At 39.8% G+C, this 62,443-nt stretch overlaps 2 protein-coding genes and 1 pseudogene across 2 annotated transcripts in view; all 3 read left to right on the top strand.

The window, feature by feature from the left end:
- Nucleotides 1–6,985: 6,985 nt before the first annotated feature.
- On the top strand, nt 6,986–26,957 carry LOC139470385 (uncharacterized protein YfbL-like; annotated as a pseudogene).
- Nucleotides 26,958–32,854: 5,897 nt separating this feature from the next.
- On the top strand, nt 32,855–53,344 carry LOC139470387 (uncharacterized). Its single transcript, XM_071252805.1, has 8 exons — nt 32,855–32,901; nt 45,846–46,036; nt 47,424–47,532; nt 48,664–48,783; nt 50,439–50,599; nt 51,706–51,985; nt 52,940–53,086; nt 53,265–53,344. Exons 1-8 carry the CDS (start codon nt 32,862–32,864, stop codon nt 53,342–53,344), a joined length of 1,128 nt encoding a protein of 375 aa, XP_071108906.1. The 5' UTR covers nt 32,855–32,861.
- A 7,715-nt stretch (nt 53,345–61,059) lies between these two features.
- Nucleotides 61,060–62,443, top strand: part of LOC139470134 (uncharacterized) — a 21,358-nt gene continuing 19,974 nt past the window's right edge. The window contains exon 1 of the mRNA XM_071252433.1: nt 61,060–61,125. Coding sequence (XP_071108534.1) covers nt 61,086–61,125 — 40 coding nt within the window. The 5' untranslated portion in view covers nt 61,060–61,085. The remainder of the gene's footprint in view (nt 61,126–62,443) is intronic.

Below are 62,443 nucleotides of genomic sequence, written 5' to 3'. Positions count from 1 at the left end.
AGATCGACTGACAGTATTTTTAAAAAGTTAATAACTGCTGAAATTAATAATAATAACAATAATATCGCTAAAAGCAGCGTAAAACATTACTCACACACTAGTGATGTGGAGGGCTTTATGTCGCATCAGTGACAATAATTTTTATTTTTTTAAAAAATTTTTAATTGTTCCTGGTAAAAAGTACATCATGTTTTGGTAAGAGTCAAAATACATGACCAGGTTTTTTTAAGAAAGTACATATCATTCACACACATCCATACACACATTCACACTCACTAGAAGCTTTAGTATTTATGGAGACAGAATGCAAGATATATATTTAGTAAAGTTTTGGAACAGCAAATGTTTATATTTTCAAAAGGAGCCCATTTCATATATAATTCAGTCTGTTTGGCTTTATTAAGGTGTCTATATTTTTCTATTTGGTAATAATATTTAACCACATTTTGGAAATGTGTAATGGTTGGTTGGTTATTTTTCATTTTGCATCTATAAATGTGAAATTTGGCCAATAAGAGTATCAGATCAAAAATATCATCGGTATGGAAAATGTTTTGAAAAGCCAAAAAGAATTAGGTCTGAAGTAAGATTTATCTTACCAGCATGTGGACACTTGGATTCAATCCATTGTGAAAATCTTTTCCAGACGTTTTTGCTTACCCTACAGTCCCAAAACAGATGTATGATAGATTCTGGCTAGACAGTTGTCAACAATATGCATCTTGAGTAAATAAGTATTAACAGGTAGAATTCCGTGGAGCAATCTAAGCTGAAACCATCTAAGTTTAGGGTCTGGAGTAGTTTTGTGTGCCCTGATAAATAAGCTAGGCCAGTTCATATCCATTAAAAGTTCCTCTTCCCATTTGTCAATAACTTTTAAGCTTTCATCGGTTTGACTTATTACATAGTAATATTTCTTTGAGCCTTTTTTACATGAAAAGAGATTGGCAATAGATATATTTGTATGGTTTGTTGTTTCATGATGCAGGTCTTTATTAATGCCTAATTGTATCATGTATGTATTTACTGATCTTGTAATACCATAAAATTCAAGAAAATTTATATTGAAGTATTTATTACAGAATTGTTGCAATGTCATAACATTTCCATCATTGTTTAGCAAGCAATGTATGCTGTGTATGTTATTGAGATGAAAGGTTTTGTTATCTAATGATTTGCCATTTATAATAATATTTTTATTGTATAGCAGAGGTTCCCTTAGGAACTCTTCATAATTATTGGGTTTTATTTTATTGCTATATTTAGGAAAGGCAGTAAAACAATCTTTCCAAATTTTTTTTTTTTTTTTAGCAAGCTTTAGTGGAAAATCGCTTCCCATAAATAGTAAATCAGGAAATTCAGGAGTAGAATTAGTCATTAAAATTTTCCATTTCTTTTCCAAATCAACATTTAGTAGCTTTTTTATCCAGATTATTTTCAAAGCGTCAACATATGCAAAAATATCTATCATACCAAGTCCTCCAAGGGAAATAGGTTTACACAGAACTGTTCTCTTTATTTTGTCTGGTTTATTATCCCATAAAAACTTGAAAAGAATAGTATTTATAATTATCTTTCTAAGGAATTCATCTGGGGGACTAGGGAGGGTAAGGAAAAGGAAATTAAGTTTTGAAATGAGCATTGATTTGATAATTGCAATTTTGCCTAATGGGGTTATAATTCTTTTCATCCATCTCTTGATGGTTTGTTCAATTTCAAAGATTTTGCTTTCATAGTTTAGTTTAATCATTTTATCTCGATTAGTAGAAAAAATTATGCCTAGAATTCTAAAGGTTTCAGGGTTCCATTCAAGGTTTAAGTCTTGTCTAAATTTGATATTACTATTTTTCTTGGAGCCTATCCAGATTATTTGAGTTTTAACAAAATTTATTCTTAATCCAGAGATATTTGCAAAGATATCAAGAGTGTCTATGGTAGCCTCGAAGGATCTCTTAGAACCGTCCAAAAGACATTCTATATCATCTGCATATTGCGCAATTAAATAATCTTTACCGTTTATAGTTAGGCCCTGAATGTCTTTATCTTTTTCACAAGAATTGCTAGAATTTCTGCACAAAGCAGAAAAATATAAGGAGATAATGGACCCCCCTGCCTACAGCCACGGCCGACTGGTATCCAAGGTGACATATTTCCATTTATGATTAGGCTAGACCTGTTATCTTTATAGAGTATAGATATCCATTTAGAAATACTTTCACCAAATCCAAAAAAATCAGGGTTTTAAAGATAAAAGACCAGGAGACAGAGTCAAATGCTTTCTCAAAATCAACTAGAAGTAGCATACCAGGCATTTGTTTAGATTCTGTGTATACGAGTAGATCATATATCAGGCGGATGTTGTCTCCGATATATCTTCCAGACATGAAACCAGTTTGGTTTTCACTGATTATCTGAGGCAATACTTTTAAAAATCTATCTGCAATCACAGAAGATAAAAGTTTATATATGGAGTTCAGTGACAATAATGATGTCTGGTGCAATTCCCTATTTGACTTGTACCATATGTTCCGTGTTATTTCATTTGAACAATTGACTTGCCTGTGCACATATTTGTGACGGGTGTCAACGGTGGGGCAGGATACGCTCACCTTTTAGCGAACACATGGCACTATCCGGCAAAAAGGAAAATATGACAGGATTTTGTCGCTCTTAATCATAAGTTACTCGGAAAAGGTATGTATGGTGAGATAGGTACACCACTAAGAAGTATATATGGAAACGTAAAAACAGTAGTAGCCTTCAGATGCAATACACTTTCAGGTGTAAGACATGGATGTTCACTATACAGCTATCACCACATGGGAATGGTTTCTCGGTTCAGAAAGACTTGAAGTAATATATAACAAATAAAATATCTTTATTTAACAATTCATGTCGAAACCTAATTACATGTGCAAGTAGAGTACTTTAAGTGCAAGCAGATAATTCAATGCATTTATCTAAGCAGTTTCTTAGTAAATTAAGAAATATACCCGTTGATAACAATTAACATATTTTTATCTTTTCATATGTGTATGGTGTTCCACAAATTGTCCTGCAACAAAATGGCATTGTTCTATTGGTCTCATGGCCACATTTACGAAATAAATCTGTCTGTTTGTCTAAGTAATTCTTTTTTCTGTTTAGAATGAATTCCTCTATTGCAACGTCGCGTACATTTGTTGTAAGCGAAGCGGGTGGACCAGTAGCTATTCAGTAACTTTCCTTAGCCATAAACGGTTGTTACGGGTTCAAATCCCAATGTGACACGGACCTCGGTGTGTCTGAACAATATCCATGCAAGTGGGTTTCATCAAAGCGATAAGCTTTGTTTTGTGCTTCTTTCACACATAAAGTCGACTGGAAGTGACATAACTGAAACAATCCAAAAAGTGAGAGGGGCTTACTAATACCCTGACTTTGACCTAATATCAAAATGAAAAAGCAATATTTTCTCAGAAAATCCTCTTATCGAAATCCAACTTTGGACTGCAACTGTCCTATTGGTGTAGAAACTGTATCCCCAATTGGAAAATAATCCATGAAGCAGTTTCCATGTTGTAGGTTGCACAAACATGAGATACATTATATTCATTTCAGAAAATACACATTTCACAATCACACTTTGCTCTCCCTGCACCTCGTCTGTGAGTATGAAAACTGTTCCCTAAATTGGAAAAGAATCCATGAAGTAGTTTTCTAGTTATAGGTCGCACATATGATTTGGCAAATAAATTCTAAGTTAAAAAATGAAACAAGCTGCACTTTTTAAAGAAAATTCAAATATTGATCATTAAATAAAACTTCCCTGCACCTCTCCCCTTAGTATAAAAAGTATTCACCAAATTTGAAATGAATCTGTTTAGTAGTTTTAAGTTATTGGTCGCACACAAAATATGTCCTCGGAAGGACGAACGGACGGAATTCCTAGGTATCAGTATATACCCCCGTCCCTTCACATGTACATGTAGGTCGGGGGTATAATGGTGTTCATGCGGCGTTAAACCCAATTAACCCAGTCACTCACTCACTTAAATTCTGTGGCAGTAAGGTAGTTTGTGAAGTGGCTAGGTAATATACATTTCCACGTCACGTTCATTGTGTCACAATACTGCACGGTTTTCTGTTTAAATGTAAAATAAATATTGCAGCAATAGTAGCAACACGGGTGGCGCAGCAGTTTCTTAGTCAGAGTTTTTTTCTTTTTATTCAGTAGAGCCGGTACAATTGTGATCATGCAGGTGGGTATGTTCACATCATATATGTACAGCATCAAACCTACCGCCTCCGTGGTCTAGTGGTTTAGCTTCCGCCCGGAGAGCGGAAGGTCCGGGTTTCGATCCCCGGCCGCGTCATACCAAAAGAAGTTAAAAGATGATACCTGTTGTTTCCCTGTCTGGAGTTCGGCATTAAGGGGCTAAAACAAGGACTTGTCGGGTCGGAGCAAGTATAATGTGTCTGAGTGGGGTATTCATGTTTAACTGCGGCATGGTATCTCAGCGAGCTAGCACTATAAATCGGCATGAGTCCAGACTAGTACAAGCAGCCACGCAAACACACACACGTACATGCTCGTCGCTATATAAGTGCAATAATCTTTGACGCGACGTTAAACCCCTTTTCACTCTCCCATCATCAGTCGAATGTGATAACTATCCGTGCTTGTAAGTTCACTGTCATGGAAAATTTGTTTTTGTTGTTGTTGTAAGATGATTACGGTATGGGTGGTTCTGGAGCAGCGGAACCACTAGCGTTAGAGATGCACCAAACCATAGCAGTTCGAAGACCACCTACGTCACAGCTGATGGTTTGCCAAGAATATGGTCTTCCAAAACCTGTGTGTGTGTGTGTGTGTGTGTGTGTGTGTGTGTGTGTGTGTGTGTGTGTGTGTGTGTGTGTGTGTGGCTGGCTGCTTGTACTAGCCCGGACTTATGCCGGTTTCCCATTAATCTCGAGCGCCAGACATGGCAACAAGAAGTACCATTTTGTAACGCCTATTGGCACGGCCAGGGGATCAGACCCTCGACCTCCCGCTCTTAGGGCAGATCCCTTATCCACCCCATCCTGATGGCGCAACACAATTATTACGTACTCACAAACACGATACTCTCACACACAGACACACAGACACACACAGACAGATACACACCCACACATTCGCGCACACACACACACACACACACACACACACACACACACACACACACACACACACACACACACACACACAGGCAGACACAACCACACACACAAACACACACACACACACACACACGTGTAGTTATATATATTCGTCACGCTACTTCATTTTCGCGTTTTCTTAAATTGTTTCTAGTTTTATAGGGGCGTTCGGGTAGCTTATTGGTTAAAGCGTTCGTTCGTCACGCCGAAGCCCCGGGTTCGAGTCCCAACATGGCTACAATGTCTGGTGTCGCCTGCCTTTATATTGCTGGAATATTACTAAAAGCGGCGTAAACCCATACTCACTCACTCTAGTTTTATAAGTTAATATGTAACAATTTATTTGTTGAAGTGGTAATGTATTGGCTATCAAATATCAAATATGTGTCCCCCAAGCCACACACACACATACACACAGACACACACACACAGACACTCACACACAGACACACACACACACACCAATGTATAGTTGAATAGAACCGTATTCGATCACATCTGTGCATGTTTTACTGGATTTGTTACACAAGACTACAAACAAACACACAAGCATCACCTGTGATATGCCTCAGTCAATGTGAGTCACGTGGTCAACAGTCGCCTACATTGATTACAGCGTTACACCCATTTCGACGAAAGGGCTTTTCCCCAGTTAACTGTCCTCTTCTTGGAAGTTGGTCACTGATCTGCTACTTTGTGATACGATACGTGCTGAGCTTGCTCAGTTAATGTAAAGTGTTCTGCCATCAAATCCATTGGAACATTTGTGTATATTGTTGCCATGCAATATGTTAGACAGAATGCTTGCACATACATACATCCATATATGCCGATGTATAGACACCATGTGTATTATTCCATAATTTATTCTTATTATGTGTCTGAAGCAATGGCGAAGTAGTCCTCGTTGCATCAAGTGCCTTCACAGCTTGTTTGTGATTTCAATATTTTCTTTAAAACAGCTATCGTGTTATGTTGTTGAAACACATTAGTTAGTTAAAGTGTTGTGATACAATTGCAATCAATACTGAAAGTACAAGTGACAAGTTTCCGCATGTATAAGACCGCATCCGTGGTCATGCGTCTTCCTGAAAAAAAGGATGATCGGGGTTTTGATCCCCTGCCATCATGCCAAAATAGGATTAAAGGTGGTACTTGTTCTAAAGGGTTTAAACCCATCTTCACCACACCTCATCTTCCGATGTTTGAATATATAGCATCCTTCCTCCCTCAACGACACCCACCACCGTCAAATAGCTGGAATATTGCTGAGTGCGGCGTAAAAAAATCCCAACAAAAAACAAAAACCCCAAAACAACAAAAACCCTGACACACATTCACACCTACACCCTCCCACCAACACCCCCCACTCCCCACCCCAAACACACACAAACACACACTTTGTAAGCCATGGGATGAATGTTACCCGTCAAGCAGGAATCAGTTGATGGACCAGAAAATCAATTTTTAATCAATCTAAGTTATTACTGAGGTGGGTAATGGGTTGGGATGGGGGTGTGGGGGTGGTGGGGTGGGGGTGGTGGTGGTGGTGGGGTGGGATGGGCGTGGGGGGTTGATGCGTTCAGCACATGTTGCTCATGATGTTTTAGTGATCATTTTCTCTTGAAACAGTTTTTTCTCAGAAACTTACTGTGTGAATAGGATTAAACTGTTCAAGCTGTTCATGCTTGCGTGATCATCTCCCCTCTATACAGGTTCTTCTTGGAATCTACTGTATGGATGGAATGACGTCACGGCACATATAAAACCTCTTAGGATTGTTGGTGACGTGTCAAAACCGCAGGCAGACCGTTGGCGGTGAACTACAAAATGAACGCTCTCTCAGTTTACAGTGTGATGTTCATCATTGGTAAGAAATCAATATATATATTTGTATCGAATATTTTTAGATTTTTGAAAAATTGTACGTAGTTTTTTATTTGTGGTCGACATGCACGCTGAAAAAGGCAGACGCTTATATCGTATAAAGTATGTATCTGTCCCATCTCGTAAGACATTTGCTTCTGTCTGGAGACAATGTCAGTTTGCGAGATGTTTTTACCTTCCTGTCGAAACTTTTACATTTATTCAGTTATGTTTGTGAAAACAAGACATTAGATATGAATTCCGTTATCGTTTTAGGTGTCGAGTATTTGAAACAGAAATGTGCAGATTTCTTACTATTACAAAACCTAAGTATGCCTATGTTTAACTATTCACTATAAACAGAGTATAGGTATATTAAGAACTTTTTCCAAAGTGTTCACATTGATAATGATTAAATTCAAATTCCGCCCTAAATTGTATACCCCTTTATGCTTTCTGCTATGTAAATCTGCGGGCTCGTGAAGACTTTTGTCAAAACAGGTAGGTATTGCACGCGCACATCTTTGTTACAAATGAATACTGTGTCATTCATGATTCAAGTTGCTACATGAGTACACCTCTCACCGCTGTGGCTCTTCTTATTGCTTACGACAATCAATTGTCGTCTAATTTAAATGTAATACATTTAATGTAAATAATTGAATATAAGCAGGTAGATTATAGGTGTACAAAGGATTTGGACAATATGCTGGAAAGCTCTTCTGGTTATAGGTTACCTGCGCACGCAAATAATAACGCAATTGAAAGAGAAAATGCATTGCAGGTAATCCTGTTTGTTCAAGCACATAAGCATACTGTCATAGGCCATACTTACCAGTTGTGTCACTATAAACTCAATTGGACCGACGAAGTTTGCCTACGTAGTGCCAGTGACACAAGCACCGATGTTGTTGTGCTACGTTGGTAAAAGTTATGTCATACCGACTGATTTATGACTACCATTGTCTGCAGTACATTTGACTTCAAGGGCAATTTACCCTGTAGCCATGTCTCCATAACTTAATTGTCATTACGTTTTAGGCGCTAATCCCCGTTGTTAATCCTCACCAACATTTCATTGTATTTTGACTGTCAGTCAGCCTGGACTACCATATCACTTCCCTTTAACTACTGCTTTTTATAGTATGGCATTTATTGCCCTAATTGATCATCCCATGAACTGTGTTTGTTAATCACGCCCATATGTCCAAAGCAACGTCGTTGTCTCTTTGTCTGTCCATTGTTGTTCATTACTATATATGTGCTACCATTACACAGTTACTGGGGTGTTAGTCAGGCTTGGTATTCCGAGTGCTGGCATAGGGACGACCTCGGGCAGGATATGCTGCTCGTAGGAAACGCCCTGGGGTGAGCTGGAGCTCCGCTCACCTCTTGTACGCCTGAGCTGGAAAGTCTGCTCATTGCTGTGTTTGTGTTGTCAGAGCAGGTATTCCGCTCATTGTGCAATTGTTGTTTATTGTTTACATGTTGTGCATAAAGCGTTCCGGGACAGTGATGTCGATTTTGTCCTTTATTCCCCCCAAGAGCTAAATTCCCGTCAACACATGCGCGTTGACAACTGGTGTTAGAATCCGGCTGGAGTAACTTTTGAGCTTACTCCCGATCCCGTAACCTCTCTGTATGCCTACCACCCTGAAGAACAATCATCAACTCGAGCCATGAAGAAACAAGATTGAAGAAAACAACAGGAATCTCTCCGAATCTCTCAAGATTTCGTTCATACACAGGACCAAGGAAGTATAAACGCCTATCCCGCAGTGATCCTGACCACAGCCATCATGATGCAGATCTTACAGAAATCGCCTCACGGGCACCTACAAGATGGACACTGTGTGCAAGATATCTCATTAGGACTTACTAATTTGTGTTTACTTACATGGACTCAATCCAGGATATATGATGTGTGACTGTTGATAAGTGCAACCAGGTATGTTTAATCAAAGCCAGTATATTAATGCCAAAATGTGTCTTTCCAAAATTAATTTTTATATGTGTAATATACTCCAATTCCATGTTTAGTCACGCTAGATCTTTGAAGTTATTGTGTAGGGAATCTTTGAAATGTCTCCAGGCCACGCCAGACATATAGATACAGCTAGGGCCCAGACAAACCTAAGCTGTAGGGTTATCGAGTCACACCTGAAAGTTAGACTCGTAATTTCAAAAATCTAAACGACCAAATTTGTCATTCGTTACAAGTTTTTAATGTGCACAGTTTGGTACAAAATTGAAAGTATTGTCTTGGACTTTGAATTCAGATTAGGGATTTTCTTGGGTTATCCACCCACAAACATGTACATTGTATGTCAGTATTAAGTAATTAACAGCACAGCGGTATTCAGCATTTCAGAATTTTGATGTCGGAATTAAGGATTATTATTTTCCTTGGGCATAGCACCCATAACATATGGGCAAGCTCCGTTAAAGACACGGGAAGAGCACCCATTGTACTTAAAAGTGCAAACGTACCCACAAGTAACGTTTGAGTCGCGCGGTAAAGTTAGACTCCTGGTTTCAAATTTCTTTATGTGAAATATTTGCTGAGATGTTTAATTTGTACTTTTTATGACATTACTTATTATCATTATTCAGTACTGAGTCGCACCGCCAAACCAGACTCCTGAATTCAAAGAACCTCAATAATATATTTATTGAATCTGTCCAAAGCGGTAATTAACTCGTAGTGAATTTGCACATTACAAAGATCACTTTCAAACTGGCACTTAATCAAATTGGCCAGATGACCACTTTCATACCGTCATTGCACAGATATATTTGTTGCACAAGAATTTCAACGATATCATGAATTCATCTAACTGATTTTGTTCACATTTTGCACTATTGTTTTCCTTGGTGAAAAAGTTCACACATATCAATTTGGACTTGTCAAAGCCTGGGGTCCAAGCTTCACGGAACGGAGGGAAGTTGTCATAGCGACTGATTTATGACTACCATTGTCTGCAGTACATTTGACTTCAAGGGCAATTTACCCTGTAGCCATGTCTCCATAACTTAATTGTCATTACGTTTTAGGCGCTAATCCCCGTTGTTAATCCTCACCAACATTTCATTGTATTTTGACTGTCAGTCAGCCTGGACTACCATATCACTTCCCTTTAACTACTGCTTTTTATAGTATGGCATTTATTGCCCTAATTGATCATCCCATGAACTGTGTTTGTTAATCACGCCCATATGTCCAAAGCAACGTCGTTGTCTCTTTGTCTGTCCATTGTTGTTCATTACTATATATGTGCTACCATTACACAGTTACTGGGGTGTTAGTCAGGCTTGGTATTCCGAGTGCTGGCATAGGGACGACCTCGGGCAGGATATGCTGCTCGTAGGAAACGCCCTGGGGTGAGCTGGAGCTCCGCTCGCCTCTTGTACGCCTGAGCTGGAAAGTCTGCTCATTGCTGTGTTTGTGTTGTCAGAGCAGGTATTCTGCTCATTGTGCAATTGTTGTTTATTGTTTACATGTTGTGCATAAAGCGTTCCGGGACAGTGATGTCGATTTTGTCCTTTATTCCCCCAAGAGCTAATTTCCCGTCAACACATGCGCGTTGACAGTTATTTTAAGCTCTAACGTGACAAATATAATAATTGATATTATACTTATCAACTGCTATATTGCTAAGTTTTATTTGAGTTCTTAATAAACTAATCAAAATATTAATATCCAAATTTACATTATATGCATGCAAGATTTCTCCGATATTTCCTGGGGTTCTTCATTCTGGACAGTTCTTCTTAGTGTTCCACTTTATGTATATGGCGGCCAAAGAAAACAGCTTGTGCCATCCATCCAGTTCGATGGTACCAGTTTTACGTCATTGCCATCCGTGAACAAATCTGACCAACTGACCATCTGGTAACTGACCAAAGAGAAAATTGACCAGACACAGTCCAACACATGCAGACACCATATACATAAGCACATGTTTTTTTTAAAATGATGTAAGTGTAGGATTGAAATGAAATTTGTGTTTCCCTGTATGGCAAAAGGACACACTCACATAATAAAGATGTGACAGCTTCCACATGATCAGATAAATCACACTTAAACTAGATAAACTGGAAGACTTCAATGGATAGTTAAAGAAATCCTCGAAACATGTGAACTCGTCAAGGAAAAACATATATATATACCGTTCTCTCCTTGATTAATAAAGGAAAACTTATTTCTTGGTAATGTTGTTTGTCGTTCAACGCCACTTTCAGCAATATCCCAGCTATTTGACGGGGGCCTGTAAATAATCGAGTCTGGACCAGACAATCCAGTGATTTATATCATGAGCATCGATCCATGCACTTGAGATACGATGACATGCATCAAGCAAATCAGCGAGCCTGACCACCCGATCCCGTTAGTCGCCTCTTATGACAAGCATAGTTGCCTTTTACGGGAAGCATGGGTTGCTGAAGATCTATTCTATCCGGATCTTCACTGGTCTCTTGGTAATTAGTACAGTGAATTGCAGTCTGTATTAGAGGGCCGTGTTTATAAGACTTTGTGATGATGTTGAAGCAACTGGTGTATTCAAACAATTCATATCCTGTGGTCATTTTCTCTGACAATCTTCGAATGACCTTACCCGTGCTCGTGGGTTTCATCAAAGTTGCAAACATGTAAAAAAACCTGCATCACTTTGGGACTTTGTCTTAGCTCCCAAAGGGAATGGCAATCCACTGTTCCAGGAAGACTTTAGTTGTACAGCTAGTGCGAGAAAGGGAATTTGGTTGTACAGTATGTGCGAGAGAGTGAATTTAGTTGTATCGTTAGTGCGAGAGAGGAATTTAGTTGTACAGTTTGTGCGAGAGAGGGAATGCGGTTGTACAGTTTGTGCGAGAGAGTACATTTAGTACATTTAATGAGGAATTAGCTTGTGCTAATGAGGAACTTTAGTTGTACAGATAGTGCGAGAAAGGGAATTTGGTTGTACAGTATGTGCGAGAGAGTGAATTTAGTTGTATCGTTAGTGCGAGAGAGGAATTTAGTTGTACAGTTTGTGCGAGAGAGGGAATGCGGTTGTACAGTTTGTGCGAGAGAGTACATTTAGTACATTTAATGAGGAATTAGCTTGTGCTAATGAGGAACTTTAGTTGTACAGATAGTGCGAGAGAGGGAATTTGGTTGTACAGTATGTGCGAGAGAGTGAATTTAGTTGTATCGTTAGTGCGAGAGAGGAATTTAGTTGTACAGTTTGTGCGAGAGAGGGAATGCGGTTGTACAGTTTGTGCGAGAGAGTACATTTAGTACATTTAATGAGGAATTAGCTTGTGCTAATGAGGAACTTTAGTTGTACAGATAGTGCGAGAAAGGGAATTTGGTTGTACAGTATGTGCGAGAGTGTGAATTTAGTTGTATCGTTAGTGCGAGAGAGGAATTTAGTTGTACAGTTTGTGCGAGAGAGGGAATGCGGTTGTACAGTTTGTGCGAGAGAGTACATTTAGTACATTTAATGAGGAATTAGCTTGTGCTAATGAGGAACTTTAGTTGTACAGTTAGTGCGAGAAAGGGAATTTGGTTGTACAGTTTGTGCGAGAGGGAATTCAGTTGTACAGTTAGTGCGAGAGAGGGAATTTAGTTGTAAAACTAGGGCGAGAGAGGGAATTTAGTTGTACCCTTAGTGACAGAAAGGGAATTCAGTTGTACAGTAAGTGCGAGAGAAGGAATTTAGTTGTACAGTTAGTGCGAGAGAAGGAATTTAATTGTACAGTTGGTGGGAGAGAGGGAATTTAGTTGTACAGTCAGTGCGAGAGAGGGAATTAAGTTTACAGCTTGTGCGATAGAGGGAATTTAGTTTACAGTTTGTGTGAGAGTGGGAATTAAGTTGTACAGTTTGTGCTAATGAGGAACTTTAGTTGTACAGTTAATGCGAGAGAGGGAATTTAGTTGTACAGTTAGTGCGAGAGACGAAATTTAGTTGTATGGTTAGTGCAAGAAAGGGAATTTAGTTGTACAGTTACTGGAAAAGAGAGAATTTATTTGTACAATTAGTTCAAGAGAGGTAATTCAGTTGTACACTTGGTGCGAGAAAGGGAATTTAGTTGTACAGTTAGTGTGAGAGAGGGAATTTAGTTGTACAGTTTGTGCGGGAGGGGAATTTAGTTGTACAGTTTGTGCGAGAGAGGGAATGCGGTTGTACAGTTTGTGCGAGAGAGTGAATTTAGTTGTACAGTTTGTGCTAATGAGGAATTTTAGTTGTAGGGTTAGTGCGAGAGAGGGAATTTAGTTGTACACTTAGTGACAGAAAGGGAATTAAGTTGTACAGTTTGTGCTAATGAGGAATTTTAATTGTACAGTTAGTGTGAGAAAGGGAATTCAGTTGTACAGTTTGTGCTAATGAGGAATTTTAATTGTACAGTTAGTGCGAGAAAGGGAATTTGGTTGTACAGTTTGTGCGAGAGAGGGAATTCAGTTGTACAGTTAGTGAAAGAGAGGGAATTTAGTTGTAAAACTAGAGCGAGAGAGGGTTTTTAGTTGTACAGTTAGTGCGAGAGAAGGAATTTAGTTGTACAGTTAGTGTGAGAGAGTGAATTTAGTTGTACAGTTAGTGCGAGAGTGGGAATTAGGTTTGCAGTTTGTGCGATACAGGGATTTTAGTTTACAGTTTGTGTGAGAGAGGGAATTAAGTTGTACAGTTTGTGCTAATGAGGAACTTTAGTTGTACAGTAAGTGCGAGAGAAGGAATTTAGTTTAACAGTTTGTGGGAGAGTGGGAATTTTAGTTATACAGTCAGTGCGAGAGAGGGCATTAAGTTTACACTATGTGCGAGAGAGGGAATTAAGTTGTACAGTTTGTGCTAATGAGGAACTTTAGTTTACAGTTAGTGCGAGAGACGAAATTTAGTTGTATACTTAGTGCAAGAAAGGGAATTTAGTTGTACAGTTACTTGAAAAGAGGGAACTTATTTGTACAGTTAGTTCAAGAGAGGTAATTTAGTTGTACACTTAGTGCAAGAAAGGGAATTCAGTTGTACAGTTTGTGCGAGAGAGGGAATTTAGTTTACAGTTTGTGTGAGAGATGGAATTAAGTTGTACAGCTTGTGCTAATGAGGAACTTTAGTTGTACAGTTAGTGTGAGAGAGACGAAATTTAGCTGTATAGTTAGTGCAAGAAAGGGAATTTAGTTGTACAGTTACTGGAAAAGAGGTAATCTATAGGGCAAGAGTGGGAATGTAGTTGTACAGTTTGTGCGAACGAGGGAATTCAGTTGTACAGTTTGTGCAAGAAAGGGAATTTAGTTGTACTGTTACTGGAAAAGAGGGATTTTTTTTGTACAGTTAGTTGAAGAGAGGTAATACAGTAAGAGGTAATAAGAGAGGTTGTACAGTTTGTGCTAATGAGGAACTTTAGTTGTACAGATAGTGCGAGAAAGGAAATTTGGTTGTACAGTTTGTGCGAGAGAGGGAATTCAGTTGTACAGTTAGTGCGAGAGAGGGAATTTAGTTTACAGCTACGGCGAGAGAGGGAATTTAGATGTACAGTTAGTGCGTGAGAGGGAATTTAGTTGTACAGTTAGTGCGAGAGAGGGAATTTAGTTGTACAGTTAGTGCGAGAGAAGGAATTTAGTTGTACAGTGAGTGGGAGAGAGGGAATTTAGTTGTACAGTCAGTTCGAGAGAGGGAATTAGGTTTACAGCTTGTGCGATAGAGGGAATTTAGTTTACAGTTTGTGTGAGAGAGGGAATTAAGTTGTACAGTTTGTGCTAATGAGGAACTTTAGTTGTACAGTTAATGCGAGAGAAGGAATTTAGTTTAACAGTTTGTGGGAGAGAGGGAATTTAGTTGTACAATGTGTGCGAGAGAGGGCATTAACACTGCAAACACGAAAACGTCGTTTTTTTCCGAATATGGTCATTGGACGGAAAAACGACTAAAAATTCATCAAAATTGATTAATTGGTGAGCGTCTAGAAAGTGTCCGGAAAAGTGTCGAGTTTTTCAAGCCTAAAATGGACGAAAAAACGAGGCTTTTGCTCCGCCTTGTACGACTGTTAAAGGCCCAATCAGATGGCGCTGGTCCCCCGACGCACGTGATGCCCAAGGCTTTAGGTTTCGTATTTCTTGCATGCCTTGCTCTAGTATCTGTCGCGCGCAGTGCTGCGAGATTTGCTGATAAGTCAGTTTTAGGATATGTAACCTATTATTGGAATTCAGACACGCGCCAAGAAGTCAAACCGAACCATGTTATCAAGTTTAATGAGATATCATTTCCCTCCGCTATGCACAGTTACCTGTGTCGGATAATGGGTTGTTTTATTTGGTTATAACAGTAACTATTTTTTTAATGTGAAGTTTACACGATATACGGCTTTCCATTGGACGAGAGGTCGGTCACATAACGTTTTTCACTTGACTGTATTCTTGAAATGACGTAAACACTGACTACTTCCACATTCCTGGGGAAAACCCTGTGAATTCCCTTGCACGAATTCATACAGAAGCGTTGATTCTCATCATTTAGACCCTTTAAGTTTGAACTTAGCGTCTTAGCATACACTTGGATAAGTCAGAAAGTTGGATTGCATGCCCATCCTAGAGAAAAAAACCCGGAGCAAAGCACATCCAAACTATCGTAGTGACAGTCTATAGCAATCTATAAATTTACCTTAGTATCTATTTGACACATCTTAACAATCACCTGATGATCGGCTAATTGATCAGTGATGACAAAGGCTTGCATTTTGACGTCTTGTACTTGATGTAAATGTATTACGACTCTCTGTCACTGTGATTGACTTACTGAGGTAGTTCTTAACAGACCTTCTCATCTAATGAGGATATTTTTTGGAAAACATTTCTTGTAAACATCCGGATGTTCCTGAAAAGCAATTTGAGCACACGTACGCTCATGTGACCTCTCTTTTAGGTGAACTATTTTATTCCGGGATGGCATATTAAAGCTAGTGGTAAGTCAAGTGTTATCATATATGTTTAACAAATACGGTTTTGGGCGTTAATAAAATACACTGACGCAAGTATATTCTGATCAAATCAACTGGATCAATGAAGATGCTTTCTTATTACATAACATCACTACACATAATTTGGACAGTTGAAGTAACACAATACGGTGAGCGCATTAAACACCACTTTGAACAGTATTTCAGTTATATCACGGCGTATCAGACTGATGTGGGATAAAAATCCAAAGTGGTTCAGGACATCCAACGGGTGTTCGCGTAAAGATGAGCGTATTCTGCCACACAGGTGGCACCCATCACAAACACATGCAAGGACACGTCAATTGTTCACCTAAACAAAGCACGGAAACCCACAACGACGCCCGTCCTCGCTCTTACCGAGCATGTAAGTTATTTTGTCCGTCAAAAACATGGGCGAGTATCAATAGTATTTTCCTACAGGTAATACATGTCAAACATTTGACAAAGTGTATTGACTCAGCATTATTGTTAATCACAGCGTGTAGACTCGGCATGCAGTTGAACTCATCACCCATCCCATTATTGATAATCCCTCTTGAAGAGCTATGAAATCAGAGCCTGGAATAGCGCATTTATACACTTTATTTGTCAATTTGCATGTAAGACATCTATTGAATAACTCAGTCTTATTTGAACAGATCACTATGGAATCTTGGATGGGACATTGTCGCGTTGTCATATTGTCGCATTGATGCCCTGACAAACAAAAAAAACGTGTCAAAATTAACCAAAGCGCGACAATTCGACAACGTGACTTTTTGGCCATTTTGTCGCGTTGTCGCATTGTCGCTCTTTGAATAATCTTTTTTTTTCATTTTACCAAAGGGCGACGATGCCATAACGCGACATTTTCAAAGTCAAAATATGTCTCGTTGTTGCATTGTCACCCCATCACAAATGTGTATGAAAGGCGTAAAGTTCAGTTGATGTTACAGTTAGGAAGCCGTAACTAAGTTATATCTGTCGTAGAAGTTCAACCTGATACATGTCCGTCTTGAATTGAAAACACAAGTCCGCGAGTCCATAACGTTTTATTTCGAGCTCTTCTCTATAGGTGCTGAGGGTTCAACTTCAAGTTCCAAACACGTAGTACCTCATCCACAATCCACATGCCTCTTACTCTTGAACTGAAGCATGCATGCCTGACCTGTGACCTCGTTATGCCCCCCATGAGGTGTTTGCCGAAGGGTGAGGGGTAGGAAACGTGTGCTCCTGACCAGCGCAAAGCTCGCGACACACTGTTTACTGCATGTTGTATACAGTATATATCAGGTGATTCACTGTATGCTGCATGTGATACTTATTTGCGGAAAAGTTACAACTTTTAAGATTCACGATTCCAGTTGCATTTATTTTTTATACAATAGACCGCCGTCATATATCACTGGAATACTGCTGAGAACGGCGTTAAACAGCACTCACAATTTGTTTTCATCATGGAGCGCGGCAGTCATTTAAAATAGAACCATATACATATGTAGTACCAACTCACTCTGTTTCGAATATTCAGCAGAAAATATATATTAACCAGCTGTGAAGAGAGATACATGTATCAGATTTTTATAAGTAGTCAAATAAGGATATTAAAGGACCCCTCACTGATTAGGTTCTTGTTTACTTAAGAGCACAGCTGGCCATGTTAGATGATATAACCAAAATCCAGGAGCTCGGCGGGGGACAAACTGGTTTTGTTATTGTGTGGTATGAGCTGTGACGGAGACCCAAGAGAATAAAGTAAAAAGGAGACCAACACAAGTCTACAATGATTGGGAAAGTCTTGATTTACATAGCTCTTGCCTGAAATTAAGATTTGCTCTGTGCTCCTTATATTTTTGATTTTTTTAATTTTGTAGACATGGACAGACCAACCAGGAAAGAAATTGATGGAATATTAATATCACATTTTACCACTGATCCAGTTAAATTCATCACACAATAAAATATCAGTATTTGATATTACGAAGTGCATGATCATGTACATGTTTACTGTATTAATGTACATACTAGTCAACTTGATAATAATTTTTATTATAGTGTAGCACGGCATCAACGATTACTATATGAAATCCTCACTTGTCATCGATGTATTGACACCGAACAATGGACGACATTTCCACGTTCTTACAGTACCGGTGTCAGTACAATTTTCGCACTTAAAATTCTGTATCTACAACATATAATGTAAGGGAGTCCAGAACAATGCTTACTTTCAGGGATAGTGAGGGAAGTGAGGCAATCTAGACTTGCCAAATCGTTCTAGACTTGAGCTGGATTCCTTTTAAATTTATTCTCTATGGTCTGGGAGACATACAAGGGCGTCAGCATCGCGTGGAGAACTGACGTGTAGGGAGAATCCCGCTGGGTCAGTGTAATCGGATATGTTGTGGAGTTTCGGGTTTGGGCTGTTTGCTGAATAGAATAAGGGCTCACGAACAAGGGCACAATGTTGAGATTAAAGCATTACCAACTCACACTAGTCTGTTTATATCAGGTATGTTATTGTGATTTGAAATCTCTCTTCGAACAATTGCGAGTTATTGTTTACTCTGTATTCTTTCGTTATGGTAGAATATATATTTTCTATGTTGCTTTTTGAATTATCCACAAATAATGAGAACTAGAATGTAAACATCTATCTGGAGATATACAATAATACTACTGAAGCGCATTATCTGAAAAAGGGACTAATCGACTAATATTTCTTTCTTAATATCTCATAACGATAACAACTTAGGTTGAAACGAAGATTCCGCGCATGGAATACTCAATAACATCGCAAATCTCAAAAATAAATTTATCCGTTGTCCTAAGACTGTGTGAAAGATCTTAGATCCCAAAACGTGTTAATTTGTTGTGCGTGACCTGTAATGTGTGCCATATTTCCTCCATAGGGTCTGTCCTTGGCACACCTGATGTAGACACTGTCTGGATGAAGACCACCATTCAGGGCTACTTCTCCCAGTCACGGAACCACGGCACAGACCCGACCTACAAAGAGGCGGCAAAGAATTTCATCTTGAAGGAGTTCGGTAACTACGGCTTGGAGACCCACACACATACTTTTGCCACAGGTGTCTCGACGGTAACGTCATCAACGTTTAACATTACCCAGCATCAGTATGCTGATGTCCCCAGTGGGAATCCCGTTTTTTAATTGGTCCTCGGCAACCTGTGCTGAGTATAAGAGGTGACTTCTCGGATCGGGTATTCAGGTTCGGTCACTGGGTTGAAGGCGTGTCAACGTACCCCGACAGTGTGGATGGTTGCTCACAATATCAATCACGAGTTTGTTTCGATTATTTACAGGCAACCTCTCATATAGCTGGAATACTGCTGAGTGCGGAATTACACAAGAAGCACACACACGCACGCATACAAATTTTAATTTTAATTTTTCAAAACTCATAGATTGCATGTACGTATGCAACTAAATGTACACTTTTCAAAAAAGTCCATTGTGTTATGCTAAATAACGTTCTGTTCCTCAATAACTTTCCATGTTGCATTCCTGCGTATGTTCCATAAAGCATTCACTATTTCTCCCCTCACTACTATTCAATAATGCACTCCTCAATAACTTTCTTTATCATACACCTAGCAATGACACGAGGCATTTTGCATTTGCAATAGAACCAACGTGGAGACGCTCCTATCACAGGGGTTGTATTACATCCTCTGCCGGGCTGATATGGCTTGTCAATGCATTTTGAATGAGCGAGCGATATGAGCCAGGGTGGTACGAGTTACGTCCCTTAGTGGTCGTCTGCTCGTCTGCTCAGCAAGCTTTCCCGAGCCAATGACTTCCAAACAAGATGAAACTGTTTGGAATTCACTTGCAAATAGATACATTTTACAATTTTATGTTATGATATATGATAAAAAGGTTATTAGGTGGCAGTTTTCAAATCGGCCCTTGGGCTGATATTCGTTATCGGGTTGACATGGGATATGATATGAAAACTGCCAAAGATTAACCTCTAACTATTGCAGCCCTTATTGACGTCCTTTGTTACCGAAGTGGTACTGCGTGTACGTCAGCAGGTATCATAACACTTCCTTGGAATGTGTCTGGGTGCTACGCAAGGGAGATAGTTCTATTGATATACAACTTCTTTATTACAAAGAATGTGACGTTTCGGTGTAATGTTTCGGTGAAATGTGAAGTAGGAAGGTTATATACATGTGGATAATTGATGCATATATGATACAGTCAATGTGTAAAATCAGTCAAGTGGTAATGTGCCTAATTTTCACTGAGTCAATTTACGAAACGCCAACATATTTCAGTCACGTTACAATTTAAATATTTTCCCGTCAGTGTAACTTAAAAGTATTGAGAATTTCATCGATAAAAACATCGATATACTTATTATGCTAGGACGAGTTGCTTTTATTCAAATTTCTTTAACTGATAGTTTCTCTATTTCAGGTCAAAGGCAACAACGTTATTGGCATTTCGAAAGGAAAGCTTTTCAAAACAGCCAATGACAGGATAGTTGGAGTCGCTGCTCATTACGACACTGCGACGGGTACTCCAGGTGAGTTTGTGTTGCCAAACCCTCACTTGTGATATATTCAAAGGAAATACTTTTACATCATAACTTTATTCATGAATGAGTTAAAGTTTTTATACGCCAAATATGTATAAATAGTGTCTGTCAGCAAAGCCATTTTCCATTTGTTGTTTAACGCCGCAATATTCTAGCTTAACGCCCAACACAGCAACATTCCAGCTATGTGACGGCGGCCTGTAAATAATCGAGTCTAGGCAAGACAATCCAGTGATTGACATCATGAGCATCGATCCACACAATTGGGATACGATTCCATGCATCAACCAAGTCAGCGAGCCTGACCTCCCGATCATGTTAGTCGCCTTGTACGAGAAGCAAGGTTTGCTGAAGACCTATTCTAAACCGGGTCTTTACGAAGCTACTACTACTACTACTACTACTACTACTACTACTACTGCCGTTTATGATGTGCCTAAATTCTAACTAGTACTGCTGTTTAGCGGCGCTACATATTATTAGAGTGAGTGAGTGAGTATGATTTTACGCCGCGTTCAGCAATATTCCAGCAATATCACGGCGGGGACACCAGAAATGGGCTTCACACATTGTACCCATGTCGGGAATCGAACCCGGGTCTTCGGCGTGACGGGAGAACGCTGTAACCATTAGGCTACCCCACCGCCCACATATCATTTGAAATCTGGTCATCAATGTATGAATGTACACTCGAATTTCAGTCTCAGCTCCCTGGGGAGTAACTGCCCAAGTTGCCTTCGAGGCGCTACCTGAAATGTTAACAGTCATGTGCCCATCTCATCGATTATCGACCTTGTATATTGGACAGTTATTATGTTCTCAACCAACGATATATGTACCTAATTCTACATTAAACTTTATCATAATTTCGCCTTTTAAACATGAGAAATATGTGTCAAATATGAAAGTTTACTTTATTTACCGGCCGCCTCCGTGGTCTAGCGGAGCGGAAGATCCGGGGGTCGATCCCCGGCCGCGTCATACCAAAATACGTTAAAAGATGGTACTTGCTGTTACCCTGTCTGGCGCTCGGCATTGATAAGGCTAAAACAAGGACTGGTCAGCTCGGAGTCAGTATACTGTATCTGAGTGGGGTATTCATGTTAAACTGCGGCATGGTAACTCGGTGTGCTAGCACTAAAAATCGGCATCAGTGCGGACTAGTACAAGCACACACACACACACACACACACACACACACACACACACTCACACACTCACCTGAATTCACCATTTTTTCAGGCGTGAATGCAAATGGAGCAGGTGTCGTGGCCATGTTGCAGGCGGCCAAACATCTCGCCAAGTTTACTCGAAACTACACCGTGGTGTTTGTTGCATTCGACTTCTTGGAGCCTGGATCAGGTTTGAATATTTTAAAGCAATGTTTTCCCCCAACAAACTAGGACCTAACATGAATTCAACGCATAACAACAATAACACCTACAGGTGGTCACTCAAACAGGTTTTCCATCTATTTATTGATAATATTTCTGCCCGGAGCTGAATGTTTGAATACATTTGTAGCAATTTACAACAAGAAAAAAACGTATATTTTCTCCCTTACAAATGACTTTGCATGTGAATTCCCTACCCATTAGAACAACAGTGACACCTTCAGGTTCCCGTCAGCTAAATGTAGCCAGCGATAATAGTAGCCACATTGGTACTTCATCACTACATTAGTCGCCCCCAGCAATTAGATCATTGGAACCTTGTCTCTCTTGGATTGCTTACCAGCGCCGGTAGGCTTGTCCTTAAAGACCAAGAAAATTCGTTGTGGGGAGGTGCGTCCCTCAGTCCCCCTTTGAATTATGATCGCGGGTGTTCGAATGCCAGATTCGCCAGGAGTATGATGCATAGGATAAAGCACGCCTCCGAGGTTTTGCTAGAAAATGTAAAACCGCTAGCCGTTGGCCCGAGGCCTTTTCCCGAGATCAAGGTTTTACATTTTCAACCAAAACCGAAAAGGCGTGTTTTATCCATTATGAACCGTTTAAATGCCAGGAATATTAGAAAGCATAGGAAATCATCGAGGTACCTTTAAGTAAAACAATACTGCGTGTCGCGGTCGAAGGAATTCGATCAAAGCGTTCTGGCGAAAAACCACGTGCAGCATGTACCAGCTGGAGTCATGACATGTAAAACTGAACAAATGTGGGAAATCAGTGAGTTACAGAACTTAACACGACATGTGAGGTTACAGGTAAAGTGGTAACATGATATGCCGTGTTATAATTGAAAACTGTTCAAAGTGGCGTTAAAAACATGATAAGGTTTTCTGTTTTGCATGGTTTGTCATTCTTTCGCCAATATGAACCGATGAATTACAGACTAAAAACATGAATCATAGATCGTTAAATATTCGGCGTAATAAACCATACCAGAAGTAAGATGTTCCCATTTACAATCCATGCATGGCTCACAGCATGACGGAATGAGGCAGCGCTGTAAGGTCTTTAAAATATGATGTCATTGTAGTGTAACCTTTTTGTGTGGCGTCATATTAATGTATCACGTAATTTATCGTGGAATAGGGATTTCAATGAGAAATTAAGGGAATACGTAACTAAGCCTGTTTGATAAAGTTTCTCAACATTATTCACACCAACATAGAAAAAGGTAAATACCGTTAATTATAGTTTTATGTAAAACTGTTAGCACATTAAGTATTAAAACCTATATGCCTCCACAGTGAGTGAGTGAGTTGGGTTTAACGCCGGTTTTAACAGTATTCCAGTTATATCACTACGTGTTAGCTTTATCAGGGAGTCCGAAGTGAAGAGGGTCTCAGACGTTTACCACTTTGGTGAAACGCACAAGCACAGGTATGGTGCTGACAAACCTAGAAACATAATCGGGCCGAACCTGGATTCGAACCACAATCACAGTTTTTTGACATGCTCAAGGAATGCAACTCTGCACAGCGAAGTGCGGCGTCTTAGACGACTGGGCGACGCTATAGTAAAGTATGGCGCGGCAGTTTTACAGTGCTCATACATATCCTAGAAAAAGTTCAATTCTTTTAAGAAGGTTTCATTGTACATCCATTCCCAGCCTGCACAAGTCTTGGATGCGGAAGTAGTGCGCTTATGACTCAATGGGTGAATTCATACTGATCCACGACACCAACAGTAATCGGCGTCATTGTGATGGACAATATATTGAACTTCGATGACAGCGCGGATTCACAGAGTCTACCTACTGGATTTAACATGGTAACGTTTTAGTTTTCCAAACTTTTCAGTTTGTAGTGACTGAATCATATCCAAATGACGTCATTTAACAATGCGATTGCGACAGTTTCCACACCACTGAAGAATTGGATAGATTTTGTCGCTAGTAATTGAGATTGAACTTACAATTGTTTAGTCAATGCCGTTGATTGACATCGACTTGTGAAAACGTTTGAGTGTGAGTGAGTGAGTTCGATTCCAGGAATATCACGGCGGTGGGCACCAGATATGGGCTTCACACATTGTACCCATGTCGAACCCTGGTCTTCGACGTGACGAACTATCGCTTTAACCACTAGGCTATCCGACCGCCCCTTAAAAAAAGTTTGGCTTTTATACGAAAGTTATAGAACACATAAACTGGGACAATATGCCAGTGAGATCATGGCGGCGGACACCAGGAAAGGGCTTCACACATTTTTACAAATGTGGAGAATTGAGTTCGGGACTTGGGCGTGACGAGCAGAAGCTTTTGTTTTTAACTACTAGGTTACCTCATCGTCCATTTTCTAATTATTAAAACAAAATTATTTATTAAAGATCTAAACGATTTCGGAGTACTCATTTGCATACCCGAAAGTCCAAGTTAGTATTTAGGCTTGAAGATCCGTCTGACTTAATGTCGTGAATTTGTCGAACTCCGTAACCCGGGTATGTAATGCTAGCACAATCAACCAAGTCATCGAGGCGGATTATCCCATCACTTGACTCGCAGTCTGATGCTTGCCGTGAAAAGGCGACTAATTGGATCCACACGACTGCTCGATAACTTAGTTGATAGCATTTTGTCACCTTGACACATGGATGGCTGTTATCGTATCTCAATTGCGTGGATCGATGCTCATGATGTCAATCACTTGATTGACTGGTCCAGACTCGATTATTTACAGACCACCGTCATATGGCTGGAATATTGGTGACTGCGGCGTTTAACAACAAACAAACAAACAAACAAACAAACAAAGAGTTGCTCGTGTATTCTTTCATTCCACCTTGGTATAGCTGGGGGTTTCTGACTTCGGTGAAAAGACTCATGCATTTGTTGCAGCTGATTCCCAGCGTTGTGAGCAGGATCGCCTCAAACAACAACAAAGGAGACTTCCTGACAGTCATCGGACGTCCTTTTGACTCAGGTGTTCTCAACTCTTTCATTCAATCCTACACCGCTTTGGGTCAGCCGGAGTTTGGCATGGAGAAGGTTTACATCTCCACCTCAAATGGGCCTTCTGTTTCTATCGGCGAACTCAGCACCTACTATGACCTTATGAGAAGTGACCACCGTACCTTCTGGTTGAGTGGCATCCCGTGCATCTTCCTCACTGACACTGGTAAGAAGGTTTGTTTGTAATGCCATCCAATCTGGCGCGTTATGCAACTATTCTAGTACGATAAATACTCTGGTAGATTCTGCTTCTATAGCTTCTTCGTTTGGAGAGCATTGACATGACAATTAAGTGTCACGTCAATGGTCTCCAAACGGAGAAGCACAATCAAACTACACTCGCGAAATTCAGAGCTAAGACGTTGAGTGAGTTGGTTTAACGCCGCTTTTAACAGTATTCCAGTTATATCACGACGTGTCAGCTTAATGTGGGCGGAAAGCCCGAAGTGATGCAGGCCTCAGACGTTTACCTCTTCGGTGAAACCCATGAGCACGGGTATGGTGCTGACAAACCTAGAAACATAATCGGGGCGAACCGGGATTCGAACCCGCAATAGGTTTCTGGCGTGCCAAAGGGACCCAACTCTGCACAGCGAATCGCGGCGCCTCAGACGACTGGGCCACCCGTGCCCACGCTTAGATGTTGAAACGAAATTGAAGCTTGATCGTTTCTTTGTCATGATAATTCATGGAATTTGAGATATAATACACGGGTATTCGAGAATGACGCCTACATGACATTGGGAGTTAAATACCTACTGTTGCCACCATTCCGACCAGACCATAGCGGTATACATGGTATTAATTATGAAAGTATATTCGACATAAATGCTTGTAAAATACTCGAACAGTCGTGAAGAAAGAGTCATCCACTACAAGGTGCATCCTAACGCTTGCAGTGGTCGCATTGTTGATGCATCGCTCACCACACTGACAACCCTGTGTAAAAATATTCATAGTCGGGGTGCAACCATTTCTAACATGTTGCAAACGAGAAGGGAATTCAGGTCCACAGCAACCCATGCTTGTCTTAAGAGGAAGCAAACGGGATCGGACGGTCAGGCTCGCTGACTTGGTTGATGCATGTCATCGTTCCTCAATTGCATTGATTGATGTTCACGATGTCCATCACTGGATTGTCTGGTCCCAACTTGATTAGTTAGTTGGCTGGTCTGTTGGTTTATTCCAGCTCTATGACAGCGGACTGTAAATAATCGAGTCTGGACCAGACAATCCAGTGATTAATATCATGAGCATCGATCCACGCAATTGGGATCGATGACATGCATCAACCAAGTCAGCGAGCCGAACCACCCGATCACTTTAGTCGCCTTTTACGACAAGCATAGTCGCCTTTTACGACAAGCATAGTCGCCTTTTACGGCAAGAACGGGTTGCTGAAGACCTATTCTACCCCGGATCTTCACGGGTCCTTGATTATTTAGAGACCGCCGTCATATAGCTGGACAATAGCTGAGTGCGGCGTAAGGCAACAAAGAAATAAACAGACAAATCAACCATTCTATTATCCGTGCAATTTGGACTCACACAATTTAACGACGTCGTATTCTTGCAGCCGACTTTCGGGGTTACATGAAAACCTGCTACCATCAATCATGTGATAACATGAGTCAGGTCACGGACAAGAGGATCCAGTTCGCCGGGAAGACGACCCAGGCTGTCATTGACACTGTGGGCAAACTGGCGCCAGCATCAAGTGCAGGTAACTCTGCATGACGTACATTCCGAATGTTGTTCTCACTATGTGTCTAAATTGATTGGTGCAAGAATAGGGACCCTTTATTTCATATTTGTAATCCCTTTATCAGAATAAATAAAAACACTGACAGTCAAATCAGCACATTAATATAAGTGTAGTCAGTTCTTGTCATCGTCGTTCTGTTATTGTTTCCAGGAGTACACCGTCTGGATGTGTCTATGCTTGGAGTTCTCGTGGGGATAATCCTGTGGATCAACGCCGCCTTTACTGTATAAACCCTACCCTTATTTTGTTCAATTTGCCTGCTTATTTCGGTTCCAATTCCCTATTTTCTGAGTTCGTTGTCTTCTATATTGTGTACATTGTTAGTATCCCTTCATGGCGATCAATAATGGCGTTCATGATTTCTTTCCTAAAAGGGAATACTATTATATAGTAATGAACACACTCCGTACCACTTTTTTGTTTGTTTTAAGTGAATTAAATGAAATCGTTGTGCGATGAAGAATATAATTGACAAGATCAATATTCAGAATGACCTATTCTATATATGCTACAAAAAACAAAAACAAAGCAAAAACAAAACAATAGACTGACACAGTATTTTAAAAAAAAGTTAATATCTGCCGAAATTACCCCCCCACCCCCCCCAACACCCCCCCACCACCATCCACCCATGAAAAAACAACACACAACACAATGTGATATTGTTCAATAACCAGGAAATAGCCATTTCCCTTCCACTGATTTACCCACCTGAACTAGAAATAACGATGCCCAGTGAGAGCGCTTCATCTGTTTCATATTTAGATCTATGCATAAAGATTCTGAGTGACAAAACACTCTCAACAAGACTTCAACTTTCCAACAGTCAATATGTCGAACAATATTGTTGCAGCTCCCGCCCTTGTTGTCTACATTTCACAATTTTTAAGGTACAATCGTGCATACACTTTCTGCCAAGATTTGAAAAAGCGTATTTAGACTCTTGCTCAAAAACTGTCTGATCAAGGTAACAACATTCAAGGCCACAGTAAAACATTCAAAAAGCATTTATCTTAGTAATGTGGAGGGAGGTGGGGTAGTCTAGTGGTTAAAGTATTCGCTCGTCACACTGAAGATCCGGGTTTGATTCCCCTCATGGGCATAGTATGTTACACCCCTTTCTGGTGTCCCCTGTCGTGATTTTGCTAGATATCGCTAAAAGCAGCGTAAAACAAAACTCGCTCACTCACTAGTAATGTGGAGGGCATTATGTCGCATCAGTGACAATAATGATGTCTGGTGCAATTTGGACTTGTACCATATGTTCCGTGTTATTTCAGATGAACAATTGACTTTACCTGTGCACATATTTGTGACGGGTGTCAACGGTGGGGCAGGATACGCTCACCTTTTCGCGAACACCTGGCACCATCGCCATCTGATAGCGAATTATAAACACGCGTTTTCGGCAGAGATGAATATGACAGGGTTTTGTCGCTCGTAATCATAAGTTACTCGGAAAAGGTATGTATGGTAAGATATGTACACCACTAAGAAGTGTATATGGAAACGTAAAATCAGTAGTAGCCTTCAGATGCAATACACTTTCAGGTGTAAGACAGGAATGTGCACTATACAGCTATCATCACTTCTTTAAATCTTGTACATTGATGAATTTGGGAATGATATCGTGAACACTGAGTATAGTTGTGTAATCGTAGATGAAGATGTACAGGCGTAATCGTTTTGACTATTTGCTGATGATGTTGCAATAACTGCATCTCGTGTTTTTAATTTGCAGACAACGAGGGATGTTCCATTTAAATACTGTGCTGAATGGGGAGGGTATCTGTAAATACTGTTACGACAAAAGTTGTTGTTTTCAAGAAAGGTTGAAAGATATATAAACATGGGAATGGTTTCTCGGTTTAGAAGTAATATATAACAAATTAATAATTATAAATATCTTGATTTAACAATTTCATGTCGCAACCTAATTACATGTGCAAGTAGAGTACTTTATGTGCAAGCAGGTAATTCAATGCATTCATCTAAGCAGTTTCTTAGTAAATTAAGAAATATACCCGTTGATAACATTTAAAATATGTATATCTTTTCATATATGTATATCTAATATACAAATGGTGTTCCACAGATTGTCCTGCAACAAAATGTCATTGTTCTATTGGTCTCATGGTCACATATACAAAATAAATCTGCCTGTGTCTAAGTAATTCTTTGTTCTGTTTAGCATGAATTCCTATGTTGTTCCTTGTTATAAGCGAAGCGGGTGGACCAGTAGCTAAGGAGCAACAAAGATATTCAGCAACTTTCCTTAGCCAGGACCGGTTGTTACGGGTTCAAATCCCAAAGTGACACGGACCTCGGTGTGTGTTGCACCTCTCCACTTAGTATAAAAAGTATTCACCAAGTTGAAAAAGAATCTTTTTAGTGGTTTTTAATTTATTGGTCGCACACAAAATATGTCCTCGGAAGGACGAACGGACGGAATTCCTAGGTAATTTTATACCCCCGTCCCTTCACATGTAGGTCGGGAGTATAATAGTGTTCATGCAGTGTTAAAAACAACTAACCTTGTCACTCGCTCACGTAAATTCTGTGGCAGTAAGGTAGTTTGTGAAGTGGCTAGGTAATATACATTTCGACGTCACGTTCATTGTGTCACAATACTGCACGGTGTTCTGTTTAAATGTTGTAAAATAAATATTGCAGCAATAGTAGCAACACGGGTGGCGCAGCAGGTTCTAAGTTTTTTTCTTTTTATTCAGTAGAGCCGGTACAATTGTGATCATGCAGGTGGTATGTTCACTTCATATATATGTACAGCATCAAACTCATCAGTCGAATGACCGCCTCCGTGGTCTAGAGGTAGAACGTCCACCCGGAGAGCGGAGGTCCGGGGTTCGATGCCCGGCCGCGTCATACCAAAAAGACGTTAAAAGATGATACCTGTTGTTACCCTGTCTGGCGCTCGGCATTAAGGGGACACAACAAGGACTGGTCGGCTCGGAGTCAGTATACTGTGTCTGAGTGGGGTATTCATGTTAAACTACGGCATGGTATCTCAGCGAGCTAGCACTATAAATCGGCATCAGTCCGGACTAATACAAGCAGCCACACAAACACACACACACACACGTGCATGCTCGTCGCTATATAAGTGCGATAATCTTGGACGCGACGTTAAACCCCATTTCACCCACCCATCATCAGTCGAATCTGATAACTATCCGTGCTTGTAAGTTCACTGTCATGGAAAATTTGTTTTTGTTGTTGTAAGATGATTACGGTATGGGTGGTTCTGGAGCAGGGAAACCAGTAGCGTTATAGATGCACCAAACCATAGCAGTTCGAAGACCACCTACGTGACAGCTGATAGTTTGCCAAGAATATGGCCTTCCAAAACCTTCAAGCAGACATATGGACCACCTGATTCCAGTTTAAGGTGGTGGTGAGGAAGAAAAGTGGTTTAACGTGAGGGGTGTTGAGGTGAAGTGAGGTGAGATGGGGTTTAAGACAAGAGTATTGTACTTGGCGACGTGCATAATAGATGGATGTGTGTGTGTGTTGTGTGTGTTGTGTGTGTGTGTGTGTGGCTGGCTGCTTGTACTAGCCCGGAATTATGCCGGTTTCCCCCTAATGCCGAGCGCCAGACATGGTAACGAGAAGTACCATTTTGTAACGCCTATTGGCACGGCCAGGGGATCAGACCCTCGACCTCCCGCTCTCAGGGCAGATCCTTTATCCACCCCACTGTCTTTCCTGATGGCGCAACACAATTATTACGTACTCTCTCTCACACACACACACACTCAGACAAGAGAGTGCAAGAGAGGTAATGTGGTACAGTTAGTGTGAGAGAGGGAACGTGGTTGTACAGTTTGTGCTAATGAGGAATTTTAGTTGTACAGTTAGTGCGAGAGAGGGGATTTAGTTGTACAGTTTCTGGAAAAGAGGGAATTTATTTGTACAGTTAGTGTGAGTGAGTGAATTTAGTTGTACAGTTAGTTCAAAAGAGGTGATTTAGTTGTACACTTAGTGCGAGAAAGGGAATTCAGTTGTACAGTTAGTGCGAAAGAGGGAATTTAGTTGTACAGTTTTTGCAGGAGGGGAATTTAGTTGTACAGTTTGTGCGAGAGAGGGAATGTGGTTGTACAGTTTGTGCAAGAGAGTGAATTCAGTTGTGCATTTAGTGAGAGAGAGGGAAATCAGTTGTACAGTAACTGCCAGAGAAGGAATTTAGTTGCACAGTTAGTGTGAGAAAATGAATTCTGTTGTACAGTTTGTGCTAATAAGGAATTTTAGTTGTACAGTTAGTGCAAGAGAGGGACTTTACTGTATGTTACACAAGACTACAAACACACACGCACACACACTCACACACACACACCAATGTATCGCTGAATAGAACCGTATTCGCTGAAATCTGTGCATATTTTACTGTATTTGTTAGACAAGGCTACAGATAAACACACACGCATCACCTGTGATATGCCTCAGTCAAGGTGAGTCACGCGGCCAACAGTCGCCCACATTGATAACAGCGTTACAATCATTTCAACGAAAGGGATCTTTCCCAGTGAACTGTCCTCTTCTGGGAAGTCGCATTATTGAGCTGCTACTTTGTTAACAACTGTTAATCTAATCAGTACTTTTGAGTAAGGAAAATTAACCAGCACCGGGTTCGTTATTCAGTTCATGTTCAGGAAAATATATAAATAAATGGAAAAAAGAATCTGCTACTGTCTATATTTATGTACTTCTTTACAATAAAGACTTAAATTGTGGGAAAACCTTTGAAGACTTAGCCCTCATTAAATACTGACTGTATTTTAGGACAAATTAACAAATATAGGAAAATTTAATGGTATATTAATGAGTGTGGCCTCTGCTCGTAGACCCTGCCACAGTCTTACAATGTACATGTATCTATGTTTTCATGAATTACATGACTGGTTAGTGAATGGTGATGACATATGACGCAACTGCAGTAAGATGTCTTACTACTCTCCGAATGTCTGATACTATGACATTAGATTTGTTTGGGTTTGTAATTAACTTTATCGTTGACTACGACCTGTAATGGATCCCATGACTGTACTCATCATATAGGTGACACGTTAACCTCACGTTTGTTTGCACAGTTCTAGACAACAGCTTGCATAGTGCAGTAAACTTAGATTATAGTTCAGTATAACGTTCAAGACCTCAGTAAAAATAAGTGTACATTGTCTGTATAAGATACCATGCCATTTAGTATTATAGCAGTCAGATGGATCAGTTTTGCGTTGTGACGTATATAACTTTCTGTCCACAGCATATTTACCTATAGAATGAACATAAGTGCTATCTGACGAACCACTTTTTTATAGAAAATACTGTCCGGGTAACTACACTACATTTAACTGTAATGAAAATTATTATACAAGAGTGTAAGTGGTATTGTAACCCTTTCCTAAAAACGAATAACGAATAACGAACCCGCTGCTAACCTCAGGCCCCTTAGACAGAATGCATGCACATACAATACATCCATATATGTCGATGTATGGACACCATGTGTATAATTCCATAACTTATACTTGTCATTATGTGGCTGAAGCAATGGTGAAGTAGTCCCTGTCATCAGGTACATCAAGTGTCAAGTGCCTTCACAGCTTGTTTCTGATTTCGATATTTTATTTACATCAGCTATCGTGTAATGTTGTTGAAACATATTTGTTAGTATGTGCGGCGTAAAAAACAAAAACAAAACAGGAATCATGTGATGGACCAGACAATCAATCTTTAATGACAGTTATTACTGGGGGTGGGTAATGGGTTGGGATGGGGGTGGGGGTGGGGGCAGGCGTTCAACAGACCGATTCCTGTTGCTGATCATGTTTCTGTGATCATTGTCTCTCGAAACAGGTTTTTCCTTAGAAATTTACTGTTTGGATAGGATAAAACTATTCAAGCTGATCATATTTCCGTGATCATTTTCTCAGAAATTTACTGTTTGGATAGGATAAAACTATTCAAGCTGATCATATTTCCGTGATCATTTTCTCTCGAAACAGGTTCTTCTCAGAATTTACTGTATGGGTTGAATGACGTCACGGCATATATAACACCGCTTAGGATTGTTGGTATCGTTTCAAAACCGCAGCAAACCGTTGGTGGTGAACTACAAAATGAACGCTCTCTCAGTTTACAGTGTGATGTTCATCATTGGTAAGAATATACTAGTTACGTATTTTTATCGAATATTTTTATTTTTATTGAATTATTGTACGTAGCACACTAAAAAAGGCAGGCTCGGGCTCGTGAAGACTTTTGTCAAAACAGATAGGTATTGCACGCGCACATCTTTGTTACAAATGAATACTGTGTCATTCATGATTCAAGTTGCTACATGAGTACACCTCTCACCGCTGTGGCTGTTCTTATTGCTTACGACAATCCATTGTCGTCTATTTTAAATGTAATACATTTAATGTAAATAATTGAATATATGCAGGTAGATTATAGGTGTACAAAGAATTTGGACAATATGCTGGAAAGGTCTCTTCGTTATAGGTTACGTGCGCACGCAAATAATAACGCAATTGAAAGAGAAAATGCATTGCAGGTAATCCTGTTTGTTCAAGCACATAAGCATACTGTCATAGGCCATACTTACCAGTTGTGTCACTATAAACTCAATTGGACCGACGATGTTTGCCTACGTAGTGCCAGTCACACAAGCACCGATGTTGTTGTGCCACGTTGGTAAAAGTTATTTTAAGCACTAACGTGACAAATAGCATTGATATTATACTTATTAACTGCTATATTGCTTAGTTTTATTTGAGTTCTTAATAAACTAATCAAAATATTAATATCCAAATTTACATTATATGCATGCAAGATTTTTTTTCGATATTTCCTTGGGTTCTTCATTCTGGACAGTTCTCTTAGTGTTCCACTTTATGTATATGGCGGCCAAAGACAACAGCTTGTGCCTTCCATCCAGTTTGATGGTACCAGTTTTACGTCATTGCCATCCGTGAACAAATCTGACCAACTGACCATCTGGTAACTGACCAAAGAGAAAATTGTCTAGACACAGTCTAACACATGCAGACACCATATACATGAGCACATGCGTTTTAAAAAAGCTGTAAGTGTAGGATTGGAATGAAATTTGTGTTTCCCTGTAAGGCATAAGGACACACTCACATAATAAAGATGTGACAGCTTCCACATGATCAGTTACATCACACTTAAACTAGATAAACTGGAAGACTTCAATGGATAGTTAAAGAAATCCTCGAAACATGTGAACTCGTTAAGGAAAAACACATCTCCGCTTGATGCTTTTTGGGTAAACTATATTGGGTAAGAACATTTATCATATATACCGTTCTCCCCTTGATTAATAAAGGAAAACTGATTTCCAGGTGATGTTGTTTGTTGTTTAACGCCGCTTTCAGCAATATTCAAGCTATTTGACGGCGGCCTGTAAATAATCGAGTCTGGGCCAGACAATCCAGTGATTGATATCATGAGCATCGAGTCACGCACTTGAGATACGATGACATGCATCAACCAAGTCACCAACCAAGTCGATTCCGCTTGTCGCCTTTTGCGACAATCATAGTCGACTTTCATGGCAAGCATGGGCTGATGACGATCTATTCTACCCCGGATCTTCACGGGTCTCTTGGTAATGAGTAGAGTGAATTGCAGTCTGTATAAGAGGGCCGTGTTTATAAGGCTTTGTGATGATGTTGAAGCCACTGGCGTATTCAGACAATTCATATCCTGTAGGGGGCGGTCGGGTTGCCTAGTGGTTAAAGCGTTCGCTCGTCACGCCGAAGCCCCGGGTTCGAATCCCGACATGGGTACAATGTGTGAAGCCCATTTCTGGTGTCCCCCGCCGTGATATTGCTGGAATATTGCTAAGTGCGGCGTAAAACCCCACTCACTCACTCACTCACTCACTCACTCACTCATGTCCTGTAGTCATTTTCTCTGACAATCTTCGAATGACCTGCTGAAGAGGAACCTTCGGTTGACGTACCATTTTTCAGTTATGTTCTGACATAACTAATATAATGTTCGAATAGGCCTTAAACCAAATTCACTGACATACTGTAACTATTTGAAATGTAGGCATATCTGCTTCGTTTGCACTCGACAATATTTCAGATATATGACGGCGTTCGGTAAATAATCATTTGTGGACAAGACAATTCAATGATTAGCATCATACTTGTAAATATCGATTGTCGAAATTGGGATACGATGACATGCATCGAGCCTGACCACCCGATCCCCTTATAAAGCTTGGTTTTTTTTGAATCTACGCTCTTACCTGGAATCCTCGCTGTTAGTCGAGGCATGTTCGTGTTTTAAAAGGTTTCATGTGATGAGAGAGAAAAATCCTTCTCATGTTTTATACCAGAATATCATACTGGTAACTGTGCGCACTTCGATGTTTTAGTGATTAAATTCACTTTTCTCGCAAAACATGTTAAGCACGTGCACATGTTCACACGGAATAGTTAGGTTGCATTCCAGCTATGTGTTCCCAACTGTTTTCGTGCTGTTTGGCAAATTTGTTGAAAACTGACGACCATTATTTGTTTGGTGGCGTTTCTGTTGGCCCAAAGTTTATATGATCGTGGATACGATTCTCGGTTCGCCCTGATTATGTATTTCCGTTTGTCAGCACCTTATCCGTGCTCGTGGGTTTCATCAAAGTTGCAAACATGTAAAAAACAGCATCACTTTGGGATTTTGTCTTAGCTGACAAGGCAAGGGAATGACCATCTAATGTTCCAGGTAGAAATCAGTTGTACAGCTAGTGCGAGAGAAAGAATTTAGTTTTACAGTTAGTGCGAGAGAGGGAATTTATTTGTACAGTTAGAGCGAGAGAAAAAATTTAGTTGTACAATTTGTGCTAATGAGGAACTTTAGTTCTACAGTTAGGGCGAGAGAGGGAATTTAGTTGTACAGTTAGGGCGAGAGAGGGAATTTAGTTGTACAGTTAGTGCGAGAGAATTTAGTATTACAGTTAGCGCGAGTGAGGGAATTTAGTTGTACAGTTAGCGCGAGAGAGGGAATTTAGTTGAACAGTTAGAGTGAGAGAGGGAATTTAGTTGTACAGTTACTGCGAGAGAAGGAACGTGGTACAGTTAGTGCGAGAGAGGAAACGTGGTTGTACAGTTTGTGCTAATGAGGAAGTTTAGCTGTACAGTTAGTGCGAGAGAGGGAATTCAGTTGTACAGTAAGTGAGACAGAGAATTTAGTTGTACAGTTAGTGCGAGAGAATTTAGTTGTACAGTTAGTGTGAGAGAATTTAGATGTACAGTTAGTGCAAGAGAGGGAATTTAGTTGTACAGTAAGTGCAAGAGAGGGAATTTAGTTGTACAGCTAGTGCGAGAGAAATTAGTTGTACAGTTTGTGCTAATGAGGAATTTTAGTTGTACAGTTAGTGCGAGAGGGGGTATTCTGTTGTACAGTTAGTGAGAGAGAGGGAATTTAGTTGCACAGTTAGTGCGAGAGAGGGAATTATGTTGTACAGTTAGTGAGAAAAAGAGAGATCAGTTGTACAGTTAGTGCGAGAGAGGGAATTTAGTTGCACGGTTAATGTGAGAGAGGGAATTTTTCGTACAGTTTGTGCGAGAGAGGGAATTTAGTTGTACAGCTAGTGCGAGAGAAATTAGTTGTACAGTTTGTGCTAATGAGGAATTTTAGTTGTACAGTTAGTGCGAGAGGGGGTATTCTGTTGTACAGTTAGTGAGAGAGAGGGAATTTAGTTGCACAGTTAGTGCGAGAGAGGGAATTATGTTGTACAGTTAGTGAGAAAGAGAGAGATCAGTTGTACAGTTAGTGCGAGAGAGGGAATTTAGTTGCACGGTTAATGTGAGAGAGGGAATTTTTCGTACAGTTTGTGCGAGAGAGGGAATTTAGTTGTACAGTTAGGGCAAGAGAAAGAATTTAGATGTACAATTTGTGCTAATGAGGAACTTTAGTTTTGCTGTTAGGGCGAGAGAGGGAATTTAGTTGTACAGTTAGAGCGAGAGAGGGAATTTAGTTGAACAGTTAGAGTGAAAGAGTTAATGTGGTAGAGTTAGTGAGAGAGAGGGAACGTGGTACAGTAAGAGCAAAAGAGGGAACGTGGTTGCATAGTTTGTGCTAATGAGGAATTTTAGTTGTACAGTTTGTGAGAGAGAGGGAATTTAGTTGTACAGTTAGTGAGAGAGAGGGAATTTAGTTGCACTGTTAATGGGAGAGAATTTAGTCGTACAGTTAGTGCAATAGAGAGGGAATTTAGTTTACAGTTAGTGTGAGAGAGGGAATTTAGTTGAACAGTTAGAGTGAGAGAGGTAATGTGGTAGAGTTAGTGAGAGAGAGGGAACGTGGTACAGTAAGAGCAAAAGAGGGAACGTGGTTGCATAGTTTGTGCTAATGAGGAATTTTAGTTGTACAGTTTGTGAGAGAGAGGGAATTTAGTTGTACAGTTAGTGAGAGAGAGGGAATTTAGTTGCACTGTTAATGGGAGAGAATTTAGTCGTACAGTTAGTGCAATAGAGAGGGAATTTAGTTTACAGTTAGTGCGAGAGAGGGAATTTAGTTGAACAGTTAGAGTGAGAGAGGTAATGTGGTAGAGTTAGTGAGAGAGAGGAAACGTGGTACAGTAAGAGCCAGAGAGGGAACGTGGTTGCACAGTTTGTGCTAATGAGGAATTTTAGTTGTACAGTTAGTGCGAGAGAGGGAATTTAGTTGTACAGTTAGTGAGAGAGAGGGAATTTAGTTGCACTGTTTGTGCGAGAGAGGGAATTCTGTTGTACAGTTAGTGAGAGAGAAGGAATTCAGTTGTACAGTAAGTGCGAGAGAGAGAAATTAGTTGTACAGTTAGTGGAAGAAAGGCAATTTAGTTGTACAATTACTGGAAAAGGGGGAATTAATTTGTACAGTTAGTGTTAGTGAGTAAAATTTAGTTGTACAGTTAGAGCGAGAGAGGGAATTCCGTTGTACAGTTAGTGAGAGAGAAGGAATGCAATTGTACAGTAAGTGTGAGAGAGGGAATGTGGTTGTACAGTTAGTGGAAGAAAGGCAATTTAGTTATATAGTTACTGGAAAAGGGGGAATTTATTTGTACAGTTAGTGTTAGTGAGTAAAATTTAGTTGTACAGTTAGAGCGAGAGAGGGAATTTAGTTGTACAGTTAGTGCCTGACAATTTATCTGTACAGTTAGTGCGAGAGTGGGAATTTAGTTGTACAGTTAGTGAGAGAGAGGGAATTCAGTTGTACAGCTAGAACGAGATAGGGAATGTGGTACAGTTAGGGCGAGAAAGGGACCGTGGTTGTACAGTTTGTGCTAATGAGGAATTTTAGTTGTACATTTAGTGCGAGAGAGGGAATTTGGTTGTACAGTTAGTGAGAGAGAGGAAATTTAGTTGTATAGTTAGTACGAGAGAGGGAATTTTATTTTACAGTTAGTGAGAGAGGGAATTCAGTGGTAAAGTAAGTGCGAGAGAGGGAATTTAGTTTTACAGTTAGTGCGAGAGAGGGAATTAAGTTATACAGTTAGTGGAAGAAAGGGAATTTAGTTGTACAGTTACTGGAAAAGAGGGAATTTATTTGTACAGTTAGTGTGGGTGAGTGAATTTAGTTGTACAGTTAGTTTTAGAAAGGTAATTTAGTTGTACAGTTAGTGCGAGAAAGTGAATTCTGTTGTAAAGTTTGTGCTAATGAGGAACTTTAGTTTTGATATTAGGGCAGGAGAGGGAATTTAGTTGTACAGTTAGAGCGAGAGAGGGAATTTAGTTGTACAGTTAGTGCATGACAATTTAGCTGTACAGTTTGTGCGAGAGAGGGAATTTAGTTGTACAGTTAGTGCAAGAGAGGTAATGTGGTACAGTTAGTGTGAGAGAGGGAACGTGGTTGTACAGTTTGTGCTAATGAGGAATTTTAGTTGTACAGTTAGTGCGAGAGAGGGGATTTAGTTGTACAGTTTCTGGAAAAGAGGGAATTTATTTGTACAGTTAGTGTGAGTGAGTGAATTTAGTTGTACAGTTAGTTCAAAAGAGGTGATTTAGTTGTACACTTAGTGCGAGAAAGGGAATTCAGTTGTACAGTTAGTGCGAAAGAGGGAATTTAGTTGTACAGTTTTTGCAGGAGGGGAATTTAGTTGTACAGTTTGTGCGAGAGAGGGAATGTGGTTGTACAGTTTGTGCAAGAGAGTGAATTCAGTTGTGCATTTAGTGAGAGAGAGGGAAATCAGTTGTACAGTAACTGCCAGAGAAGGAATTTAGTTGCACAGTTAGTGTGAGAAAATGAATTCTGTTGTACAGTTTGTGCTAATAAGGAATTTTAGTTGTACAGTTAGTGCAAGAGAGGGACTTCAGTTGAACAGTTAGTGAGAGAGAGGGAATTCTGTTGCACTGTTTGTGCGAGAGAGGGAATTCTGTTGTACAGTTAGTGAGAGAGAAGGAATTCAGTTGTACAGTTAGTGCGAGAAAATGAATTCAGTTGTACGGTTTGTGCTAATAAGGAATTTTAGTTGTACAGTTAGTGCAAGAGAGGGACTTCAGTTGTACAGTGAGTGAGAGAGAGGGAATTCAGTTGTACAGTAAGTGCGAGAGAGGGAATTTAGTTGTACAGTTTATGCGAGAGAATGAATTAAGTTTGACAGTTCGTGCAAGAGAGGGAATTCAGTTGTACTGTTAGTAGAAGAAAGGGAATTTATTTGTACAGTTACTGGAAAAGAGGGAATTTATGTGTACAGTTAGTGTGAGTGAGTGACTTTAGTTGTACAGTTAGTTCCTGAGAGGTAATTTAGTTGTACGCTTAGTGCGAGAAAAGGAAATCAGTTGTACAGTTTGTGCTAATGAGGAACTTTAGTTGTACAGTTAGTGCGAGAAAGTGAATTCAGTTGTCCAGTTTGTGCTAATGAGGAGCTTTAAATGTACAGTTACTGCGAGAAAGGGAATATATTTGTACAGTTAGTGCGAGAGAGGGAATTTAGTTGCACGGTTAGTGGGAGAAAGGGAAATTAGTTGTACAGTTTGTGCTAATGAGGAACTTTAGCTGTACAGTTAGTGCAAGAGACGAAATTTAACTGTGCAGTTAGTGCAAGAAAGCGATTTTAGTGGTACAGTTACTGGAAAAGAGGGAATCTATAGGGCAAGAGAGTGAATGTGGTTGTACATTTTGTGCAAAAGAGGGAATTCAGTTGTACAGTTAGTGTGAGAGAGGGAATTTAGTTGCACGGTTAGTGGGAGAAAGGGAAATTAGTTGTACAGTTTGTGCTAATGAGGAACTTTAGTTGTACAGTTAGTGAGAGAGACGAAATTTAACTGTACAGTTAGTGCAAGAAAGCGAATTTAGTGGTACAGTTACTGGAAAAGAGGGAAACTATAGGGCAAGAGAGTGAATGTGGTTGTACATTTTGTGCAAAAGAGGGAATTCAGTTGTACAGTTAGTGTGAGAGAGGGAATTTAGTTGTACAGTTTGTGCTAATTAGGAACTTTAGTTTGTACAGTTAGTGCGAGAATGGGAATTCAGTTGTACATTAAGTGCGAGAGAGGGAATTGATTTATACAGTTAGTGTGAGAAAGGGAATTCTGTTGTACAGTTATTGCGAGAGAGGGAATTTAGTTGTACAGTATGTTCGAGAGAGGGAATTTAGTGTTACAGTTAGGGCGAGAGAGGGAATTAAGTTTGACAGTTAGTGCGAGAGAGGGAATTTATTGGTACAGTTTGTGCGAGAGAGGGAATTTAGTTGTACAGTTAGTGCGAGAAAGAGAATTAAGTTTACAGTTAGTGCAAGAGAGGGAATTTAGTTGTACAGTTAGTGCAAGAGCGGGAATTAAGTTGACACTTTGTGCTATTGAGGAATTTTAGTTGTACAGTTTGTGCTAATGAGGAATTTTAGTTGTGCAGTTAGTGTGAGAGAGGGAATTGAGTTGTGAATGTAGTTAGAGAGAGGGAATTAAGTTGCACGGTTAGTAAGAGAAAGGGAATTCATTTTTACAGTTTGGGCTAATGAGTAACTTTAGTTGTACAGTTAGCATGAGAGAGGGAATTTGGTTGTACAGTTTGTGGAAGAGGGGGAATTCAGTTGTACAGTTACTGGAAAAGAGGGAATCTATAGGGCAAGAGAGGATATGTGGTTGTACAGTTTGTGCGAAAGAGGGAATTTAGTTGTACAGTTAGTGCGAGAGAGGGTATGTGGTTGTACAGTTAGTGCGAAAGAGGGAATTTAGTTGTAGAGTTAGTGGGAGAAAGGGACTTAAGTTGTACGGTTTGTGCTAATGAGGAATTTTAGTTGTACAGTTAGTGCGAGAGACTGAACATAGTTGTACAGTTCGTGTGGGAGGGGAATTTAGTATGACAGTTTGTGGGAGAGAGGGAATTTAGTTTACAGTGTGTGCGAGAGAGGGAATTAAGTTGTACAGTTTACGCTTATGAGGAACTTTAGTTGTACAGTTAGTGCGAGAGACGAAATTTAGTTGTACAGTTAATGCAAAAAAGGGAATTAAGTTGTACAGTTACTGGAAAAGAAGGAATCTATAGGGCAAGAGAGGTAATGTGGTTTTACAGTTTGTGAGCAAGAGGGAATTTAGTTTTACAGATAGTTCGAGAGAGGGAATTCAGTTGTACAGTTTGTGCGAGAGAGGGAATTTAGTTGTACAGTTAGTGGAAGAAAGGGAATTTAGTTTTACAGTTACTGGAAAAGGTGGAATTTTTTTGTACAGTTAGTGTGAGAGAGTGAATTTAGTTGTACAGTTAGTTCAAGAGAGGGAATTTAGTTGTACGCTTACTGCGAGAAAGGGAAATCTGTTGTACAGTTTGTGCTAATGAGGAACTTTAGTTGTACAGTTAGTGCGAGAAAGGGAATTCAGTTGTACAGTTTGTGCGAGATGGGAAGTTTAGTTGTACAGTTAGTGCGAGAAAGGGAATTCAGTTGTACAGTTTGTGCGAGATGGGAAGTTTAGTTGTACAGTTAGTGAGAGAGAGGGAATTTAGTTGTACAGTTTGTGCGAGATGCGAAGTTTAGTTGTACAGTCTGTGGCGTGATGCTGTATGGGCATACACGGAAATCACTCCCCGTCTTAACAAGTTTGCACAAAGGTGTAATTAATATTGATTAATATTAATTCCCCTTTTTGAAGTATTTTAACCACATGAGGACAAGATATTCATATTACAAAGTGTACATGTTAATGTGCAAGCTATTGAGTAACTGGTTAAAAACGTTCGCGTTTCCGTCTTTCCATCATCCTTCAGAGCTATGGCCTCACGTCGCGATGTCACATTGCAGCGAAGTCACAGCTTAAAGAATGTTGCGACGCTACTCCCATTGACATTTGTCTTGAACAATATTCGACTTATCCTCTGTCATAGATTACACCGATATCTTTGACGATTTAATGTATTTTCTTTAATTCTCGTCTGTACAGCTTCATGCTAGCAATAGACGCACTGAAGACATATCCAATGCACTTCCTAATTCACGGCTGATTCACCCTGAACTTCTAGACTACTAGGGATCAGCAGTCGCATTAATTTGGAGACGCATTAATTTCAAGATTTACATTATTTACTGCGCATGGATACTTTTCCAGATACATTCTCTCCCAGCATCGATGAATAGTGTTGTTATAAGGTTAAAATGCGTCTCAAAAACACTAGAAAATGATAACTAAATTGAACCAATTTAACCGTTTATAGCTGCAATAATGAGTTGCATTAGATATACAAAGTCCGTGACAGAACTTTTAGTTCGAAAGACATTTTACATTTATCACAAGAGTATTCTGGACATTCCATATTTATCATTGGATTGGTTCCATGTTATCGTCGATTAGTTAATGAATCAAGCAGAGAGGTAAGATACTTTTCATTTGTAGCATCCGGAGTGAGCCACACATTCAATAGAGAGATGATCAATCTGGCACGTAGCCTTCTGTATTTTTCCGATTATGACAAACATGAGTTCATGGTCAGATCTAACTTTTAACGAATGAAAATGAGGTATTGTGACATGTGACAAAGACAGGCTAGGCCAGAACACTGTAAAATTATACCTTCAACATTAGGAGAAGAGAGCGCGGTTTGCAGTCGATCGAGTCGAATCCCGATCGTTTTAAGTTTTCCCATTTAGTGACGAGCCCGGTCTGATCCTGTCGTGATATTGATATATGGACTGAGACGTTATAGCATTGAATGTATGTAGGCAAAACGTGCTACGAGGCGAGCACTACGGAAATTTAGAAGTAACAAGTCTGCTGATAACAGAAAGAGTTACTGTTCCTTAAGAAATCGATATAAGTACGAAATCAGGTTATATAAGAACAAGATACGACACAATAGAATTGGACAGCTATGTAATGCAATGGGTAATGCTAAGAAATTTTGGAAAGAGGTTCGATCCATTAACATGAAAAACATCCCTGCTTGTAGCATTTCCAAAGGTGAATGGGCAATTGATTTTAAAGAAGTATTTTCAACAAATGACGTATTTGATCATACGCTTTTTGATGTTTGATGACATATTTGATCCTATAAATGAAGATGATTTCTTTTCTGAAATAGATCGGGAAATCCTTGAATCTGATATTCAACATCATGAGATACTGACAGCAATTCAGTCACTTAAACAACGTAAATCCCCGGGACTGAATAATATTCTTGCTGAAATGCTGCAACCATCAAAGGAGATAATTTTGCCCTATCTTACAAAATTGTTTAATATGATTTTTCGTTCAGGCGTATTTCCAAGTTCGTGGTCGAAGGGCATTGTTATACCTATTCATAAGAAAGGAGATGCTAGCAATGCAGATAATTATAGAGGTATAACATTAAACAGTATTTTAGGGAAAGTATTTTCGAGTATATTAAACAACATACTAACGTTATGGGCCAATATGAGGGATAGCATTCCAGAATATCAGGCCGGGTTTAGAAAACACTATTCGACTACAGATCATATTTTAACATTAAATGCAATTATAGAAAAATATTTGATGAAACGTGGGCGAAAATTGTATGTAGCTTTTGTTGATTTCCGGAAGGCTTTTGATTCTGTGAATCGTCATAAACTGTGGGTGTGCCTTAGGAGAGCTGGATTACGGGGCAAAATGTACCTGATTCTTAAAAGCATGTACTCTAATGTCAGGGCGTGTGTGCGTTGTAAAGGTGATTTCACTGACTTTTTGATGTGTATGAAGTCCCATTCTATTTTCATTCTTTATTAACGAATTGTGTATAGAAATATTGAATAGTGGCAAACACGGGGTCCAATTATGTCCGGATATTTTAGAATTGTTCTTATCATTGTTTGCTGATGCTGTTATTCTTATATCACACTCAGTCGCGGGTCTTCAGAACCAATTAAAATTTTTGACTGATTACACTGATGATTGGAAGTTAACTGTAAACTTAGAAAAGACAAACATAGTCGTTTTTAGAAGAGGTGGTCCATTAGCTTCAGTCGAAAAATGGTTATATAAGGGTTCAAGAGTTAAAGTTGTTAGCAAGTATAAATACCTAGGTGTTCCGTTTACCAACACTTTCAGTATGGGTAATCTTGTGAAGGATTTATCTGTAAGGGGTAAAAAAGCCATGGTCATGTTATTGTCAACTTTATCTAAACTCCAGTCTTTATCCCCAAGTATATTCTTTAAATTGTTTGACACACAGATACAACCAATACTTTTGTATGGCTCTGAATTATGGGGTTTTAAACATTTTGATACAATCGAAAAAGTACATCTTCTTGCTTGTAATTTTTTTTAAATGACTGGAGTCAACTCCCCTAATAATATTGTTTACGGAGAGTGCGGTAGATATCCTCTGTACGTTAATTCATATATTCGTTGTATCAGATATTGGCTAAAAATACTTACTTTGCACAAACAGCGACTGCCAAGGAAAGCTTACAATATGTTATACAACTATGATAATCTGGGTTACACAACTTGGGCATCAAATATTCGGGTACTCTTGTTCTCAAATGGCTTTGGCTATGCTTGGATTTATCAAGAAGTTGGTAACACCTGTATGTTTGTAAATATGTTCAAAGAAAGAATTGTAAATACCTTTTATCAAACATGGATGTCTAATTTAAATGCAAGAAGCAGATATGATGTGTATAGATCATTCAAATCCTTACTGGAGCCTGAAAAATATTTAAGTGTCCTTTGTAATTTAAATCTTCGTTCAACATTCACGCGTTTTCGTATGGGACTGAGTGATAATAGAGTAAATACCGGAAGAAGACAAAATACGTTAAAATCTATGCGTTTGTGTCCATTACGTGATATTGGTGTTGAGGACGAATTTCATATACTTTTTGTCTGTGAGTTTTACCAAGATATCCGAAAACGTTTTGTACCCGCCAAATACATTAAACAGCAATGTACCACATCCCTTATATCACTTATGTCTAATCAATTTTCTGGTGTAATCTACAGTTTAGCTCAATTTCTCCATCAAGCACTCAATATTCGGCAAGAACTTGTAAATACAAATGTCTCCTAGAACTCACATATATGTTGAAAGTATGTATACATTGTGTGTATATGTATATAGGCCGGAGGCCTTTCATACAATAAACTTCTTGACTGAGAGTAAGTAAAACTATGTGAGTATAAAGCTGGTGTTGCGTTTCCTTATTATGCGAGTATGAATACTGACTGAGACAACTTGGAGTAAGCGTCGTTAGACCAATCACTCCTTGACGGAGCTGAGCCGATGTTGACAAGGCGAGCTGCACAGTCATGGCTTAACTGACCATGGTGACCAGGAACGGCAATACTTTCAGTAACTGTAGTTGGGTCGCACTTGACGCCCGGAAGCAGCTACGACAGTATGTGTTTTGATATTTGCGGGTATTATTGTGTATTCGTGTTGTCATACAAGGTATAATGACGTCATAACATTCCAGAGTGACGCCATATCTGTCCAAAGACTGAGAGATGTACGGAACATGGCTGATAACGTTTGTATCTCATAACGATAACAACGTATTTTGAAACGAAAATTCCGTGCATGGAATACTCAATGACATCGCAAATCTCAAAAATATATTGACCTGTTGTCCTAAGACTGTGCGCACGATCTAAGATCCCAAAACGTGTTGTGCGTGACCTGTAATGTGTGCCATATTTCCTCCATAGGGTCTGTCCTGGGCACATCTGATGTAGACACTGTCTGGATGAAGACCACCATTCAGGGCTACTTCTCCCAGTCACGGAACAACGACACAGACCCGACCTACAAAAAGGCGGCAAAGAATTTCATCTTGAAGGAGTTCGGTGACTACGGCCTGGAGACCCACACACATACTTTTGCCACAGGTGTCTCGACGGTAACGTCATCAACGTTTAACATTACCCAGCATTAGTATGCTGATGTCCCCAGTGGGGATCCCGTTTTAGAAATGGTCCTCGGCAACCTGTGCTGGGTATAAGAGGTGACTTCTCGGATCGGGTGTTCAGGTTCGGTCACTGGGTTGAAGGCGTGCCAACTTACCCCGACAGTGTGGATGGTTGCTCACAATATCAATTAGGGGTTTGTATCGATTATTTACAGGCAACCGTCATATTGCTGGAATACTGCTGAGTGCGGAATTACACAAGAAGCACACACACGCACGCATACAAATTTTTATTTTTATTTTTCAAAACTCATAGATTGCATGTACGTATGCAACTAAACGTACACTTTTCAAAAAAGTCAATTCTGTTATGCTAATTAAATAACGTTCTGCGTTCTGCGCTCCTCAATAACTTTCCATGTTGCATTCTTGCGTATGTTCCATAAAGCATTTCTAAATAACGTTCACTATTTCTCCCCTCACTACTATTCAATAATGCACTCCTCAATAACTTTCTTTATCATACACCTAGCAATGACACGAGTCATTTTGCATTTGCAATAGAGCCAACGTGGAGACGCTCCTATCAAAGGGGTTGTAATAACCAGACACGTATTACATCCTCTGCCGGGCTGATATGGCTTGTCAATGCATTTTGAATGGGCGGACGATACGAGCCAGGGTGGTAAGAGTTACGTCCCTTAGTGGTCGTCTGCTCGTCTGCTCAGCAAGCTTTCCCGAGCCAATGACTTCCAAACAAGGTGAAACTGTTTGGAATTCACTTGCAAATAGATACATTTTACAATTTTATGTTATGGTATATGATAAAAAGGTTATTATGTGGCAGTTTTCAAATCGGCCCTTGGGCTGATATTCGCTATCGGGTTTACATGGGATATGATCTGAAAACTGCCAAAGATTAACCTCTAACTATTGCAGCCCTTAATGACGTCCTTTGTTACCGAAGTGGTACTGCGTGTACATCAGCAGGTATCATAACACTTCCTTGGAATGTGTCTGGGTGCTACGCAAGGGAGATAGTTCTATTGATATACAACTTCTTTATTACAAATAATGGGACGTTTCGGTGTAATGTTTCTGTGAAATGTGAAGTAGGAAGGTTATATACATGTGGATAATTGATGCATATATGATACAGTCAATGTGTAAAATCATTCGAGTGTTAATGTGCCTAATTTTCACTGAGTCAATTTACGAAACGCCAACATATTTCAGTCACGTTACAATTTAAATATTTTCCCGTCAGTGTAACTTAAAAGTATTGAGAATTTCATCATTAAAAACATCGATATACTTATTATGTTAGGACGAGTTGCTTTTATTCAAATTTCTTTAACTGATAGTTTCTCTATTTCAGGTCAAAGGCAACAACGTTATTGGCATTTCGAAAGGAAAGCTTTTCAAAACAGCCAATGACAGGATAGTTGGAGTCGCCGCTCATTACGACACTGCGACGGGTACTCCAGGTGAGTTTGTGTTGCCAAACCCTCACTTGTGATATATTAAAAGGAAATACTTTTACATCATAACTCTATTCATGAATGAGTTAAAGTTTTTATACGCCTCAGTCAGAAATATTCCAAATATGTACAAATGGTGTCTGTCAGCAAAGCCATTTTCCATTTGTTGTTTAACGCCCCAGTATTCCAGCTTAACGCCCAACACAGCAATATTCCAGCTATATGACGGCGGCCTGTAAATAATCGAGTCTAGGCAAGACAATCCAATGATTGATATCATGAGCATCGATCCACACAATTGGGATACGATTCCATGCACCTCCTTTTACGACAAGCAAGGTTTGCTGAAGACCTATTCTAAACCGGGTCTTTACGGGACTACTACTACTACTACTACTACTACTACTACTACTACTACTACTACTACTGCCGTTTATGATATGCCTAAATTCTAACAAGTACTGCTGTTTAGCAGCGCAACATATTATTAAAGTGAGTGAGTGGGTATGATTTTACGCCGCTTTCAGCAATATTCTAGCAACATCACGGCGGGGACACCAGAAATGGGCTTCACATATTGTACCCACGTCGGGAATCGAGCCCGGGTCTTCGGCGTGACGGGAGAACGCTGTAACCATTAGGCTACCCCACCGCCCACATATCATTTGAAATCTGGTCATCAATGTATAAGAGTACACTCGAATTTCAATCTCATTTCCCTGGGGTGTAACTGTCCAAGTTATTATACATTTAACTTTATCATAATTTCACCTTTTAAACATGAAAAATATGTGTGAAATATGAAGTTTCCTTTATTTACCGGCCGCCTCCGTGGTCTAGTGGAGCGGAAGGTCCGGGGTTCGATCCCCGACTGCGTCATACCAAATGACGTTAAAAGATGGTACTTGTTGTTACCCTGTCTGGCACTCGGCATTAAGGGGATAAAACAAGGACTGGTCGGCTCGGAGTCAGTATACTGTATCTGAGTGGGGTATTCATGTAAAACTACGGCATGGTAACCTGGTAACACACACACACACACACACGCACACACACACACCAGTGCATGCAATAATCTTAGGTGCGACGTTAGACCCCATGTTTACCTCACCTCACCTGCATTCACCATTTTTTCAGGCGTGAATGCAAACGGAGCCGGGGTCGTGGCCATGTTGCAGGCGGCCAAACATCTCGCCAAGTTTACTCGAGACTACACCGTGGTGTTTGTTGCATTCGACTTCTTGGAGCCTGGATCAGGTTTGAATATTTTAAAGCAATGTTTTCCCCCAACACACTAGGGCCTAACATGAATTCAACGCATAACAACAATAACACCCAAGCAGGTTTTCCATCTATTTATTGATAATGTTTCTGCCCTGAGCTGAAGGTTTGAATACATTTGTAGCAACTTACAACAAGAAATAAACGTATATTTTCACCCTTAAAAATGACTTTGCATGTGAATTCCCTACCCATTAGAACAACAATGACACCTTCAGGTTCCCGTCAGCTAAATGTAGCTAGAGATAATAGTAACCACATTGGTACTTCATCACTACATTAGTCGCCCCCCAGCAATTGGATCATTGGAACCTTGCCTCTCTTGGATTGCGTACCAGCGCCGGTAGGCTTGTCCTTAAAGACCAAGAAATTCGTTGTGCGGAGGTGCATCCCTCAGTACCCCCTTTGACTTATGATCGCGGGTGTTCGAATGCCAGATTCGCCAGGAGTATGATGCGTGGGATAAAACACGCTTCCGAGGTTTTGCTTGAAAATGTAAAACCGCTAGCCGTTTGCCCGAGGCCTTTTCCCGAGATCAAGGTTTTACATTTTCAACCAAACCCGAAAAGGGGTGTTTTATCCATTATGACCGTTTAAATGCCAGGAATATTAGAAAGCATAAGAAAACATCGAGGTACCTTAAAGTAAAACAATACTGCGTGTCGCGGTCGAAGGAATTCCATCAAAGCGTTCTGTCGAAAAACCACGTGCAGCATGTACCAGCTGGAGTCATGACATGTAAAACTGAACAAATGTTGGAAAACTGAGTTACAGAACTTAACACGACATGTGAGGTTACAGGTAAAGTGGTAACATGATATGCCGTGATATAATTGAAATACTGTTCAAACCTGCGTTAAAAACATGGTAAGGTTTTCTGTTTTGCATGGTTTGTCATTCTTTCACCATTATGAACCGATGAATTACAGACTAAAAACATGAATCATAGATCGTTAAATATTCGGCGTAATAAACCATACCAGAAGTAAGATGTTCCCATTTACAATCCATGCATGGCCCACAGCATGACGGAATGAGGTAGCGCTGTAAGGTCTTTAAAATATGATGTCATTGTAGTGTAACCTTTTTGCGTGGCGTCATATTAATGTATAACGTAATTTATCAGTGGAATAGGGATTTGAATGAGAAATTAAGGGAATACGTAACTATGCCTGTTTGATAAATTTGTTCAACATTATTGACACCAACATAGAAAAACAACATTATGTAAAACTGTTAGCTTATTAAGTTTTTGACCTATATGCCTCCACAGTGAGGTAGTTGGGTTTAACGCCGCTTTTAACAGTATTCCAGTTATATCACTACGTGTTAGCTTTATCAGGGAGTCCGAAGTGAAGAGGGTCTCAGACGTTTACCACTTTGGTGAAACGCACAAGCACAGGTATGGTGCTGACAAACCTAGAAACATAATCAGGGCGAACCTGGATTCGAACCCACAATCACAGATTTTTGACATGCTCAAGGAACGCAACTCTGCACAGCGAAGTGCGGCGTCTTAGACGACTGGGCGACGCTATAGTAAAGTATGGCGCGGTAGTTTACAGTGCTCATACATATCCTAGAAAAAGTTCAATTCTTTTAAGAAGGTTTCATTGTACATCCATTCCCAGCCTGCAGAAGTCTTGGATGCGGAAGTAGAGCGTTTATGACTCAATGGGTGAATTCATACTGGTCCACGACACCAACAGTAATCGGCGTCATTGTGATGGACAATATATTGAACTTCGATGACAGCGCGGAATCACAGATTGTACCTACTGGATTTGACAAGGTAACGTTTTAGTTTTCCAAACTTTTCAGTTTGCAGTGACATAAATCATATCCGATTGACGTCATTTAACAATGCGATTGCGTCAGTTTCCACACCACTGAAGAATTGGATAGGTTTTGTCGCTAGTAATTGAGATTGAACTTACAATTGTTTAGTCAATGCCGTTGATTGACATTGGCTTCTGAAAACGTTTGAGTGTGAGTGAGTGAGTTCGATTCCAGGAATATCACGCCGGTGGGCACCAGATATGGGCTTCACACATTGTACCCATGTCGGGAATCGACCCTGGTCTTCGACGTGACGAACTATCGCTTTAACCACTAGGCTATCCGACCGCCCCTTAAAAAAAGTTTGGCTTTTATACGAAAGTTATAGTTATATATACACATAAGTAAAATGTCAAAACTGGGACAATATGCCAGTGAGATCATGGCGGCGGACACCAGGAAAGGGCTTCACACATTTTTACCAATGTGGAGAATTGAGTTCGGGACTTGGGCGTGACGAGCAGAATCCTTTGTTTTTAACTACTAAGTTACCTCATCGTCCATTTTCTAATTATTAAAACAAAAGTATTTATTAAAGATCTAAACGATTTCGGAGTACTCATTTGCATACCCGAAAGTCCAAGTTAGTATTTAGGCTTGAAGACTTAATGTCGTGAATTTGTCGAACTCCGTAACCCGGGTATGTAATGCTAGCACAATCAACCAAGTCATCGAGACGGATTATCCCATCACTTGACTCGCAGTCTGATGCTTGCCGTGAAAAGGCGACTAATTGGATCCACACGACTGCTCTATAACTTAGTTGATAGCATTTTGTCACCTTGACACATGGATGGCTGTCATCGTATCTCAATTGCGTGGATCGATGCTCATGATGTCAATCACTTGATTGACTGGTCCAGACTCGATTATTTACAGACCACCGTCATATAGCTGGAATATTGGTGACTGCGGCGTTTAACAACAAACAAACAAACAAAGAGTCGCTCGTGTATTCTTTCATTGGTTTATCTGGTCCACACTCGATTTTGTATATTCCACCTTAGTATAGCTGGGGGTTCCTGACTTCCGTGAAAAAGACTCATGCATTTGTTGCAGCTGTTTCCCAGCGTTGTGAGCAGGATCGCCTCAAACAACAACAAAGGAGACTTCCTGACAGTCATCGGACGTCCTTTTGACTCAGGTGTTCTCAACTCTTTCATTCAATCCTACACCGCTTTGGGTCAGCCGGAGTTTGGCATGGAGAAGGTTTACATCTCCACCTTAACTGGGCCTTCTGTTACTGTCGACGAAATCAATACCTACTCGGAACTTATGAGAAGTGACCACAGTACCCTCTGGTTGAATGGCATCCCGTCCATCTTCCTCACTGACACTGGTAAGAAGGTTTGTTTCTAATGCCATCCAATCTCGTGTTATGCAACTATTCTAGTACGATAAATACTCTGGTAGATTCGGCTTCTATAGCTTCTTCGTTTGGAGAGCATTGACATGACAATTAAGTGTCACGTCAATGGTCTCCAAACGGAGAAGCACAATCAAACTACACTCGCGAAATTCAGAGCTAAGACGTTGAGTGAGTTGGTTTAACGCCGCTTTTAACAGTATTCCAGTTATATCACGACGTGTCAGCTTAATGTGGGCGGAAAGCCCGAAGTGATGCAGGTCTCAGACGTTTACCTCTTCGGTGCAACCCACGAGCACAGGTATGGTGCTGACAAACCTAGAAACATAATCGAGGCGAACCTGGATTCGAACCCGCCATAGGTTTCTGGCGTGCCCAAGGGACCAACTCTGCACAGCGAATTGCGGCGCCTCAGACGACTGGGCCACCCGTGCCCACGCTTAGATGTTGAAACGAAATTGAAGCATGATCGGACGGTCAGGTTCGCTGACTTGGTTGATGCATGTCATCGTTCCTCAATTGCATTGATTGATGCTCACGATGTCCATCACTGGATTGTCTGGTTCCAACTTAATTATTTAGTTGGTTGGCTGGTCTGTTGGTTTATTCCAGCTTTATGACAGCGGTCTGTAAATAATCGAGTATGGACCAGACAATCCAGTGATTAATATCATGAGCATCGATCCACGCAATTGGGATCGATGACATGCATCAACCAAGTCAGCGAGCCTGACCGTCCGATCATGGGTTGCATGGGTTGCTGAATCTGAATGGGGATCTTCACGGGTCCTTGATTATTTAGAGACCGCCGTCATATAGCTGGACAATAGCTGAGTGCGGCGTAAAGCAACAAAGAAATAAACAAACAAATTAACCATTCTATTATCCGTGCAATTTTGATTCACAAAATATAACGTATTCTTGCAGCCAACTTTCGGGGTTACATGAAAACCTGCTACCATAAATCATGTGATGACATGAGTCAGGTCACGGACAAGAGGATCCAGTTCGTCGGGAAGACGACCCAGGCTGTCATTGACACTGTGGGCAAACTTTCGCCAGCATCAAGTGCAGGTAACTCTGCATGACGTACATTCCGAATGTTGTTCTCACTATGTGTCTAAATTGATTGGTGCAAGAATAGGGGCCCTTCATTTTATATTTGTAATGAATAAAAACACTGACAGTCAAGTCAGGACATTGATATAAATGTAGTCAGTTCTTGTCATCGTCGGTCTGTTATTGTTTCCAGGAGTACACCGTCTGGATGTGTCTATGCTTGGAGTTCTCGTGGGGATACTCCTGTGGATCAACGCTGCCTTTACTGTATAGACCCTCCAGTTGCCCGCGCATTGCTGACGGGACAGGCTGAAGTTTACATTCGCCCACATTAAAATGTTACCGACCGATCATTAAAAGAGACCCTACCCTGCTTAATTCGGTTCCACTTTTCCTATTTAAGGAGTTCGTTGTCTTCTTTAATGTGTACATTGTTAGTATCCCTTCATGACGATCAATAATGGCGTTCAAGATTTCTTTCCTAAAAGGGAATACTATCATATAGTAATGAACACACTCCGTACCACTTTCTTGTTTGTTTTAAGTGAATTAAATGAAATCGTTGTGCGATGAAGAATATAATGGACAAGATCAATCTTCAAAATGACAAAGGCTATATTTGCTACAAAACAAAACAAAACAAAAACAAAACAATACAAATGACATTTTTTTTTAGATCGACTGACAAGGTATTTTTAAAAAAAGGCAATTTGAGCTGAATTTAATACCCCCCTCCCCCCATCCCCCAACAAAAAAGAAACACACACACCAAAAGACAAACAAAAGACAGCACAAAAATCAGCTCTGATGAAGAACACTGGAATCACACCTCACCATGTCGGTTAAAGTGTTCAAAACGGAAACGAAAGTACAAAGGGGAGTATGACGACACAGTAGTTTAAGGATATTTGCCTTGTAAATATGTATGTATATCTGAAAGACCTGAAAACATTTAATGAGTGGCGACATAATCTATTTGTGTGTCTTCAGAGGAAGTTATAACTACAGCTATTGTAATGTTGACTATCAATCAGAGCGTCAGTCTCAGGGGTATTCGTGCGTGTAACTCGTAGTTTCAAAGCGAGTTCTAAGAGACCAACATCAACGAGTGAGTGTAAACCTACTAACAGCAGGTGTTGAGGAGTGTTGGCTTATTACACTCTCATAAACCTGTCTCGAAGGATGACGCAAGTAGATAGATATTTTAAGTAAAATATCCACATCAAGTATTGAATCCCACAAAAAGCATTCAACACAGTGGAACAAAATAGATTTTTAAAGACAAAACAAAGTAAATTGGTCAATAAGTTTAACTTTAGCTTCATGTATATCGATGATGTGATATTGTTCAATAACCAGGAAATAGCCAATTCCCTTCCACTGATTTACCCACCTGAACTAGGAATAACGATGACCAGTGAGAGCGCTTCATCTGTTTCATATTTAGATCTATGCATAAGATTGTAAGTGACAAAACACTCTCAACAAGACTGTCTGACAAGAGGGATGACTTCAACTTTCCAATAGTCAATATGTCGAACAATATTTTTGCTGCTCCAGCCCTTGTCTACATTTCACAATTTTTGAGGTACAATCGTGCATGCTCTTTCTGCCAAGATTCGAAAAAGTGTCATTAGACTCTTGCTCAAAAGCTTGTTACAAGGTTACAACATTCAAGGCCCCAGTAAAACTTTCAAAAAGCATTTATCTTAGTAATGTGGAGGGAGGTGGGCTAGCCTAGTGGTTAAAGTGTTCGCTCGTCACGCTGAAGATCCGGGTTTGATTCCCCTCATGGGCACAGTATGTTACACCCCTTTCTGGTGTCCCCTGCCGTGATATTGCTATAATATCGCTAAAAGCATTCCCTATTTTGACTTGTACCATATGTTCCGTGTTATTTCAGATGAACAATTGACTTGCCTGTGCACATATTTGTGACGGGTGTCAACGGTGGGGCAGGATACGCTCACCTTTTCGCGAACACCTGGCATCATCGCCATTTGATAGCGAATTATAAACACATGTTTTCGGGAAAGATGAATATGACAGGGTTTTGTCGCTCTTAATTTTAAGTTACTCGGAAAAGGTATGTATGGTAAGATAGGTACACCACTAAGAAGTATATATAAGTAAAATCAGTAGTAGCTTTCAGATGCAATACACTTTCAGGTGTAAGACAGGGATGTTCACTATACAGCTATCACCAATTCTTTTTATCTTTTACATTGATGAATTTGGGAATGATATCGTGAACACTGATTACAGTTGTGTTATCGTAGATGAAGATGTACAGGCATAATCGTTTAGACTTTTTGCTGATGATGTTGCAATAACTGCAGCTCGTGTTTTTAATTTGCAGACAAAGAGGGATGTTCCATTTAAATACTGTGCTGAATGGGGAGGGTATCGGTAAATACTGTTACGACAAAAGTTGTTGTTTTCAAGAGAGGTTGAAAGATATATAAACATGGGGATGGTTTCTCGGTTCAGAAAGACTTGAAGTAATATACAACAAATAAAATATCTTTATTTAACAATTCATGTCGAAACCTAATTACATGTGCAAGTAGAGTACTTTAAGTGCAAGCAGATAATTCAATGCATTTATCTAAGCAGTTTCTTAGTAAATTCAGAAATATACCCGTTGATAACAATTAACATATTTTTGTCTTTTCATATGTGTATATCTAATATACAAATGGTGTTCCACAAATTGTCCTGCAACAAAATGGCATTGTTCTATTGGTCTCATGGCCACATTTACGAAATAAATCTGTCTGTTTGTCTAAGTAATTTTTTTTTTCTGTTTAGAATGAATTCCTCTATTGCAACGTCGCGTACATTTGTTGTAAGCGAAGCGGGTGGACCAGTAGCTAAGGAGCAACAAAGATATTCAGTAACTTTCCTTAGCCATAAACGGTTGTTACGGGTTCAAATCCCGATGTGACACGGACCTCGGTGTGTCTGAACAATATCCATGCAAGTGGGTTTCATCAAAGCGATAAGCTTTGTTTTGTGCTTCATTCACACATAAAGTCGACTGGAAGTGACATAACTGAAACAATACAAAAATTGAGCAGGGCTTACTGATACCCCGACTTTGACTTAATATCAAAACATGAAAAAGCAATATTTTCTCAGGACATCCTCTTATCGAAATCCAACTTTGCACTGCAACTGTCCTATTGGTGTAGAAACTGTATCCCCAATTGGAAAATAATCCATGAAGCAGTTTTTCAAGTTGTAGGTTGCACAAACATGAGATACATTATATATATTTCAGAAAATACACATTTCACAATCAAACTCCTCGTCTGTGAGTATGGAAACTGTTCCCTAAATTTGAAAAGAATCCATGAATCAGCTTTCTAGTTATAGGTCGCACATATGTTTTCGCAAATAAATTCTAAGTTAAAAAATGAAAAAAGCTGTACTTTTTAATTGAAAATCTAAATATTGAAACATAACTTCGCACTGCAACTCTCCCCTTAGTATAAAAAGTATTCACCAAGTTTGAAAATAATCTATATTTAGCAGTTTTTAAGTTATTGGTCCTATGTTTGTTAGCACCATATCCGTGCTTGTAAGATCAGTGTTTTTTTTTGTTGTAAGATGATTACGGTATGGGTGGTTCTGGAGCAGCGGAACCAGTAGCGTTACAGATGCACCAAACCATAGCGGTTCGAAGACCACCTACGTCACAGCTGATGGTTTGCCAAGAACCTTCAAGCAGCCATATGGACCACCTGATTCCACTTTAAGGTGGTGGCCAGGGGATCAGACCCTCGACCTCCCGCTCTCAGGGCAGATCCTTTATCCACCCCACCGTCTTTCCTGATGGCGCAACACAATTATTACGTACTCACACACACGACACTCTCACACAAAGACACTCAGACACACACAGACAGATACACACGCACACACATTCGCTCACACACACACACTCACACAGACAGACAGGCAGACACACACACACAAACACACACACACACACACACACATTCGTGTAGTTAATTATTTTCGTCACGCTACTTCATTTTCGCGTTTTCTTAAATTGTTTCCAGTTTTATAGGGGCAGTCGGGTAGCCTAGTGCACATGAAATATAACTTCGCACTGCAACTCTCCCCTTAGGCTTAGTATAAAAAGTATTCACCAAGTTTGAAAAGAATCTATATTTAGTAGTTTTTAAGTTATTGGTCACACAAAATATGTCCCCGGAAAGACGAACGGACGGAATTCCTAGGCATTATTATATACCCCCGTCGCTTCACATGTAGGTCGGGGGTATAATTGTGTTCATGCGGCGGTAAACCCAACTAACCCATTCACTCACTCACTTAAATTCTGTGGCACTAAGGTAGTTTGTGAAGTGGCTAGGGAATATACATTTCCACGTCACGTTCATTGTGTCACAATACTGCACGGTTTTCTGTTTAAATGTTGTAAAATAAATATTGCAGCAATAGTAGTCAGAGATTTTTTTCTTTTTATTCAGTACAGCCGGTACAATTGTAAGCATGCAGGTGGTATGTTCACATCATATATGTACGGCATCAAACTCATCAGTCGGATGTGATAACTATGAAATAGCAACACGAGGGGCCCGAGTTGTTGTAGTAGATTTCTTAAATATGAACATATTAGTATAAGGGGTTATGTGCGGGGATTTCTGGCATCAGAATAATTTACACATTTCGCGTTGTTGTATTGTTTCTTCTGGCAATAAACTCTTCGACGCGATTACTATCTTCCATAACCTTTACAAAATTGGAGAAGCGGGGCTTTAACCCTGTTATACTCATAACATAAATGTGTCTTTTTGCTGCAATTACAATATGGTTTAGAAAGGTGTTATTAATCCTTCCAAGAGGAATGTAAATTGAACAATATGTCCATGTACAATGTACATCACTTAAGAATTGTTTTAGATCTTCCCAAACGTTGTTGACAATTGTGCATTCCAGATAAACATGGTATTTGTTTGCTATTCCATGTAATGAGCAGGTATCGTTGTCGACGAGTTTCACTTTCAACAATTCTCTTTTATCGTAAATAATTCTGTGTAAGAATTTGAATTGTAATTTGGTATCCTGCGTACTTTTTTATGTCGCCAAACTATGTACCGTATTCGACGTAATAAGCGTCCCGCTCTGAATAAGCGCCAACGGCGATATTTGCTTGTATATTGGCTAGTGAACAATCTCATTTAGCACCCCTTCCGATTGATCAATGTACATGAGACTTATTTATTCGCATATAAAAAGCACTCGTGTGCTACAGGCACCCTTAATTATGGGCAATGACATCCTGGAAAAATGTATCTGTCGTATATAAACATTTCAGGCTGTCAGCATAAACCACGATATTTATCGTTCAACTCTGTTTTTTCACCAAAGTAATATTCTAATAAGAGCCCCTTATTACTCATTTTGAGTGCGCCCTGGGCGCTTATTACGTCGAATACGGAAATTATTTATCTACGTTTCCCATTTTTTGCAAGCTGCTGGGGGCAGTCGGGTAGCCTAGTTGTTAAAGCGTTCGCTCGTCACGCCAAAGACCCGGGTTCGATTCCCAACATGGGTAAAATGTGTGAAGCCCATTTCTGGTGTCCCCCGCCCTGATATTGCTGGAATATTGCTAAAAGCGGCGTAAAACCATACTCACTCACTCGTACACTGCTGATGGATTTACTGAAGTAATACGATTATCTAGAACCTTTACCTGATTTAAGTAAGTCACAGAGGGGTTGCTTATGTTCAGTGATAAAGTGTTGATAAAAATAGTTTTCCATGATTTAGGTAAATTTAGGGTCAATCGATTGTAATATGGTATAGTACCCTTATATCATTCATTGTTTTAAGTTTGGTAAAAAGTATCTTCAGGAGGTTTTGGGAGAGGTATTGGTAATGAACTAGTGTTGATAAAGCCCATGTTTTAATGACAGTAATTTTGCCAACTAAAGTGAGGTTTCGCTTCTTCAAATTGAAAGAATTCTTGTGATTATTTCAATTCGTTTTCTGGTGTTTATCAGCCAAAGATTTATAACTGTAGATTTACTGTCATACTTCAACATCACCATTATGTCAGGCTAAATTTAAATCTTGATTGGGGTTTCGTTGCCATTGATCCTATCCATATTGCCTTAATTTCATCGATATTTATGTTTAGTCCAGGCATTTTCTGAAACTTGTATAACGTGTTTATGGCTTCGTTCAGGAAGGCATCAGCGTCGCCTAGAAATAATTTAATATTTTGGGCATACTCTCTTGTATTCAGAGTGGGTTTATATTATGATCCTATGATCCTAGATGATTACGGTATGGGTGGTTCTGGAGCAGCGGAACCAGTAGCGTTACAGATGCACCAAACCATAGCGGTTCGAAGACCACCTACGTCACAGATGATGGTTTGCCAAGAACCTTGATTCCACCTGATTCCACTTTAAGGTGGTGGCCAGGGGATCAGACCCTCGACCTCCCGCTCTCAGGGCAGATCCTTTATCCACCCCACCGTCTTTCCTGATGGCGCAACACAATTATTATGTACTCACACACACGACACTCTCACACAAAGACACTCAGACACACACAGAAATATACACATGCACACACATTCGCTCACACACACACTCACACAGACAGACAGGCAGACACACACACACACACACACACACACACACACACACATACACACACACGTGTAGTAAATTATTTTCGTCACGCTACATCATTTTCGCGTTTTCTTAAATTGTTTCCAGTTTTATTGGGGCAGTCGGGTAGCCTAGTGGTTAAAGTGTTCGCTCGTCACACCCTGGAGTCCCAGGTTTGAGTCCCAACATGGGTACAATGTCTAGTGTCTCCTGCCGTGATATTGTTGGAATATTACTAAAAGCGTCGTTAACCAATACTCACACACTCTAGGTTTTTAAGTTGATATGTAACTGGTAATGAAGTGGTAATGTCTTGGCTATCAAATATCAAATATGCCCCCCCCCCCCCCTCCACACACACACACACACACACACACACACACACACACACACACACACACACACACACACACACACACACACAAACACAAACACACACACACACACACACCAATGTATCGTTGAATAGAACCGTATTCAATCACATCTGTGCATGTTTTACTGGATTTGTTACACAAGGCTACAAACAAACACACACACATCACCTGTGATATGCCTCTGTCAAGGTGAGTCACACGGTCAACAGACGCCGACATTGATTACAGCATTACAACCATTTTTCCAGTTAACCGTCCTCTTCCTGGAAGTCGCCTCATTGATCTGCTACTTTGGAACATTTGTGTATATTGTTGCCATGCAATATGTTAGACAGAATGCTTGCACATACATACATCCATATATGCCGATGTATAGACACCATGTGTATAATTCCATAATTTATTCTTATTTTGTGGCTGAAGCAATGGCGAAGTATTCCCTGTTGTCAGGCACATCAAGTGTCATGTGCCTTCACAGCTTGTTTGTGATTTCGATATTTTATTTACATCAGCTATCGTGTTATGTTGTTGAAACACATTTGTTAGTTAAAGTGTTATGATACAATTCCAATAAATACTAAAAGTCACAAGTGACAAGTTTCCGCATGTTTGAGACCGCCTACGTGGTCATGCGTCTTCCTGAAAAAAGGATGATCGGGGTTTTGATCCCCTGCCATCATGCCAAAATAGGATTAAAGGTGGTACTTGTTCTAAAGGGTTTGGGGGGTTGATGCGTTCAGCACATGTTGCTCATGATGTTTTAGTGATCATTTTCTCTCGAAACAGGTTTTTCTCAGAAACTTACTGTGTGAATAGGATTAAACTGTTCAAGCTGTTCATGCTTGCGTGATCATCTCCCCTCTATACAGGTTCTTCTTGGAATCTACTGTATGGATGGAATGACGTCACGGCACATATAAAACCGCTTAGGATTGTTGGTGACGTGTCAAAACCACAGGCAGACCGTTGGTGGTGAACTACAAAATGAACGCTCTCTCAGTTTACAGTGTGATGTTCATCATTGGTAAGAAATCAATATATATATTTGTATCGAATATTTTTAGATTTTTGAAAAATTGTACGTAGTTTTTTATTTGTGGTCGACATGCACGCTGAAAAAGGCAGACGTTTTTATCGTATTAAGTATGTATCTGTCCCATCTCGTAAGACATTTGCTTCTGTCTGGAGACAATGTCAGTTTGCGAGATGTTTTTATCTTCCTGTCGAAACTTTTATATTTATTCAGTTATGTTTGTGAAAACAAGACATTAGATATGAATTCTGCAATCGTTTTACGTGTCCAGTATTTGAAACAGAAATGTGCAGATTTCTTACTATAACAAAACCTAAGTATGCCTATGCTTACCTATTCACGATAAACAGAGTATAAGTATATTACGAACTTTTTCCAAAGTGTCACATTGATAATGATTAAATTCAAATTCCGCCCTAAATTGTATGGCCCTTTATGCTTTCTGCTACATCTCTAATTTGTTACAAATGAATACTGTGTCATTCATGAATCAATTTGCAACATATGTACACCGCTCACCGCTTTGGCTGTTCTTATTGATTACGCATGCGCAAGCGGCAATCCATTTTCATGCATTTTAAATGTAATACATTTAATGTAAATAATTGAATATAAAAAGAAACATTCAATTTCGAAATATAAATATAAACAGGTAGACTATAGGTGTACAAAGAATTTGGACAATATGCTCCTCGTTAAAGGTTAAGTGCGCATGCAAATAAAAACGCAATTGAAAGAGAAAATGCATTGCAGGTAATCTTGTTTGTTCAAGCACATAAGCATTACTGTCATAGGCCATACTTACCAGTTGTCACTTTAAACTCAATTGGACCGACGAAGTTTGCCTACGTAGTGCCAGTGACACAAGCACCGATGTTGTTGTGCTACGTGCGTGAAAGTAATTTTAAGCTCTGACGTGACAAATATAATTGATATTATACTTATCAACTGCTATATTGCTAAGTTTTATTTGAGTTCTTAATAAACTAATCAAAATATTTTTATCCAAATTTTACATTATATGCATGCAAGATTTCTCCGATATTTCCTGGGGTTCTTCATTCTGGACAGCTCTCTTAGTGTTCCACTTTATGTATATAGAGAATCTCACCTGAGTGTCTTTTGATATCAAATATTTCAAAACGCGTTGATAAAATTGGAACAATTCCGAGGCTATATCGATTGTCGAAATTGGGATAAGATGACATGCATCTGCTAAGTCAGATAGCCTGGCCATCCGATCCCGTTATAAAGCTTGGTTGTTGGGAATCTACACTCTTACCTGGAATCCTCACGGATCGATATCGAT

Source organism: Haliotis cracherodii, unplaced genomic scaffold, assembly GCF_022045235.1.
Source record: "Haliotis cracherodii isolate W230 unplaced genomic scaffold, xgHalCrac1.p SCAF_20, whole genome shotgun sequence".
NCBI lineage: Eukaryota > Metazoa > Mollusca > Gastropoda > Lepetellida > Haliotidae > Haliotis > Haliotis cracherodii.
Note: the sequence above shows the minus strand (reverse complement) of the source record. Positions and strands in the feature narration are given on the sequence as shown.

Bases quoted from the DNA above. Each gene is read 5' to 3' on its own strand.
- LOC139470387 (XM_071252805.1), top strand. From the start codon at position 32,862: ATGAACGCTCTCTCAGTTTACAGTGTGATGTTCATCATTG. The intron at 32,902-45,845 runs GTAAGAATATAC...TTTCCTCCATAG, and splicing joins CAGTGTGATGTTCATCATTG to GGTCTGTCCTGGGCACATCT. The intron at 46,037-47,423 runs GTAACGTCATCA...TCTCTATTTCAG, and splicing joins TTGCCACAGGTGTCTCGACG to GTCAAAGGCAACAACGTTAT.